We start from the raw sequence: 72,089 nt of genomic DNA, 5'->3' as shown, positions 1-72,089 counted from the left end.
TGGATTTCCCACAAGGCCACGAGGCCTTTTTTTTTTCATTTTGGGAATCCCATGTCCCATTGGGGAGATTTCCCTTCATTTCCTATCTCATAGCCAAAACAGGAAGTGAGAGGAAATCCCCCCAAAGTGAGGGAATCTCTGGTTCTAATCAGGGACACCAGATCTAGTGTCCTCATTGGAAAATTTCCACTCTATTATTTTTCTGGGAACAACAAAAATTTTTAGATTTTCTTTTACTTTAATTTGGATGATCACATGACAAATAGAGAGGGTAAATCTTCTTAACAGATACACCCAGCAATAAAAACCTGGTAGGTGTTCTAATCCCTCTCTACCCAAAACTAAAAAACATTTTGCATTGAGTTATACTTTAATATTTGCATGCTGATTCCAGGGCCAAGTCAATATATCCCCAATCAGAAAAGGGGAAGCCATGGTCGTAGCATAAGAGGTTGCATAATCGCAACCCCGCCCCTAGCTCCAAGGAGCCCATGCAGACTCCCTGTCATATTATCATATCCTCCACAAACTCCAGCTTCGATCTGCCTTAGGGCCCCACAGCCACGCTCCAATACTGGGCTTCCACTTTGCCTTCCACAGTCCACACCCCTCTGTTCTCATTGGCTGGGGGGAAGCTTCCTGAATGGAGAGGAGCATGGGGTGAGAACAGCCCAGGATGGGGGAGTGTCTGTGCTGTGTGCTGGCAACATGGAATGGTAACAGAGCTCAGCGAATTAAGAGGAGAAGAGTGCCGCCCTGTAGCCACAATGGGACGCATGTTACTGGTGAGGTAAGACACCGCTCAGTGTCTCCTAGTCACCAGCTGGGATTCTTTGTACCCCTCACCCGGAGATGTCTGCTTACCCCACTTCCCTGACAACTAGGTTAAAGACACACACCTCTGGGAGGTGACCTTCCCCCAACATCTGCCAACACTGACAAAGAAACCTTCCGAAATTGCTAAAAAAAATCCCTTAACACCTTCTGAGGGGCTGCAGGCTCCAGATTTTGTGTCACATGGCTTTGCCCTCCCAGATCTAAGTTGCGCCGCCCCCCCAAAGCCCCCTGACCACCCCCTCCGCCCTGGATGCTATGCCCAGCTGCTGAGCTCCTTTCCCATTACAGCACTCTATACTGCTCCTCCGCAGGGCTGAATTCACATTCATTTACAATACAGCCAGTCAGCCACAATCTTCACAGGGTGTATCTGCCTACTGCAACTACACTGCCGTTCCGACCAGAGAATTTCACAGGTCAGAATGGCAACATAAAAGCCAGATACACCCTGTGAAGGCTGACAGACTGTGTGTAAAGGAATGTGATTCCAGCCCTGTGTAGTGTTGGGGGGGAGGGGAGCAGTATACCATGCTGGGATGGGAAAGGAGCTCTACCAAGTGACCTGCTAGGGGTCCCTGTCCTCTGATTCTCCAGTGGTGATCCCTGTCCTCTGATGTAAGGAGGAACTCTGGGAACTCAAAACTCTTAAGCCACTTTGAGTATCTTGGCGTGCAGTGGGTGTATCTGCACGCACCGTGGTAGTGGGGGGGGGCCGTGTCAACTTTTGCTTCAGGGCCCACAAGCTCCAAGCTACGCCTCTGGGGCCAGCACATCCTCCCGACCTGGCCCTTCTCTTATAGCAGTCCTCTCACAAAATTCTTGATACCCTTAAAAACTGTCTACCACAGTCATTATTTGTAAGGTCATAGACTTCATCTGGTCATCTGGTGTAGCAGACATCTTGGAGCCGTTCATACACTTATCAGAGCTTGCAGCCATTGGCTCCAAACACTGGTCGGATGCTGGTTTTCCAGCATATCCCTTCAACAAAAGCCGGTCGTTAAGTTGGCTTCTGTCTGACAGACTGCTGTATACTGTACACTGACCGAAAGTTGACTGGATCCTGCTGGACCACCTGATTTTCTGACAGTTCTTACCCAGCTTAATCTAAAGCTGGCCATATGCTCAAGTTGATCGAAAAAAGAAATCTAACAGATTCCTCCACCCATGCTAAACAATGCAGGTGGACAATTTTCCTGCTGGGGCTATTGTAATCAGTCGGCTGCACCAGGTGTCAGGACATTCAAACATTGCCTGCACTGCTTATTCAATTTTTCCATTGAAGGATAACACAGAGGTGCTGACAGGGCCATCCACTGATCGAATTTTGGACGGTTCCTTAGGATGGTCAGCTTAAGCACCTAAGGGCCTTTTGTGCATGGATGAGTCAACCTTCCTTAAAGTGGTTGTAAACCCATTATAACCACTTTTTACTATAGGTAAGCCTATAATAAGGCTTACCTGTAGCTACCCTGGATATCTTCACTGTTTAGGAGTAATCCCCTGTATCAGCATGTGTCAACGTCATCGATTACAAGTCAGATTTCAGGCATCCCCAGCAACAAAAATTTCATTTTTTGCGAGATACTCCCAATAGGAAATCACATCAAAAGGAATGCAAACCATGCAATTTTCCTCATTAGAGTCATGCAAGTGCAGCAGCTAATTCATAATTATGAAACCATTCCCATTAGATTTCCTTCCCACATAGACACAGACAAACACACAGGGATTTCTTCAGAATAACAGAAGGTAGGAATCTGCAACAAAGTTTGCTAAAATCCTTGTAATGTACATAGATCACCCAGAGGGGAATGTTTTTTTCTCAACAAAAATGGAGTTACTCTTTAACCTTTTTTACAGGCAGGATGCAGGGGGTGATGTTGGAATTGCCTAAAGAGGAACATACACAATTCCTTTAAATAACATTCTTGATGGATGCCTCAAAACTGCACATGAAGTGGCATACCTGTACGATGTACTCCAGCAAAAGTGACATTTAAAAATAAAAAAACTGAGAAATGACAGATCCATTCCCAAAATTAGCAGGAAGCGATCCTGCAACTGCTCTGATCCCCGCTGCTGGGGCAAGGAGGAGGCATTCAGCTTCCAGTATCGGTTTACTCGCGAAAATGCCTAGTATCAGCACCAATATCGATTCCAGTATCGGTATCGGTGCAACCCTACTTGCTTTGGCATAGATGGGGCTCTTGCCATGTGTGCTCTACTCAGGAAACGGTACTCCATGCTGAAGTCAGAAGGGACCTTGTCCAGAGGATTGAGGCAGTTGAGACGAGTGAGCAAGTCCAGAGGACTGAGGGAGCCTCGAGGTCTCAGGAGAGCTTAGAGAACCCAGAGAGAGCCAGGAGAGCTGGGAAAGGGGCACAAGAACACATATGTGTAAGATGGTCAGAGGAAGCAGCCAAAGGCCAAGGTTTAAGACCAAAGCAGCAGTGCTGCGAATTCAAGAAGCCAAGTGGCTTGATATAATTTGCTGTTTCCTGTTTTGATGGTGAAAACCCCAGCATGGGCAACTGCTTTGAGTTGGACTTTAATTTCATCTAATAAAAGTGAGCCAACTAGCCCTAAATCACAGTTCCAACTGGCATGGACTCACTGGGAAAGATTACAGCATAGGCAACTGCGTTGTGTTGGACTTTAATTTAGTCTCATACAAGTGAGCCAACAAGCCCTAAATCACAGCCCTAACTGGCATGGACTCACTGGGAAAGATTACACTTCAGCTAATAATCACCTGAAAAATCACAGTCTGTTATGAATTTAGAGGAGGATCACAAGCAAAATAAAAAATAAAAAAAATTATGTGGGATCCCCCCCCCCCCCAAATCTATCAAACTCTTATCCTAGATAGGGGTCTTTTATGGATTTTTAGGGACATAGCATTTTACTTTGAAAACCAGGACAATCAACAATAACTGAGCTGTTTCTGGCTACCCCTAGCCCTAGTAAGTTTTCAAAATTGCTTTTTAAACATTAATGCACTTACTGTGTAAAAGGTCATACGTCTCAACTTTCAGAGATATGAAAGATGGACACCTTTTAGCACCAACTATAGTGCACCCCTGCCAAACCCACAGTCACACAGGCCAGGAAGAATAAATATTCAAAGAAAAAATAAATGTTGAAATCCACAACTTGTTTTTTTTTTCACCACTATTTTTCCACTTTACTGGCTTTTCAAAATAACAAATGCAATTATTTAGAGTTTGGATGAAAGGTTAGTGTAGTATTACACTATTGGTAGTTAAATAACGCATTTTTATAAAGGTCTACACATCAGAGTAAACAGAGGGACTATTTAGGAGAAAAAGGGGGCTTTTTGTTCCAAAAGAGGAAGAGTCCCTCTAAATGTGGGACAGTTGCGAGCTAAGCATGAGGTTTCTGTTTTGCTACTAAACTTGATTTTTGGACACTGAAGACTATTTATCAATGTTTTCAGCCAAGATTCCCACCACTTACCCAAGGTTTAGCCATTTTCCCCAGAAGATCCAATTATAAAAAATGGTTGAATCTTGGATGAAAGTTGTGTGAATCTTGGCTCAAAACAAAGATAAATAGACCCCTGAGTCTCTTTTGAGCAGCAGAGTTGCACCAGATTTGCACTCTCCAGTTTTAGTAAATCAACCCCCTTGAGACACTCAAAGAAACCAAAATATCAGTAAAGTACAAACAAATACCTTTGTTTCTTTGGGACAACACCTCTTTAACATAGAGGTTGACAATGTTTCTGATAGTCAAAGCTGAAGGGTTCCCCAGACATGTTCCACAGGCAAGTAGCATGAAGAGTCTTTGGTCTGAACAGCTGCATGAATGGCTGTAGTGCAAAACCACCCTACTGGAAGCTTAGCACTCTGGATAGCAGTGACTGGGTCTTCTCCTAAAGCTGTGTGCAATTATGCCCCAAACTGGCTGCTGATAAAAGAGTAGAGGATCAGAAACCTGGCCACAGATCTTGTGCCCAGTCACCTCTGTCTCATCATGTGCAGTCTCTTGGGACTGATGAGGACTGAAATCAAGAAAGCTTTTTCACTGGATGTATGCAGGAGTACAGGGGCTTGAGGGAACCTAAAGGGAATGTGGAGACCTGGAGAACCCCCTTGAGACCCCCCCCCCCCCAACTATGGCATCCCACAAAAAAATTCCTGTTGAGAAATTTGAAAAACAGTATTATTTGAGCAGGAGCTTTATGAGAAGCAGAGACGGCATCTCCAGGAGCAGAAAGCGGCATGAAGGTGGGTAGACAAGAAAGCCCAGAGTTGGTTTTCCTGGGCTCCTTTTCTTCCTCCTTTGTATCTATATGCTATTGTCTCTGCCCAGCTCCAGTAGATTCCACCGCCCGATACTGTGTAAGCAGAAGAGGCTGATGGACACTGGAGCTAAAGGAATATGGCATGAGCACCGCTTGCAGCACATCTCTCCTCCTTGCCACAGTAGACTTCCAGCACATCTCTCTCACCCCCTATCTCCCCTCACAGCAAACCCCTGTCAGATCTTTCAATGCCCAGCCACCACCCGACAGTGCTCACTGGACATCCCAAACTTACCCTGCCATACTAAGCCCCCTTTCTGGGTCAGAGTGCTCACAGCACATCTAAAACTTACCAATTCCAATCCCTTTCCCTCAGCTTAGAGAACTCAGAGTACATCCCATCATAAACTTACTGTCCTAAACCCCCTTCCCCTTTCCACCTCAGAGTGCAAGCAGCACATCCCAAATCATCCCTGCCCAATCGCCATCCTTCCTAGTTCAAAGTGCTCACAGCACATCCCTATCCTTTCCCCCATGCTCAGGCATGGGGTCACAGTATATCACCATCCTACCCACCTCATACTTCCACATGATCACAGTATACCCTCATCCCCTACTCACATAGGATTAATTTCTCCACAGCCACCTCACTGAGTTAACCACCCCTTCTACGAACAGCACATTCTTTCCTAACCAGCACCACCCTACTCACAGCAAATCTTTGGCGTATCTTTCAATGCTCCACCCCCTGCTCACAGTGCATTCCAATCCTACATGCCCTCTGCCCTCTATCACACCCTATACCACTCCTCTACTGCATATAAACGCCTCTCCCTATTATACTCCACGCTACTATCCTGCACCACTAGCATATACTCTGCACTTCTTTCCTGCACATACTCCTGTTATACTCTTCAGACTGCTACCCATGTGCCTTCCACACAATGGCCATCTTTATTCTCTCTGCACTCCACTCCTGCACGTACTGCCCACTGTCATACTCTCTGCACTGCTTTCCTGCACATACTGTCCACTGCTATACCCTCTGCACGCCTCTCCAGCACATACTGGCCATCTATATATTCTCTGCACTTCTCTCCTGCAGATACTGCTTTCTGTCATACCCTCTGCTGTCCTCTGTGCATACTGATCATACTCATCTAGACATGTGCACAGCCAAAAAATTTGTTAATTTTCGTTTTCGTTTCATTAATTTATTATTTTTTTCGTTTTTCGGGTCATTCGTTATGATCGCGATTGGTAAATTCGTTCATTCGTAAATTCGTAAATGCGTTCATTCGTACATTCGTAAATTCGAACATTCGTTCATTTGTTCATTCGTACATTCGTACATTTTTACATTTGTAAATTCGTACATTTGTAAATTCGTAAAATCGTACATTTGTAAATTAGAAAATTCGGAAATTTGTAAATTCGAAGTTTGAAAATCCAAAAACCCGAAAATTCAAAAATCTGAAATAGTAACTAACTATTAAATTATAGGTATTGTAATTTCCTTTCAAATTTGACTGTCAGTGAACGTAACAAATACGAATGTATCCGAAGTTACGAATTATCCAAAACGAATGCTGCATCTAAACAAATGGAACGGAACAAATTAATAATAAATAATAATAATAAAACGTTGTTTTTATTATTATTGTTATTTATTATTATTAATTCATTACATTCCATTCCGTTTTTTTGGATCATTCATAACTTTGGATAAATTTGTATGTGTTACGTTCACTAACAGCCAAATTTGAAAGGAAATTACAATACCTATAATTTAAAAGTTACTAGTAATTACTAATAGTTAAGTTATTATTAGTTAACTATTATTTCAGATTCCTGAATTTTCGAATTTACAAATTTACAAATTCACTAATTTACTAATGTACGAATGTATGAAATTTATTATAAAACGAATTCGGAACGAAACGAATTGCACATGCCTAACTCATACTCCCCACACACTTTTGCTATGCATACTGCCTAGTTTCTTACCCTCCAACCTCCTGTCCTGCACATGCTACCACTTCCATACCTCCCACACCCCTCTCCTGCACAAACTGACACTGTAATTCCCCTGCACACTGCTCCTCTGCACATACTGACTGCTGTTATACCTTCTGTACGCCTTTCTTGCAAATATGGCCTTCATCACACCCTCTGTACTCCTTTTTATGCACACATTCTCACACTATACCCTCCACACTGCTCTTCTATATATTTTTACCCCTGTTGTACTGTTCACACCACTCTACAACACATTCTGCCCTCTGTCATACCCTATGCATGGCACTGCTGCATATACCACTACCCAATCATACCTTCCACACTGCTTTCCTGCACATACTGCCCCTTGTCTTACTCTCCTGCACATACTGGCCATCATTATACCCTCTGTATCCCTCTCCTTTGCATACTGCCTGTTGTCATACCCTTCACACTGCTCTCCTGCACATACTGACCATACGGACAATGCAATAGCCAAGATGAGTAGGTTAGATATGGAATGCTGAGCCTAGAAATTTAGGGGAGTGGGGGTCCTATGAGGTAGGAGTGAGAGCAGAGATACCTATTCATATGCTGCCATGGAGTTAAGTTAGGAAAGGAAAATTGTGGTAAGTATTCGATAGAGAATTTTACGTTTTATTTAAGTATGCTGCCAGGTTTGAGGTCACTGTGTTTGAAACTCATGGATATTAGCAAAGCTTCTCTCCTTGCAGTTGACTTTTTTGAGAGACTAGGATAAGTTGTAAAAGTACACCATTAAAAAATCCTTTAAATGTAAGATTGATTCATTCACTCTTGCTTTAACGCTTCCACAAAAACATCAGGGGTCAAAAGTAAACTGGTTGTGTAAAATTATTCTCTTTTCTGTTTTAAAAGTTGCACATTAAAGGTTTCTTAACCACGTTTCTGTTTAACTGGTTCTAAAGAATGCTTTTCCTCCTACTATCCATTTAAAAAATATATATATATGCAATTTTTTTCTCATTTCACAACGGAAACACGATTTTGTTTATTTGAACGAGCGTGGTATTTTCTTAATCCCATACTACATTTAGCAACCTTGGCTGAAACAGGCTCTCAGTGCAAAACGTTTCCTCTTGAGCTCGGACCCACCTCACTGAAGGGCGTCTGTAGGTGGTCACTGTTCGGGGATCTAAAAATGCCTCCTAAGATCAGAGCTGATGAAACACTTGCCCTGTGCCAAACCTTCCTCAAACCCGCCGGAATCCAAAACAAATTCACACCTCCTGCTTTCTCTGCCATTAATCAATCAGCCCCAGAAACGGTCGTCTGCGGTGGGCAGGAGTCAGAGACTTGATTGTTCCCCAGAGTTTAATAGCAGGCTCCAATCTTTGATATATTTTTTTGCTAATTAGTGTTCTGGCTGGTTTAACTATTTCACTCCGTCTCTTATATTGTATTAAAGCAAGTCTGTCACATGTGAAACAGAGACAAAGTATAAATCCCTTTTACTTTTAAAAACAAAAGCTCTCATTTTGTTACTATAACATATTATTTGTGCACAAGGCAGTTTGTCATTTAATATTATTTTTAAATATGATCTTTCCATATCAATGTGTAACCACCTTTGATTTTTGGTGACTGACAAAAAATGCAAATTTCTCTTCCTTCCAAAATGCAGCTTGTAGACAGACATTCCCAGACCCCTCATCCCCCTGCTTCTGTAATCAATCCATGGCTCTCTGAAAAGTCTGCACTGAGTGTCAGGGCTGGGACAAGGGGTGGGCAGGATGGGAGGTTGCCCGGGGCACAGCCGAGACAGAGAATAGACACAGGGAAGTAAACCCATTCTAAGGCAGGCATCAACAGTAGGGGAGGGAGCACATTTCAGCATGCTTGCTCTGGGTGCTAGACAAACCTGTCCTGGGACTGATTTATATTGTCTTGTATAAATCTGAGAATGGTTAGAGCTTCTGTCAGGTTTTTATGGCTGGAACATGTGTAACTAATATGCTGAATTCAGCTCATTAATGGATTATGATTGGGGATCAAACACATTTATATGGGGTGCAATGACTCTGGTGGGGCTGATCTTAAAAACACAGAGTACGTCTTATGCTGCGTACACACGAGAGGACAATTCAACCGTATGTGGGCTTCATCGGACCTGCAGCGGACTTTTTTGGTCGAAAAATCTGATGGACTTTAGATTTGGAACCTGTTTCAAATCTTTAAGTCGGAACACCGACAGGCCCCAGTTCGTATCGAAAAATCCGCTCGTCTGTATGCTAGTCTGACAGACAAAAACTGACGCTAGGGCAGCTATTGGCTACTGGCTATCAACTTCCTTATTTTAGTCCGGTGTACGTCATCACATACGAATCCGTCGGACTTTGGTGTGATTGTGTGTAGGCAAGTCCGTTCATTTGGAAAGAAAAAAGGAAGGTTGAAACTGCGCTTAAGTGAAAATATGTGGACAAAAAAGATTATACAAAGCTACAAATTCCTATATGTAACACAAACACAATATAAACGATTCAGAAAAATTGGAACCGCGCTAGTGATAGAACTGGTGTCCATACAAGTAACCATCTGTCTATCATATAAGTGAAAACCAGATAAGGTGTATAAAACAAATATATTGTACGAATCACCAAAATATTTTTAAACCAACAAAGGTGCATTCTTCATGTGCAACCGTGAAAAGAATAAAAGTAAGTACATGTTAAAGCAACAGGGTGAATCACCCAGGTGTTTGTTAGAGTGTAATTGAGGTCCTGCTGGATAAGGACAAGGTGTTTGGTCCACCACCACAAATAGAAAGACTGGCCGCTTACCAGAGACTCATGACCCCCCGCTACAGAGGGTCAGAGTAAGCTGTTAAAACTGACTGCCACCAAAGGACCGAACTTGTATGGACACCAGTTCTATCACTAGTGCGGTTCCAATTTTTCTGAATCGTTCATTTGGAAAGTCCGTTGGAAGTCCGTTGAAAGTCCATCGGATAGTCCGTCGGACCAGTCCGGACGAAAAGTCCACTCATGTGTACGCGGCATCACCGTTGAGTCTCAAAGCTTGGAATTCATGTATACAAGTTTCAATGAGATTGTCAGACCATTCAACTAAAATGTAACAATGTTTATTTTTATTAATATTGGTGTTCATTCAACAAGACAATATATAACAGCCCATGCATTTGGAGGGTTTAAAAGCCTCCCCCTTTTTCAGAATGGATATAGAATTGGTACACCAATGGTTGTCAAAATTTGTTACAAAAACCTCAATGTAGAGTAAATTAAAAATGATAAAAATATTTATAAAATGTATTTTAATATAACTCACTATAATGATTAAAAAAAACATGAAAGAAACAGATACATAGTTAGTAAGGTTAAATAAAGACACCAGTCCATCCTGAGTGAGTGTGGGTGCGTTTCTACGATTGTTCCTATCCCTGTACATTGTGTCTCACCAAGACGCTCATCCATTATATTATTATGTATTTAAGGCACCCATATAGCACCATCAATTTACGCAGCGCTCCACACATACATCACACACTCACAACGTTCCCTACCCTCAAGGAGCCCACAATCCAAGGTCCCCAACTCACATTCATATACTAGGACCAATTTTTGGACAGAAGCCAATTAACCTACCAGCATGTCTTTGGAGTGTGGGAGGAAACCAGAGTACCCAGAGGAAACCCACGCAGGCACAGGGAGAACATGCAAACTCCAGGCAGGTAGTGTCATGGTTGGGATTTGTACCAGAGACCCTTTTTACTGCTAGACAAGAGTGCTACCCACTACATCACTGTGCCACCAAATCTCACTGAAACATAAAAAGGACGGTCTTAACATATGGTTATGGAATTATAGTGAATATATAATAATTATTTGTAATAAATTAGTAAAAAAGAATGAGTGATAATAAGTATTTCTAACTATTATTGAGTATTAAGTATAAGTATATTTAAGTATTTATAACAACTGAGTAATGCCGTGTACACACAGGCGGACTTTTCGGCATCAAAGGTCCGACGGTCTTGCCGACGGACTTTTGACGGACTTCCGACAGACTTGCGAACGAACGGACTTGCACACACACGATCACACCAAAGTCGGACGGATTCATACGTGATCACGTATGACCGGACCTAAATAAGGAAGTCGCCAATAGCTGCCCTAGCGCGTTGGTTTTCATCCGTCGGACTAGCATACAGACGAATGGATTTTTCGACTGGACTCGAGTCCATCGTAAAGATTTGAAACATGTTCCGAATTTAAAGTCCGTCTGATTTTCGACCGAAAAAGTCCGCTGAAGGTCCGATGAAGCCCACACACGGTCGGATTGTCCGACGGATTCGTCCCGTCGGACCAGTCCGGACGAAAAGTCCGCCTGTGTGTACACGGCATTAGGCTTCAAATTAAGGCTAAATGATTTGTGCTCTTGTGTGGTCAGAACAGTAGTTTTTTGACCCATTGCATGCAAATTCTGCTGTGCGCTTCACACATTGTGGACTAATCTTTATTAATAAAAACCTTTCTTAGTTTTTAGTTTTTCGACCGAAAAAGTCCGCTGAAGGTCCGATGAAGCCCACACACGGTCGGATTGTCCGACGGATTCGTCCCGTCGGACCAGTCCGGACGAAAAGTCCGCCTGTGTGTACACGGCATTAGGCTTCAAATTAAGGCTAAATGATTTGTGCTCTTGTGTGGTCAGAACAGTAGTTTTTTGACCCATTGCATGCAAATTCTGCTGTGCGCTTCACACATTGTGGACTAATCTTTATTAATAAAAACCTTTCTTAGTTTAGACCTCATATGTTAGAGCAGAGCTCCAGTCCAAACCACCAAAATAAAAGTGAATAGCCATTCAACCCACTCCCTGTGATCCCAGGTCCTCCAGTCTGTGTCCGGATAGTGAAAGGAGAAGCAGCACAGTAATGAGATAATCTCTCTGGCACTCTTCTTTCTCCTCCTTTTAGCAATACTCATTGTCAGCATATGGACCGATAGGCTCCTTGAACTGCTTCTTCTCCTGTACTGTGTAGTGGCTGTAGGAAATTAATATCAAACCATATTCAAGTACTCACAATGCTTTTTGTAAATAGAAACCTGTGCTCTGTGTACATCAATCACAAAAAAATGAGCCAGAACAGCTGTATTCACTTGATACATAAGATACAAAATGATATTAAGATACAAAATATAAAAAAAAAAAAAACTGTGCATACAAAAGTGCTCTGCTGTCCTTTTAAATCAATTAATAATAAATCGCAAAAACAAATCATCCAAAATATATGAAATGACCACTGAATGCATAAGTGCTTGAACAGAAAAGTCCATAAATATAATGGTGAAATGTGAATCCAAATAAAGTCCAAACCAAAACCAACTAAGTGCCTTCTCCCATGTGGAAAAATCCAGTGCTCCACCACCTTCAAATGCCCAAACTGCATACGGATACTTACACCCCTAAAACAAGGAGTTTTAATAGTGCTCATGTAATATCCACAGATAACCCTGGTAGCAATGGCCAATCTTTGGCATCCAGTGAGAATGCACACAATAGTATTTATCATATAGGGAATAAAAAAGATACTCCATAGTGTAACCCACAGAATAGCACAATTTTGAATAAAAGGAGGGTACATGTTAAAATTCAAACACAAGCATATAGAAAAGCCACACTGCATCTGGTATGAGTGGGTGTGATGACGTCACCGGAGCTAGTAGTGACATCATCACGCCTGCTTGTACCAAACTCACACCGCTTTCATTAGAAAAAAAATAAATTTAAAGCCCAACTCCAGGAGCATGTTAAAAATCCACCATTGCAGTGGGCCCCCCACTCTGCAAGGGTTAATTGCTCGTTAAGTGTAGGGCATTTCACAAGAGGCTTTATAACCTTACTGATTCCTCACTCCAGCCAGCTCCTTCCTCTCCCCAAAGCTATGGTTTGTGATGGGAACCTTAGCATCATCAAGTACAATACAGGGATATTAACCTTGTATGATATACCATGGAGACCATCGTGACCGGAGCAGGTTGAAGCTTTCAGAGCAGCTGCGTGGGACCAGTCTCAGCTCTGGGGGGAGCCTGCTGGAGCAAGGTAAGTATTTACACCTTAATCCTCTGCCCTTAAACTAAACAAGCAATAAAACCCTTGCAATGCAGGGGTTGGCACCTGCAAGGGTGGATTTTTTTTACATTTTAGTGGAGCTAGGCTTTAATGATGTATTAAAAATTACAGGCTTAATTTGTGTCTGCCTAGAGTTTAGCTTTAATGACACTGTGCAGTTTTGGCCTACTTTATTATTTTATTATCTTACTTGTATTATTATTTTATTTACTTTACACTATTGTACTTTCTGAATACAAAACACTTTGGTACAGTACATGGTCAACAGAATGTAATGGAAGCATCTACATCATCCATAAGTTTTACTCTTTTATCTATTAGAGTTATTGCATGTGTAACACTACCCCAACAGGGGCTGCTGCTTTTAACTAGTTCTCCCCCAAACCATAAAGAGGCCACCAGCCACCCAGACAATAATCCATTCACTCTGGCTCCAATAAACAGTGTATGGGTTGTCTTTCTTGGATTTAATGCTTGAAGAACTTTAAAAAGAAGAGGGGTTATGGCATAGGATACTCCAAAATAGTTGGCAATTGACTAAGAGAGGACAATCTTCTCCTTAAGCAACTGTGAATATTGGATAGTCTAAGAGCTCACCATAAAGCAAGTTTCTTCAGCATCTGGTTACCCTGCACCACTGCAAAGGTATTGGTACCCAGTGCAATCTCAGGAACACTGCACAGTACAGAAAGGCATTCAATAGCCCCCTGAGGCTTGGAACTCTTTGGGGGTAAGATCCTCTCTCCAGAGCTCCAGACTATTTATCAGCTTCCCAGCCACCATCTGGGCACAGCTCCTTAGGAATTGGCTAGACTCTGATTAATATTCAGGCTGGTTATTTTAATTTCTCCCTCCCCAAGCTCTAGAAAATTCCTCCAAAGGCAGCCTGTGAAACCCCAAACAAGCTAGACCAAACAATCACTGCTACCTTGACTGCAGAAGAAGCCAAAAACTGAAAGTTACCTAGCACCCTGCACTAGGAGGGTGCCACATGTGTTTTAGGGAAAATAACAAAAATATTTAGTACATCCTTGCACTACACCCCAATTTTTCCCTATTTTGTCTATTTAGAAAGGCTGCAACTACAAAAAATATCTGTTAAACTACCTAAAACTCAGTGAACTTCCAACTCCCCCACAATCAGAATACATTGATCAGCACTGCAGCCAATAGGCTGCATGTGCTGATCAAAGCAAAATTTTCCAACAAGCCTGTTTATGAGAAGTCGATCATTAAATTGACTTCTCATGAATGGCAACTGCCATAGATGGTTCATCTACTGCTAGCTTTAGAATCACACTGGGTTTCTGGCAGTTCTTTTTCTGTATTTGTAGTGTTTTAAAGTACATGTTTTTCTGCTCTGATATACACAATAATACAGCAGCTTGATAAAGGGCAGTTAAATTTATAATGCAGGTGGATGGCTATTTAAAGTCTCATTAAAGCTTCCAATATGGTTACTGTGATGTGGTCAAGCTACATAAACAGTAGTAATTTAGAGCTCCTTTTATTGTTAACAGTACTATTTTCCGCTGAGAACAGATTACAACAGTTAAGGTCTGCAGTAGTCACTTGCTGCCTTGTCAAGCCATATCATTAAAGACTGGACTTTGTGCACAGAAAAAAAAATGAATACATGAATATGAATGAATATGAATGAACAGGAATGAATATATATACACACACAGTATCCCACAAAAGTAAGTACACCCATAACATTTTGGTATTTTATTATACCTTTTTTTGTGACAACACTGAAGAAATGACACTTTGCTACAATGTAAAGTAGTGAGTGTACAGCTTGTATATCAGTGTACATTTGATGTCCCCTCAAAATAACTCAACAAACAGCCATTAATGTCTAAACCGCTGGCAACAAAAGTGCCCTTAAGTAAAAATTTCCAAATTGGGCCCAAAGTTTTAATATTTTGTGTGGCCATCATTATTTTCCAGCACAGCCTTAACACTCTTGGGCATGGAGTTTACCAGAGCTTCACAGGTTGCCACTGGAGTCCTCTTCCACTCTGCCATGAAGACATCACAGAGCTGGTGGATGTTAGAGAACTTGCGCTCCTCCACATTCCGTTTGAGGATCACAAATGCTCAATAGGGTTTAGGTCTGAAGACATTCTTGGCCAGTTCATCACCTTTACCCTCAGCATCTTTAGCAAGGCAGTGGTCGTCTTGGAGGGGTGTTTGTGGTCGTTATCATGTTAGAATAGTGATAAAAACACAAATCTATTGTGCTTAGGCTAATATAAAGTCCTAATAAAAAGCAGCTAGCACAATACTGTTGGAGATAATAAACAATGGTATGTGGAAGAGGTGCAGCGCTATACTAAATAATGTTCAATATGAATGATAAGTTCATAGGTATTCAAAGTAATGTTCCTAAACCATTGTGATGATAGATGGAAGCCTCCATCAACATCCAATCACACTGACTCTTGGGTGTTGGTGGCGGCTTCCATCTATCATCACAACGGTTTAGGAACATTACTTTGAACACCTATGAACTTATCTTTCATATTGGACATTATGTTGGTATACTGCCCTGGGGCCCAATCTCCGAGGGAGGGGATCTTGCTCTGCTTCAGTATGTCACAGTACATGTTGGCATTCATGGTTCCCTCAATGAACTGTAGCTCCCCAGTGCCGGCAGCACTCATGCAGCCCCAGACCATGACACTCCCACCCCCATGCTTTCCTGTAGGCAAGACACACTTGTCTTTACACCTCGTTACCGCCACATACGCTTGACACCATCTGAACCAAATAAGTTTATCTTGGTCTCATCAGACCACAGGACATGGTTCCACTAATCCATGTACTTAGTGTGCTTGTTTTCAGCAAACTGTTGGCGGGCTTTCTTGTGCATAATCTTTAGAAGAGGTTTCCTTCTGGGACAGCCATGCAGACCAATTTGATGCAGTGTGTGGCATATGGTCTGAGCATTGACAGACTGACCCCCACCCCCCCCCCACCCCTTCAACCTCTGCAGCAATGCTAGCAGTACTCATATGTCTATTTTCCAAAGACAACCTCTGGATTTGATGCTGAGCACGTGCACTCAACTTCTTTGGTCGACCATGACGAGGCCTGCTCTGAGTGGAACCTGTCCTGTTAAACCGCTGTATGGTCTTGGCCAATGTGCTGCAGCTCAGTTTCAGGGTCTTGGCAATCTTCTTATAGCCTAGACCATCTTTAAGTAGAGCAACAACTCTTTTTTCAGCTCCTCAGAGAGTTCTTTGCCATGAGGTGCCATGTTGAACTTCCAGTGACCAGTATGAGAGAGTGAGAGCGATACACCAAATTTAACACACCTGCTACCCATTCACACCTGAGAACTTGTAACACTAATAAGTCACATGACACTGGGGTGGGAAAATGGCTAGCAGTCTCCGCTCTAATTCATCCCAAAGGTTTTCTATTGGGTTGAGGTCAGGACTCAGTGTAGATCAGTCAAGTTCCTCCACCCCAAACTCGCTCATCCATGTCTTTATGCACCTTGCTTTGTGCACTGGTGCGCAGTCATGTTGGAACAGGGGGGCCATCCCCAAAGTGTTCCCACAATGTTGGGAGCATGAAATCGTCCAAAATGTCTTGGTATGCTGACACCTCAAGAGTTGCCTTCACTGGAACTAAGGGGTCAAGCCCAACCCCTGGAAAAAAAACCCCACACCATAGTCCCCCCCCCCCCACCAATCGATTTGTCCACCAACGTTTACCATCCATCCTGACAGAACTGGAGAGGATCTGCAAGGAGGAATGGCAAAGGATCTCCAAATCCAGGTGTGAAAAACTTGTTGCATCTTTCCCAAAAAGACATATGGCTGTATTAGATCAAAAGAGTGCTTCTACTAAATACTGAGCAAAGGGACTGAATACTTAGGACCACGTGATATTTCAGCTTTTCTTTTTTAATAAATCTGCAAAAATGTCAACAATTCTGTGTTTTTCTGTCAATATGGGGTGCTGTGCGTACATTAATGAGGAAAAAAATGAACTTAAATGGCTGCAATATAACAAAGAGTAAAAAATACTGAATACTTTCCGTCCCCACTGTATATATATATATATATATATGTGTATGTGTGTGTGTGTGTGTGTGTATGCATGTGCATACCTTACCTTACCAAGCTGCTTTCGGACTACCAGTGGGTTAAAAATGTTTCGGTGATAAAATTTAATTCCCCATGGCTAAAACATTCAGATAAATATAGATGGTGAAATATTGGATGAGCCTAATTTAATACTCAAAGAAGAAGCACTTTTTTCCCTAGCTGGGAATGTTATTCCAATGCCAGATTTCATAGCCATGGTTTGCTCCATTATACACAAAGTATTGTTTTTGTTTTTACGGAGTTTTAGGACTCAAGTCAGATTGGTGCTTGGAGGACAAATAAAGCTGTTACATGAATTAGCAATTTTTTAGTGGAAAATTCCATTTCTTTTTTTTTTTTTTTTCTCTTCGCTTCAATTAAAAACACCTACTAATTCTGGGAGGTCGAGACTTCTAAAATAAAAAAAAAATACTATTTATAAAGATGGACAGGAATAGGCTGTGGCTGTGAACATTTCAAAAAGGACATTCGATAAAAATGGCTAAATATATATTTGTAAAGGATCACTTTTAAAAATGTTTTGCAATTTTTAGTTAATTTCTGTTTAAACTTTTTCTGCTTTTTTAAAATGTTGCCAGGAAATATCGCTATTTTTAGTACCCGTAATGGCCATTTTAAACACAGTACAGTTTGCCACAGCAACTTTGGTCCCGCTAATATTATATATAATATATAATATGGTGATTTGTCACTCAAGGTTTATCTAAAAAAAATGGTGCCCAGTAAAGCTTGCCGCGACAGCCTTGGTCTCCCTAATATGATGGTGATTTGTTATTCAAAGTTTATCTAAAGCCAAAAATGTTTTTCTTTTTGAGTATGGGAGTATGGAGCATGGAAGGGTTGTAACACTTGTCAATATTCCATTGCTGTCTGTGTTCCATCGAAAGATTTCCTTCAATTCCTGCCCCAGCGGATAATAGGAGCACAATTATGTTTCCAGTGCCACCTACCAGTGCCCATCAGTACTGCTAATCAGTGCCCATCAGTGCCACCTATCACTGCCCACCGGTGCTGCCAATCAGTGAGCATCAGTGCCTCATCATCAGTACCTCCTGATCAGTTCCATCCAGTGCCACCCATTATTGCCACCTATCAGTTCCCATCAGTACCACCTATCAGTGGCCGTCAGTGCCACCTCTCTGTGCCGCCTATGAATGCCCATCAGTACCACCTATCAGTCCCACTCATCAGTGCCTCCTGATCAGTGCCCACCAGTGCCACCTCATCAGTGGCCATCAGTGCTGCCTATCAGTGTCACCTATCAATGCCGCCTCATCAGTACCCATCAGTGCAGCCTCATCAGTGCCACCTATCAGTGCCCATCAGTGCCACCTCATCAGTACCCATCTGTGCAGCCTTATCAGTGCCCATCAGCAAAAGAGAAAAATTACCTGTTTACTAAATTTTATAACAAAATATGAAAAATGTTTTGTTTATTTTTCAAAATATCCAGTCTTTTTTTGTTTGTTTAGAAAAAAAAATAAAAAACCCAGTGGTGATTAACCACTTGCTTACTGGGCACTTAAACCCCCGTCATGCCCAGACCAATTTTTAGCTTTCAGCGCTGTCACACTTTGAATGTCAATTGCGCGGTCATGCTACACTGTACTCAAATTAAATTTTTATCATTTTTTTCACACAAATGGAGCTTTATTTTTGTGGTATTTCATCGCCACTTGGGTTTTTATTTTTTGCTAAACAAACAAAAAAAGACAGAAATTTTAAAAAAATAAAAAAAGTTTCATAGTTTTGTTATAAAATTTTGCAAACGGGTAATTTTTCTCCTTCATTGATATTCGCTGATGAGGCTGCACTGATGGGCTCTGATGAGCTGCACTGATGGGCACTAATGGGCTGCACTGATGGGCTGCACTGATTGGCACAGATAAGACGACACTGATATGCACAGATAAGGCGACACTGATAGGCACTGATAAGACGGCACTGATAAGACGGCACTGATGTGCCCTGATGGGTGGCACTGATGGGTGGCACTGATGGGTGGCACTGATGAGTGGCACTGATGGGTCGCACTGATGGGCACTGATAGGTGGCACTGATGGGCACTGGTAGGTGGTATTGATAGGCAGCACTGTTGATAAGGCACTGATTGGTGACATTTATAGGTGGCACTGTGGGCACTGATAGGTGACGCTGTGGGCACTGATGGGTGGTACTGTGGGCACTGGTAGGCGGCGCTGGTGGGCACTGGTGGGCACAGAAACCTCTGCTGAGGCTCTCCACGATCGGGACTGATGTCCCTCTCATAGCCGCCAGTGTTGGACAACGATCGACCCCTTACACCAATCTGTGATCAGCCGAGTCTCATAGACTCGCTGATCACAGAGCGTGCCGCGCGCACCCTGCAGGGTGCATGCAGGCTGCTCAAGCACGGCCAAATTAGGTCCGCGCTGCAGCCGTCTTTCAGCTATAGCGCACAAGGTGGTTAAATACCACCAAAAGAAAGCTCTATTTGTGTGAAAAAAATTATGAAAATGTAACATGGGTATAGTGTTGCATGACTGCACAATTGTCATTCAAATTATGAGAGCACTGAAAGCTGAAAATTGGTCTGGGCAGGAAGGGGTTATAAGTGCCCAGTAAGCAAGTGATTAAAATATTATTAAAAGAGATGTATTGGAATGTTTTTTTGTTGAATCATACTTACCTAGGTGGATGCAGCATTGGTTCGATGCTGCACATGTCGCCCGCTGGCTCTAACACTGACAACCGAGCGATTAAACACTGCAGATTGATCGGTTCTCACAGCTCCCTGAGCAGAGAGCTGGTAACTGTCAGTCAGCAGTTCTGTGCTCTTCCCCCTTCCTTCACTCACTGGAGTGCTGGGCTGTGGAGGGGGCGGGAGCGGCCGGATCAGGCTCTCAGCGCCTCGCTGATCATATGGCTCTATGACGTCAGCCCACTGTCTGCTGAAAATGGGTCACAGGGCTGCAGAATAATCCTGTGATCCACAGGGGAAGTGCAGCCAAACAAGCTTTTTTTTAATTTTAAAATTTTTTGAGCTTAACACATTGAGCACAATAAAATAAACATTCCCCAATAGACTATTTGTTAAAATTCTTACCCCAGAACTTGCAGTTTACAGCTTTCAGTGCTGTTGGCTTCTGTTCTCTCAGTGTTGCTTCCCTGAATGCCTGATTTTCATCAGGATGAGTTACCAGTGGATGGTACAGTCTACATCCAGTTTGTGAGCTTGGGAAAGGGAAGGGAGAGAAGGAGGGAGAAGCAGGGGAGTGCCCTGCCATCCTAGACTATGGGGCTGTGCATTTCTATTGATACATAGAGAGTAGGGAGACACAACTCTAGTCCCTGCTTGCAAGGGTGGCTCCATAGGACGCTGCAAGAGAAAGGAACCACCCTGAAACAGGAAACTTGGGGAAATGATCATTCCACTAGCTTAAAATGGAACATAAGTAAGGATTAAAAAAATAAGAAGTTGCATACTTAGTAAGGAATTAAACCAGCTGCTGAAAGTACCTAAAAACTGAGGGTTTAATATCATTTTAAAGTAGAACTAAAGGACAATATATGGTAAACGTTCCGCGCTACCCCCAACTGTGATAAACCAATGTGAAATTTAAATGGGTGAAAATCTATTTTAAAGTGCATAAAAAACACACAAAATCGCAAATATATGAAACATAACTAATCCTGAGTGCTGCAACTAAAAAACCTTGAACATGAGGTTTTGTACAGTATAAAGAAAAAAGTTCAGTGCGCTACTCAAATTAAAACCAAATAACAATGTGAATATAAAGAAATGAAAAAATTATAGTTCATATGGAAAGTGATGGTATCTTAAACCGGAGGTGTGATTCCTCTTTTATTCTTCAGTAAATCTTCTATGGATCTTCTAAGACAGTGCAGAAATAGGAAAAGGGGGCTGCTTACCAGATTTGATGGATCCCCACCACAGAGATCATGGGAGCCTGAACAAACTCCTCTCGGGGTCAGGAAAAGCTGGTCTTTGAGTAGAGACAGACTTCCTTCCACGCCAGGTAGTTGAAATTTCAGAGGCGGCAATCAGGAACACTCTCCTCCATTAATTGCTCCAGCAAGACCACTCGTAGCAGGAAACAGTATATTTAAAAAAAAAAAGAGGCGCTTCATTGAGCAGTAGTTTAAAATGCTTTAATCCATGAATGGACAACTGACAAAGTAGAACTAAACCCTCACATTAAAGCACCTGCGTCAGTGTATTTTATAAATGTAATGCTTACCACATGAATATTTTTGCTTGATGTGCTCCAGTTGTTGTTGTTTGCCCCCCTCAAAATGTCTGGTCTCAGGTTTGAGCAGAGTATTTATAATCATAGCCACATTCACGGCTGGCCTCTAATACACATCACATTAGGAATTACACTGGTGTATTCAATGCCCATGAATGTCTGATATTTGTGGTACCTCCTACAAATGACAGTAGTGGAGGATGAGCATCAACATGATCTGCTGTGGGTGGGGGGTGTATTGTTAGCCCTTGGTATTGGTAGGATATGTATTGGCAGAGTGGATATTGTCAGCCCTTACTATCATTGGGATACATATTGTCAGTCCCTGGTATTGGCAGAGTTTGTATTCTCAGTCCCTGCTATCAATGGGGCACATATTGTCAGTGACTGGTATTGGTGGCTTATGTATTTTCAGTCCCTCCTATCAATGGGATACATATTGTCAGTACCTGGTATTGGTGGGTTATGTAATGCCAGTCCCTACTATCAATGGTATGCATATTGTCAGTTTCTGGTATTGGCAGAGTGTGTATGGTCATTCCCTACTATCAATGGGATACATGTTGTTAGCCCTGGTATTGGTGGGTTATGTATTCTCAGTCTCTTCTATCAATTGCATGCATATTGTCAGTCCCTGGTATTGGTGGGTTATGTATTCTCAGTCTCTTCTATCAATTGCGTGCATATTGTCAGTCCCTGGTATTGGTGGGTTATGTATTGCTAGTCCCTACTATCAATTGTATGCATATTGTCAGTTTCTGGTATTGGCGGAGTGTGTATGGTCATTCCCTACTATCAATGGGATACATATAGTCAGTCCCTGGTATTGGCAGAGTTTGTATTCTCAGTCCCTGCTATCAATGGGGCACATATTGTCAGTGACTGGTATTGGTAGCTTATGTATTTTCAGTCCCTCCTATCAATGGGATACATATTGTCAGTCCCTGGTATTGGTGGGTTATGTATTACCAGTCCCTACTATCAATTGTATGCATATTTTTAGTCCCTGGTATTGGCAGAGTATGTATGGTCAGGACCTACTATTAATGGGATACAAATTGTCAGTACTTGGTATTGGCAGGTTGTGTATTGTCATTCCTACTGTTAATAGAATGCATATTGTCAGTCCCTGGTATTGGCGGGGTGTGTATTGTCAGCCCTGCTATTGATGGGGTGAGATAGTCAGTCCTTTTATAGCTGTGGTGCGCTGCTGTGTAGGTATGTTGTCCATTACTATAACAGGGCATTGGGGTGCCATTCTAAATGAATGGCAGAGCAGTACACAAATTGAAGTAAAATACACATTTTACCATTATTGTAATGCAGTGTGAAAGGGCTCTGATCAAAGTAGGGGGCCCAAAGCTGCTACCATACCTGGGGCTCCTGGAATCTAAATCCAACTCTCGGCCAAAGGTATGTAAACATCCCACTGGGTGACTGGGTTTAGGTGTTGCCAGTAAAGAATTCTGCTAATGCTACAGCATATATAGATATTGTAGACAATTGTGCAACTTGAACCTTTTGGTAACAGTTTGGGGGAGGCCCTTTTCTGTTCTAGCATTACTATGCCCTTGTGCGCTAAAGCAGCACCATAAAGGCATGCTTTGATGAGGCTGGTGTGGGTACAGTCTGTGCAGAGACCTGACTTCAACCCCACTGAACACCTATGGGATGAATTAGAATGTAGATAGCAAACCAGGTCTTCTTATCCGATATCCATACCTGATCCCACAAATGCTCTTTTGGCTGAATGAGCACCAACATACTCCAAAATCTTGTGGAACACTTTCCCAGAAAAATGTAGGCCATTAATGGGGAAGGCAGAGGGGATGAGGGTTATGGGGCAGCGCCCCATAACCGCCTATGGTTTTGAAATAAAATGTCAAACAAGCTCAACACAGAATGCTTAAAACGTCAGCCAGAAATATTTGGAAGAGATTATCTGTATTGTATACTTAAAGTGTTAACCCCCAAAAAAATAGAGATCCTGTTTCCTTAAAGCAGATTAAACAGCACAGTGCTTGTGCTGTGTAATCTGCCCCTCTCTAGAAGGTAAAAAACCTGGCTGAACCTGCAACTTCCTGAATCCCCCTCTCTGCGCTGACCACAATAATCAGGGCTGCTGAGTGTGTCTCCTGCCGGCTTCCAATTACACATGTTCTGAGCATTGCCATCTTCAGCTACTGTTTCAGACCGGACTTCACCACTCCCCTCCCTTGGTCCCCTTTGAATTTCCCTGTTATCATTACACACTATCGCTCATTACTATTTATTATTGCTATTTCATATATATTTGTTATTTACTTATTCTAGTTACACATTTTAATCATTCCCACTCTCTTTAGCTTGAAGTCAGACACTATCAGTCTGACTTTGACCTCTATCTGCGTCTACGGCAAGATGGAGGCCACTGTTTACTCTATTGAGTCACATCCCAGGCGCCGTAAGGCGCACGGGATGTGACATCACGACCGCACTTCTGCCCTGTGGACCGCAACCCGGAAGTCAATCGGCGGTGTGCGTTCCACCCGGTCCCATGGGGCATAGGAGCGTACGTGTCAGCAATGGTAGCCCACACAGACACAGCCCCTGCAGAGACAAACGCACTCAAGCAGAGGAGATGGCATCAGACCCACAGATAATAAGGTACACACCCCCCTTTCTCATACTTTTAACCCTCTGAACACTGCACATTACTCTGTATCATCTATGTGATATATGAATGTGAGGGTAGAAGGGCAGATTGTATATGTGTAACTACTGGTATGACTCTATCAGCTCACCTACTATGGGCTAGATAAACCAAACTTTACCAGCGATAATAATAATAGATATAGAAGCATACTAACCAACTGTTGAATGAAATCAATAAATCAATATGGTATGGCCCTCTAACAATGTTAACCAAGCCAAGATTCAAAAAACCCCCCCCCCCCCCAGAGGACCGCCCATCAATTAAGGGAGGAGCCCTGATACCAACCTGATCAGTCTGCTTCAGCTTAACATGTGTATATAAAAAGTCGGCAGGAGACTGCCACCACTAAGGCTCTGAGGAAGAAGGTCAAACCTTTGAAACGCGTAAGCCAGCGGCGGTCCGTGTGCCCCCCTCCTGGGACCTGGACAGCTGCCTACCACTGGAACTATTGCCTCTGTGCGTTTATATGCAATTTTACCTGCGACTTTTGTGAGTAGCTTTTATCTTGTTTTTAATCTAATAAACTTGCCAAGGATAATGCACTAGGCTGGTGCGCTCTCTTTTTTCTCTCTTTTTCTTTCAATACTAGGACAATCCCATCCTTTGAGAGCAGCAAAGCCGAAGTTCATAGTCCCTCTTGAACTTTTTTAGCCAACACACCAGTGCGCAAGAGTATTTCTTTCGTTTTTCAGGGCTGCTGAGCCCTGACCACCGTGGTCAGCACATGTCCCTCTGTCATCCGCAGCTCTACTCTCTCCCCCTCACCCCCTCCTCCCTACCTGTCAGCTCCGTGTTCTGTGTCTCTTTCTCCGCCCCACCCGCAATTATTACAAATAAAAAATTAGAAATGGTCCCTGCCAGCCCCTCTATTATAGATAGGCATAGCACACTGTCTTTTACAAAAATGAGGCATGTAAATAGCTTTTTAGAACAATCTTCAGGCCGGTCATGTGACTCTCGGCAGGTTTCCAGGACTGCCGGAGGGGCTGAGCGGCCATGTGATCTCCCCAGCTGATGTCAGAGGGAGATCTCGGCCCCCTCCTGCTGAAGCCATCCATCCAAGCTGTACAGCGACCTCAAGACACGTGACTAGCCTGAAGATCGTTCTAAAAAGGTATTTACATGCTTAGTTTTTATAAAAGACCTATGCAGTGTAGTATGCATAGCTCTAATACAGGAGCTGTCAGTGAGCTCTATGTTTGGGTTAAATCGGTCCAGCATGACCAATGTACAGTAAGTATGCATATCTGACACCTGAAGGGCTGCTGGGGAAGTTGACAATCACTGTAGTAGTTGGTGTGATTGGATAAGGTGAAAAGGTGAGGCAGTGGCATCACCATGTGCACCTTGTCCAACCAGAGAAGGCCTTAAACTTGAATTTAAAAACACAAGTATTCTGTGAATGGTGGCAGTGCCAAGCAAGCGCCTCCTGTTTGCATAAGGGAAGGCACTCAGCAAAGGACTCCGAAGATTGTGGCTATCACTATAGTAGCACCGACTACTACAGTTATTGTCTGTTTCCCCATAAGCCCCTCAGGTATACATACCTCCCAAAATTCTGAGATGGGAATGAGGGACACCTATCAGCAAAAGTATTCAGGCATAGGACACACCCCTTGCCACACCCCCTTAAAGGAGAATTGTAAAAAAAAATAAGGTTGGTTAAACCCACAAGTTTTTTTTTTACGACTACTATTCCTTTATTTAGCTTTTGGACTCTACAAATGCAGCAATTTAGAAATCAAATGAAAGGTTTAGCACTGGGAAACACTTTTTGATAGATAAAAAGTGCATTTTATATACATCTATATAGATCAGACCAAAATGAGCGACAAATGAGAAGGAATGAGGGACAGAGGGACATTGCTCCAAATCAGGGACAGTCCCTCGAAATCAGGTTCAGTTGGGAGCTATGGGGTATGAGATATCCAAGCTGGACCAAAGTAACTACTGTATGCAATACAGATCACTCCTAGAGTTCAACTTTAAAGTTTTTGGCTAGAGTGGGGAAGAGTTAAAAATATTAGTCCAGCACTTATTAATGTCTGTGACCTCCATCGGGAAGATTTTCCCTCACTTTCTGTCTCTGTGACTCCCGTACAAGCAATAGGTGGGTGTGGGTGTCATTGGGACAGAAAAACACAAACAGCATTAAAAACGGGGTCAGAAGGTCTAATTATTCCTTACTCTGTTCTAAATGTGTTTTCATTTTTGCCTGTGTCCCCATTTGAGAAGGGAATCTTCCAATAAGAACACAGACAGCAATACAAATCTAACTCTTCCCTTATCTATCTAAAACAAGATAAAACTTTTGCACTGGAATTAGGTTAGGTATTTCTCCCATGGTTCAGAGAAGCAGGATCTCCCATTCTATGGATAGTGTAGGATCCACTAACTATGGGGTACTTTGTCGCAGTAAGTGGGCTTAAGCACCATATAGTAATATGGTGTGACCAAATCCCAATATTTTTTGAAAATGTTCAGGTGTTTTAAATAGCCTTGCAGGAGGTAATTGTCTTTTTTGCATGTGTGCACTGTAATATTTTGTTCTGTTTTATGGTCTTATGGCTGCACCATCTTGAATGCATCTTTTAGGGTGTGCCCTCCAAATATGTTGTTTGTCTTTAACTCAGACAGCCCAATCAGATTTGCTTGTCAGTTTTTCAGGCAGATCTGAACGGAAGATCAACGTTAGTCTATGGGCTGCTGGATCACCTTCAAGTCCATCTAGGTCTGAAAAGTCAAAAAAAATGTTTCCACCCTTTTCAGTTTTTTTTTGGACCTAAATGTGATGGATTGGAGGTAAAAGGATATAAACAGATGCACGTTTGTTTACTTCCACATGACCATAGACCTAACATGGGTCCAGTATCAGGCTAGAAGAAAAAAGTAAAAAACCGCTGAAAAAAAGTGATATCTGTTGCAGTCTACTCCAATTTAGTGGGGAATCTGTTCATGGACCCCCTGCTGACCTGAATGGACTTCAGTAAGGCTTTTTTTCAGCAGAAATATGGGGGAACACAGTTCTGGAACCTCCAGCATTTAATGTATGTACAGTGGAACCTTGGATTACGAGCATAATCCATTCCAGGAGAATGCTTGTAATCCAAAGCACTCACATATCAAAGCGAGTTTCCCCATAGAAGTCAATGGAAACGAAGATAATTAATTTCGAATTGAGTTCTATTGCATGCAATACCGCATGTGGTCAGGGGTGGAGGGCGCCGGAGAGCCTCAGAAATACTCAGAGACAGCTCGGCTGAACCCGGAAACCCTCGGAAAGGCACGGAATAACTCGGGAACTGAGTATTTGCTAGTGTTTCCGGCTCCAAAACGTTCCAAGTGTCACCGGCGCCCCCACACCTCTGGACAAATGCGATACTGCACACCACATTAGCTTGAATTCTGCCAGTTTTGCGAGACAACGCTTGCAAACCAAGTCAGGATTTTTAAAAAAAGTTGCTCGTCTTTCAAAATGCTCATTAACTGCTAACTTGTTAACCAAGGTTCCACTGTAATGACAAGAGTTGTGGGGTGTCCTGGAGGGTCTATTGATGCTGGGGATCTATTGTCACTGGTAAGTATCTCTTTTTGTGTGAGGGTCTATTGTTACTGGTGGGGAATCTATTGTTGCTGGGGGGGTCTTATGTTGCTAGTAGGGATCTATTGTTACTGGCGGTGAATCTATTGTTGCTGGGGGGGTCTTATGTTGCTAGTAGGGATCTATTATTGAGGTTTATTGTGGCTGGCTGCTGGAGGGTCTATTGATGCTGGCTTCTGGGAGATCTGTTTTTTATGTCAGGGGGTTCTAATGTTGCTGGGGTGGATATTTTGTTGCTGGGGGTGGTATTTTGTTACGGGTGGTTCATTGTTGCTGTGTGGGGGAACTATTGTTGCTGGGGTGGGGTCTATTGTTGTTGGGGAGTGGTCTATTGTTGCTGGGGAGTGGTCTATTGTTGCTGGGGACCTATTGTTACTGGGGTGGGGTCCATTGTTGCTGGGGAGTCTATTCCTTTGTGGGGGATCTATTGTTGCTGGGGTGGTGTCTATTGTTGCTGTGGGTCTATTTTATTGCTTTTCTCGTTATCATTAACGAATTCCATACAGATTAATTAGCACCACAAAATGATACTTGGTTCTGTATTCTCTAAAAGGGCGGTACTAGGAGGTAGGTAGGGGATGGAACCAAGGGACGGTGCTCAGAGGAGGGTTAGGGCGGAGACAAGGAGGGACTCAGAAGGGGGGAGTTCCTGCACCTATTCGCTGAGAAAAAAAAAGCCCTGGATGTCGGTCTTGTGAAAGGGCCCTTGCAGTATTACACTATTGTGCCCCTCTGTATTCCCAGGTATTCTTCCGGTTTCTATATGAGTGAGTGTAATAGCATAATGGTAGCTATAGTGTCACCATGGAGCTAGTGTCCACTTTCTGGACAGATAAAGGTTACTTTTATGCTTAAAATGTATTTAGGCCTCAAAACTGTAGGAACGCAATGTTCTCCTTTATAAGGCCAGTTCTCGGTGACCTGAGAAGGGTCTATATGAGGCTGCCGACTTGTAACAGCATAGTTCCTCTGGAGTCTGGGGGCTATGAACCAACACTGCTATACTGAATCATAACGTGACTCTGGAGATTTCACATAGCTGTGGTTTGTCAGGTGTTCTGTCAGAAGAATGTATGCACAAAACATACGGAACTGAGTTTAAAACCGCCATACCCAAGTGAGCATTTAGCCACTACTTGTCTTACTAAATGGAGTGAAATCAGCCTGTCTTGTGTTCCAGAAATAGCCCTGGTTAGAGCCTTGCCACATGGCACATGGACTCACTATAATCTCTTCTTTCTTACATATCTTGTAGATCAGGCAAACTCAGCTCATAGAGCGGATGCTGGGACAGATTTGCAGGCAAAGGAAATGACATACAATGCTACTTGGAGTGTAAGTTCAGGTTAAATAAAAACTCAGCATATATCAGTATTTTCCATATTCTATCCTTCAACGCTTTCCAAAACCACTTCATTGTAAGATTGTTTTTTTTTTCCTCTTTCTATCTTTTCTCCACGGCTCATACTGCCTCTGGCTTGGTAAAGTGTATCTCAAGCCAGTTTTTGTTGATGTTTGTGTCCTCATTAGGGAAATGACTCTCCTTATTTGCCCTGGTGACTAGTGATGAGCTATGGTTCATATAGGCATATGGCCCTATTTGGTCAATGATGTTACCAACATCCCCACCCCTGTGATGCATGCAGCTGTGAGGTGGTGAATTTCCTATTGATAGCTGGTTGGCCCAGCAGCCTGCCATCATGTGACAGCTACCCAGAAGTCTATCCCAAACCTTAGCTCCATCACTACTGGTGACTAGGGAAGAGCCAACTTTAGATATATGGGCGTTCAGATGAACACCTGAACTGTTGAACTGTTGCCCATTTGGCCCACTGTTCTGCAGGAGCTGAACATCATACTGTATATAGAAGCTTTTTTTCTACTGCTTAAATTAAATATAAATATATATATATATATATATATATATATATGTAGAATATACAGTATATACAACGGGTAAAATAAGTATTGAACACATCACCATTTTTCTAGGTATATATATATATTTCTAGAGGTGCTATTGACATGAAATTTTCCCCACATGTCAGTAACAACTCATGCAATCCATACACACAAAGAAACCAAAACAAATACATTCAGAAATTAAGTTGTGTCTAATAAAATGGAATGAGATAGAGAAAAAGTATTGAACACATGAAGAAAGGGAGGTGCAAAAAGTCATGGAAAGCCAGGACACCTGCTGAAATCTATTAGTAATTAGAAAGCAATCCTGCCTCTTTTCAGTGCAAATTAATATCAGCTGGTTCAGTCTCAACTGATGGCCTATAAAAAGGTGTTGCATTACCAAGGTGTCACACAACAAACATCTCATAATGGGTAAAAGCAAAGAGCTCTCTCAAGACATTCACAACCTTATTGTTTCAAAACATACTGATGGCATTGGTTACAGAGGAATTTCTAAACTTGAATGGTTCAGTGAGCACCATTGTGGCCATAATCCAGAAGTGGAAAGAACATCATTTCACCATAAACTTGGCACAACCAAGTGCTCCTCACAAGATTTCTGACAGAGGAGTAAAAAGAATTATCAGAAGAGTTTTCCAAGAGCCAAGGGCCACTTGTGGAGAGCTTCAGAAAGGCCTGGAATTAGCAGGTACAATTGTTTCAAAGAAAACAATAAGTAATGCACTCAATCGCCATGGCCTGTATGAACGCTCACCACGCAAGACTCCACTGCTGAAGAAATAGCATGTTGAAGCTTGTTTAAAGTTTGCTGCACAACATTTAGACAAGCCTATGAAATACTGGAAGAATATAATTTGGTCAGATGAGACCAAAATTTAACTCTTTGGATGCCATAACACAAACCATGTTTGGAGGTCAAATGGCAAAGCACATCACCCCAAAAACACCCCCACACCAACAGTGAAGTTTGGAGGAGGGAACATCATGGTGTGGGGCTTCAGCATACGGTACTGGCAAACTTCATGTCATTGAAGGAAGGATGAATGGAAAAATGTACCAAGACATTCTTGATAACAATCTTTTGACATCCACCAGGATGATAAAGATGAAACGAGGGTGGACATTTCAGCAAGACAATGATCCCAAACACAAATCCAAGGAAATTCTCAATTAGTTTCAAAGAAATAAAATAAAGCTGCTAGAATGGCCCAGCCAATCACCTGACTTGAATCCAATAGAAAATCTATGGACAGAACTAAAGATCAGAGTTCATACAAGAGGCCCACGGAACCTTCAAGATTTGAAGACTGTGTGGAAGAATGGGTCAAAATCACACCTGATTAATACATGTGACTAGTTTCTCCATACAGGAGGCACCTTGACGCTGTCATTACCAACAAAGGATTTTGTACCAAGAATTAAATAAATTTCATGGATTTCAATGGGTTTTTTTTTTTTGAAGCACATGATCTCTAGCCTGAGGCTCTAATTGGCTTAAAAAAAGGGTGGGCTTTGGGCGCAGAGCACTGCACTCTGAGCCCACCCAGTTGTGTGACAATAGTGAATTAATATTCACTATTGTCTTCCTGCTTCTCCTCCAGGCCAATCATGAAGCTGGTCTTAAAACCTGATTGGCCGAGAGGAGAAGCAACCATATTGGCCGGTGAGGAGGAGATGCAGAGGAAAGCCGCTGAAGCTGCCCGCGACCCAGATGGGGTAAGTGCAGGGCTGGTTGGCGGACCGGCGAGTGTTAGGGGGTGTTGGGTGATTCGCCGAGCGACCGAGTGACGGTGGGGGATTTTGACTGATTGACCGACTGACCAAACGAGGGGGCGGGGCAGGTGGTTTGTTTGCCACCCCCCCCAAAACAATGAAGCACCAGCTACATACCAATGTATGGATTGCATGGGTTGTTACTGACATGTGGTGAAAATTTCATGTCAATAGCACCTTTAGAAATATATTTACTGGTGGTAAAACATTTCGGCCGCCGAAACATATCGTCTGAAAACTGTGTTTTCGGCATTTAACTGAAAGAAGAAAAGGTGCAGAAAATGGAGCCAAAAAGGGGGTGGGGTCCCCCCAGGTTCCACCCATTGCGGGGGTGTCATCCTGGCGCGCCCCAGTCCTCCCCTCCCTCCTCCTTCCCTCCCTCCTCCTCTCCTCGCAGAGCCGCAATCTCCATGTGTCATGGAGCTGAATTGTTCAGGCGGCCGCAGTAACAATGTTCTGCCTCCTGTGATAGACGGCACACTGATCCAATGCCAGGACACTGAATCAGTGTGACGTGATCACAGAAGGCGAGACATTGTTACTGCGGCCGGGTAATTCAAATCCAGCTCCGTGACACAGCGGGAGATCTCTGCTCTGACACTGGGGAGGCTGCATCTGACGGGCACAGGTAGGCTGCATCTGACAGGCACTGACAAGGCTGCATCTGACAGGCACTGGTAGGCTGCATCTGACAAGCATGGCACGGCTGCATCTGACAAGCACTGGAAAGGCTGCATCTGACAGACACAGCTAGGCTGCATCTGATGGGCACAGGTAGGATGCATCTGACAGGCACAGGTAGGCTGCATCTGACAGGCACAGGTAGGTTGCATCTGACAGGCACTAGCAAGGCTGCATCCGACAGGCACTGGCAAGGCTGCATCTGACAGGCACTGGCAAGGCTGCATCTTAGAGGCACTAGCGAGGCTGCATCTGACAGGCACTGGCGAGGCTGCATCTTACAGCACTGGTGAGGCTGCATCTGACAGGCACTGGCGAGGCTGCATCTGACAGGCACTGGCGAGGCTGTATCTGACAGGCACTGGCGAGGCTGCATCTGACAGGCACTAGCGAGGCTGCATCTGACAGGCACTGGTGAGGCTGCATCTTACAGGCACTGGTGAGGCTGCATCTGACAGGCACTGGCGAGGCTGCATCCGACAGGCACTGGTAAGGCTGCATCTGACAGGCACTGGCAAGGCTGCATCTGACAGGCACTAGCGAGGCTGCATCTGACAGGCACTGGCGAGGCTGCATCTTACAGGCACTGGCGAGGCTGCATCTGACAGGCACTGGCGAGGCTGCATCTGACAGGCACTGGCGAGGCTGCATCTGACAGGCACTGGCGAGGCTGCATCTGAAAGGCACTGGCGAGGCTGCATCTGACAGGCACTGGCAAGGCTGCATCTGACAGGCACTGGTAGGCTGCATCTGACAGGCACAGGTAGGCTGCATCTGACAGGCACTGGCAAGGCTGCATCTGACAGGCACTGGTAGGCTGCATCTGATAGGCACAGGTAGGCTGCATCTGACAGGCACAGGTAGGCTGCATCTGACAGGCACAGGTAGGGTGCATCTGGCAGGCAATGGTAGGCTGCATCTGACTGTCTCCTGTATCATGTCTACTAGAGTTGCACCAAATGGAAATGTTGCTAATACTATTAGCAGTGTGTTTAAGTTTAAGTAATAGATTGGAGACATGATACAAGAGATGGTCAGAGACTGAGGACATGATACAAGAGATGGTTAGAGACTGAGGACATGATACAAGAGATGGTCAGAGACTGAGGACATGATACAAGAGATGGTCAGAGACTGAGGACATAATACAAGAGATGATCAGAGACTGAGGACATGATACAAGAGATGGTTAGAGACTGCAGACTGCATTTTTCATGACCTTTTTTGCACTAAAGGTGCCAATAATGGCCAAAAATAAGTTTATATTAATTTAAATTGATGATATTGATTAAAAACTTGAATATAATACAATTTTATATATAAAAATATAAATATTTTTTCAAAACTGCCATTTTCAATTTCGGTTTTTGGTTCCGGCACCAAAATTTCCATTTGGTACACCCTTAATATTTACCTAGAAAAATGGTGACATGTTCAATACTTACGTAACACCTTTATATGACACCTTTACGTAAGTGGCAGACATGACTGGTGATGTCAGGGGATCCTAGGCATGTGGCAGGTGCAAGCACCTGCGGCTTCTTTAGGAAGAGCAGGAAGCTGTTGTACAGTGTGTATATATGTATATGCATATATATATATATACATATATACACACTGTACAACAGCTTCCTGCTCTTCCTAAAGAAGCCGCAGGTGCTTGCACCTGCCACATGCCTAGGATCCCCTGACATCACCAGTCATGTCTGCCACTTACGTAAAGGTGCAAGGATAGCAGTAACATCAGTGCCCAATATGGCTGCTGGCCATATTTGAGCAATGGCATTGACCAAATAGTCACTGCTACTCCTATCCCTTATATAATAAAAAAGGGGGAAAATGTTTTGCAAAGTGTATTTAGAACAGACAATAATAATTTAAGCTGCAATTCAATTTACAGTATACTGCAGAACTACAAGGGGTATTCTGGGACTCTTTGTGGTTGACTTGCACAGAAAATGGATGCACACTATAGTGATAAAAAAATGAGGCATTTTAGTATATTGTGCATTTAATCATATTTTGCTTCGTTTTACTACATTATAAAACAAGGAGAATGCATTAAAACACAGCAAATAATGTTCTTAAATACAACAAAGTGCAGCTAAATTCAGGAATACAGTAGTATTGGATTATGAGCATAATTCGTTCCAGAAGCATACTTGTAATCCAAAGCACTCGTATATCAAAGCGAGTTTCTCCATAGGAATCAATGGAAACTCAGATAATTTGTTGCAGTGTCACTGCTAGTGTATGCAGCACCGCATGTGGCCAGAGGTGGGGGGGGCCTGAAATGCTCAGAGACCACTTGGAGACGCTCGGAGACACTCGGGAACCAAGTGTCTCCAGCGCTCCCACCTCTGGCCACATGCGGTACTGCATACCCCAGAGGCTTGAATCCTGCTCTTCTTGCGAGACAACACTCGCAAATAGAGTCAGGGTTTAAACACAAAAAAAACAGCTCATATTGCTAAACGCTCGTAAACCGCGCTACTCGCAATCCGAGGTTTTACTGTATGTGCTTTAGAAAGTGAAATAAAATGTGCTGTATGAATCCTGCCAGACAGTAAACCTGTACTTTCCCCACTGAGTGAAAAGCAAATGATTCAATAGATAGTCTGCCTCCAACCTTCTTTTGATATTCATGCTCCCTGTGCACCCCCGCTGCCCTGTATCATCTATGTCTAAATAATTTCCCCCATTTTGTATTCTTCCTTAAAAAATATTTATTGTCTGTTAAGATTTTTCTGTTTGTTTTTCAGCAAATGTTTTTTTTTAATGAGGTCTATAAAACAGGTGATTACTGTACCTATTTCCACTTTTTTTTCCTTTTTCCTGCACAATTTTTCTATACTATTAAGGGGTCTAGTTATGTTATCACCTAAGATTCACACAGCTTTCACTCAGAATTTAATCCCTTGGAACTACGAGTATAGGGGAGTTGATGAGCTGTAATACCGGGTGGTACAGTGTTTTGGGTGGGGTGATGGGAGTCACAGAGGTTTCGGTTAAACATCTGCCCTCAGCTGTTATAATTAGGAGGGTTCTTGTCCTTCTTTGCTGTTTTTGCTAATGTTACCGTCACTAATATTTTTCCAGACTGTTTATTTGTGATTGCTTTATTTGACAATTGATTCGTTTTTTTTAAAAATGGGCTATTTTACTAGGTTTTGTTGTACCTTTTGTTAAACATTTTTTGTTGCGGCATGCACATTTGAGTGCTTGGTATGGATATTTGGCCATTCTCTTTTGTTTTGTGGGCCAGGCAGGCAGAGATCAGACTAGGCAGAGAGCAGGTAGTTTGGCTTTTTGTGGAGAGACATCTGGGTAAGATGGATAGGAGTCCCTGGCATGGTATAATTTAGGGTTTTTCCGTAGGCTGCAAGAGGCAATGATCTCGTTCAGCATGAATTGATCAGGGATATTAAATTTGATCATGGATATTAAATTTGATTTTGTATGGTTGTTATCATTTTTTCTCAAGACCATCAGTGTGGTCAGACATCATGACCAGGACCACTTGATGGCTGGCTCACCGCTGGTATGTACAAGCTTAACAAGAACCAGAATAGTAAATGTGCAAGTAGCAAGGTTTTTTGTGAGGAACGGTGGTCTGGCAGTGCGACACCTAGAGTTGGAAGAGAAGACGCAGCAGTACCTAAGAAGGGATAGAATTCATTAAAATGCCATGAGCACAGATACAGGTATGTGGCTCTTAAAGTGATGCTAAAGGCTTAAATGTAAAAATAAATAACAACATGTTATACTTAGCTGCTCCGTGCAAGGGTTTTGCACAGACCAGCCCGGATCCTCCTCTTCTCGGGTCCCCGGCTCGCGCTCTGGGCTCCCTCCCCTTACCAGGCCTATGGGGGCACTCGTGCATGCTCTCTCCTGAGCCATGCTTTATATGTCCATAAGACACACAAAATGGGGCTGGGCTGTGCCCCTGCTCCCTCCTCAGTGGCTGTGATTGACAGTAGTGGTAGCCATTGGCTGTGAGCCAATGGGGATACAGAGGCCAGTACAGTATCCACTCTCGTGTGCATCACTGGATTGGGGTCTGGCTTGGGTAATTATAAGGGGGGCTGTGGGGGGAGCTGCATACTGAAGGCTTTTTACCTTTTTGCATAGAATGCATGAAGGTAAAATACCTTCAGGCTTTACAACCACTTTAAGTCTGCGAGATGGCATCCAACATGCTGTCAGTATTTAAGAAATGTCCAAGTATAAGCTTGTTCTTTTGTGGCAGGGGTCTCACGGTCTTAAAGGTAATGCTGGTTAAAACTTTGGAGAATGATGAGTTGGGCTCATCTCAGGTATGGGTGTTTCTTCTCAATATAGATTACAGTGGTAATGTGATTGTGTGGTTGTTAGACTGAGGTACATTACTAGCAAAATGCCCCAGAGGCTATGTAATGGAAGCTGGGAATCTTGACGTGGATGTTTGTAGCAGATACAATGGGTTTGATTATAAAATGGGCCTTCAAAGACTTTAGACCAGTGTTTCCCAACCTTTTTACCTTGGAGGCACCCTTGGCAAAATGTTTGAGATCTCAGGGAACGCCTGAAAAAGTTTTTAGATCTTCAGCTCACAGAACATTGGATCTGATCAGCGAGATGTAGATACAAGAACAATTAACAAACAAGTGCAGGGAAGCTGTTGTTGTAACATACCTTTTCTCCTTCATCCCCACTAACCCTCCTCTTGTCCATCCCAGGTGATATCACATAGAGAGCCTGGGACAGATAAAAGAGGAGGACCTGTGGGGAACAGTGCAGTTAATAACAGTATACTTCCCTGCACCGCTCTGCAAATCCATAATACAGGGTTTCTCAAATTGGGTTCCACCTCAAATCAATGTGGCGGATGTAAGTCCACCCAATGATGTTTTTAATATGCACTGACAGTGCGCATTGTTACCTGATGCCTCCTCTACAGTTGTAGTTCCTGTAAACTCAGAGGGTGATATCGAGAGGAATGCAGAGAGTGGGAACACGTGTCTGGATCAGAAGGTGACACCCTGTGTATGGCAGTGGTGAATGGTGACTGTAGAGGGGGAAGCAGAGAGTGAGAGGACATGGATGAATGTAGCAGGGGGCAGTGGCGGCTGGTGAAATTTTAGGATGGGGGGGTGCCAGACCCCGTCCTTCCTTTTTAACCCCTCCCACTTCTCATAAGCCCCACCCCTTATAGAATCCACCCACTCCGTCTCCTGTATTCCACTTGCTTCCACCCATAGTGTCAGGAGTATACAGCTCAGCATCACAGGACAGAGTATATAGCCCCAGCATCACAGGACAGAGTATATAGCCCCAGCATCACAGGACAAAGTATATAGCTCAGCATCACGGGACAGATTAAATAGCTCAGCATCACAGATCATGGTATATAGCACAGCCTCACAGATAATGGTATATAGCACAGCCTCACAGATCGGCACAAACAAACTGAAAAATTACACTGTTAGTAATAAAGGACTTTAAATAGGCATTTATCAGGTGATTATGTGTCTGTACTGTCTGAATTCTGCACCCTGTAAATAGCACATATCTGCATTCTGCACCTTGTAAATAGCACACGTCTGCATTCTGCACACTGTAAATAGTACATGTCTGCATTCTGTACCTTGTAAATAGCACAAGTCTGCATTCTGCACACTGTAAATAGCACATATCTGCATTCTGCACACTGTAAATAGCACATGTCTGCATTCTGTACATTGTAAATAGCACATGTCTGCATTCTGCACATTGTAAATCACACATGTCTGCATTCTGCACCTTGTAAATAGCACACGTCTGCATTCTGCACACTGTAAATAGTACATGTCTGCATTCTGTACCTTGTAAATAGCACAAGTCTGCATTCTGCACACTGTAAATAGCACATATCTGCATTCTGCACACTGTAAATAGCACATGTCTGCATTCTGCACACTGTAAATAGCTCATGTCTGCATTCTCTACATTGTAAATAGCACATGTCTGCATTCTGCACATTGTAAATCACACATGTCTGCATTCTGCACATTGTAAATAGCACATGTCTGCATTCTGTACATTGTAAATAGCACATGTCTGCATTCTGTACAGTGTAAATAGCACATGTCTGCATTCTGTACATTGTAAATAGCACATATCTGCATTCTGTACATTGTAAATAGCACATGTCTGCATTCTGCACATTGTAAATCGCACATGTCTGCATTCTGCACATTGTAAATAGCACATGTCTGTATTCTGCACATTGTAAATCGCACATGTCTGCATTCTGCACATTGTAAATCGCACATGTCTGCATTCTGCACATTGTAAATAGCACATGTCTGTATTCTGAACCTTGTAAATAGCACACGTCTGCATTCTGCACACTGTAAATAGTACATGTCTGCATTCTGTACCTTGTAAAAAGCACAAGTCTGCATTCTGCACACTGTAAATAGCACATATCTGCATTCTGCACACTGTAAATAGCACATGTCTGCATTCTGCACACTGTAAATAGCTCATGTCTGCATTCTGTACATTGTAAATAGCACATGTCTGCATTCTGCACATTGTAAATCACACATGTCTGCATTCTGCACATTGTAAATAGCACATCTCTGCATTCTGTACATTGTAAATAGCACATATCTGCATTCTGTACATTGTAAATAGCACATGTCTGCATTCTGCACATTGTAAATCGCACATGTCTGCATTCTGCACATTGTAAATAGCACATGTCTGTATTCTGCACATTGTAAATAGCACATGTCTGTATTCTGCACATTGTAAATCGCACATGTCTGCATTCTGCACACTGTAAGTAGCACATGTCTGCATTCTGCACACTGTAAATCGCACATCTGCATTCTGCACATTGTAAATCGCACATGTCTGCATTCTGCATGTTGTAAATAGCACATGTCTGCATTCTGCACACTGTAAATCGCACATCTGCATTCTGCACATTGTAAATCGCACATGTCTGCATTCGGCACAATGTAAATTGCACATGTCTTCATGTCTGCATTCTATGAAGGGATCACCAGATAGTGGTATAAAAAAAAAACAGGGGTTCCCATGCTTTCCTACTCCAAAACTCAAAGACAAAATAACCTTTGACTGGACGTACCTCTTAATTGAAATACATTTTTCAGATAATTTAACTAGCTGACTTGAAAAATTATAATATGACATGAATTGTATAAAAAAAATGATATATAATGCTGTATATGTATGTAGAGTTGCATTACTTTTACTATTACAGTTTACACCAAGACTGTTTTCTAGAAACACATGTATTTCACATTCAATTTTTTTTACCATTGAAAATAACGGAGACTATTGGGTGTCACACAAGTATTTGTGACTCTTATTGTGTCCTGTATAAGTGACCTATGGGATTTACCATACACAACGGAGGTATCAGCCAGCTCAGTTTAAATCCCAGCTCATATTTCAGCAAGAACAGCATTAATACATCTATAAGTACAGGTTTAATCCATAGGACATATATCAGTGATAGAGGATTAAATCCCTGCCACTCTATGTATAGAGCACAGTATTGTATGTCCGTAGGTGGCACCAAATTAATGCTTTATGCATCACAACGTCTCCCCAAACTTAAGTATCCTCAATTCACCTCTGTGACTAGCGTTATTGTAAGCTCGGCTATGTGAATAAAACATAATAGTTGACCTAGTGGATAGTGATGCAAATGAAAGAAACTCCAGTCTGTAGGTATAGCCTTGGCATAATCACATACAATACAGGGACATTACCCCGTTGTGACGGACTCCCGTACTTAAGATGTCCACCGTAAATGCTTCCTCTGTCTGGTACCACACAATCCAAGACCCCTTAGCTTTCCCATTCACTAGTCGTAGCTCAGTGTAGGGTAAAACATCAGACCACACCAGTCTTGGAGTACATCAGGAATAGCCTTTTATTTGAGATCTCACACAAATATATACAGCTGGTTGACAATACAAATTGTAACCAGAAACCTAAATAGCATGAGCTAATTATCTAATCCTTTAGACAGCCTAGGTGACTAAGAGACATGACCTTTGGGACAGACATGCCGTCTTTTAGCTCAGACGACACAATCAACATTATCATAAATCAACACAGAACTCCTCTATCCACTTCCCGACCGCCGCACGACTATGTACGTCCTAAGTTTGAACGGGGATATCGTTGTTATGGCAGCAGCTAGCTGCCATAACCCCGGTATCCCCGTTTTCGTGCGGCGGCCGGCTTTCAGATAAAAGTGGTCCGTGCGGCGGATTCGCCGCGAGATCACTTTTATCAGTGGCGGGAGAGGGCCCCCCTCCCGCCGCGATCCGGTGCCCTCCGCCGCTTACCGGAGCCGTCGGTAGCGCCGGAGGCGATCGCGTCCTGTGCCCTGGTGTGTCTGGAGACGAGTGAGGCCAAGATGGAGCTCACTCGTTTCCATGACACTGCCTCTTAAAGGCATATTTTTTCAAATGTCATTTTTCTAAATGACTTTTTTTTTCTTTTTTTTTTTTTATTGCATTTTAGTGTAAATATGAGATCTGAGGTCTTTTTGACCCCAGATCTCATATTTAAGAGGTCCTGCCATGCTTTTTTCTATTACAAGGGATGTTTACATTCCTTGTAATAGGAATAAAAGTGATACAATTTTTTATTTTTTTTTAAACAGTGTAAAAATAAATAAAATATTGTAAAATAAATAATTAAAATAAAAAAAAAATTTTAAAACCCCCCTGTCCCGACGAGCTCGCGCGCAGAAGCGAACGCATATACGCGAGTAGCGCCCGCATATGAAAACGGTGGTCAAACCACACATGTGAGGTATCGCCGTGACCGGTAGAGCGAGAGCAATAATTCTAGCCCTAGACCTCCTCTGTAGCGCAAAATATGCAACCTGTAGAATTTTTTAAACGTCGCCTATGGAGATTTTTGAGGGTAAAAGTTTGACGCCATTCCACGAGCGGGCGCAATTTTCAAGCATGACATGTTGGGTATCAATTTACTTGGCGTAACATTATATTTCACAATATAAAAAAAAATTGGGATAACTTTACTGTTGTTTTATTTTTTTATTCAAAAAAGTGAATTTTTTCCAAAAAAAGTGCGCTTATAAGACCGCTGCGCAAATACGGTGCAAAAAAAAGTATTGCAATGATCGCCATTGTATTCTCTAGGGTGTTAGAAGAAAAACCATATATAATGTTTGGGGGTTCTAAGTAATTTTCTAGCAGAAAAACCTGTTTTAAACATGTAAACACCTAAAATCCAAAACGAGGCTAGTCCTTAAGTGGCTATACAATAGCAAGGTTAATTAGCACAAACAACAATTAATGAAATATTCTTAAAAATAGACAACAGGGGACCCAGGGCTTTCCAGATCTCATTAATCAGCATTCCTTTCACATACATCTGCTATATGAGTCCCAAGCATGCAGAGACCATCACGGCCTCCTTAATAATGTCATTTTGCATTACATAACAGAATATCTTCCTAAATGCTTGTAGCTTCCTAAAATGCCAGGGCCCATAGTCGGTAGACAAGAGGCTAGCATTCAGTCCCCTCCAAAAGCCTCTGTCCCGGGTGAGTCTGTCACATTTTTCCCCCATCAAAAGTTAACTAACAAGGTCCCAAACCTCCACCTGGTTTGGACATGCATTAGTCCGGCAGAGTGACCTCAAATAGTCTGTCTGCATGATCTCCATTCTTGGCTGCAAGGAATAGTTGACCTCAGTAAGTGTGGGGCAGAGGACATTGACTCTCTGTCCGGCTGCCAGCACTTCAGCTGGGTGGTTTTTAACATTCCGGGGCTCGGTCTGCTGCTGGGCAGAGGGGCCGATCGCCCCAGCTTCCTGAAGCTGTAGAGACATTGTAGGTGCTAGGCAGAGGCCAGTGGCGCTCTGCCCTGTTGCCAGTGATTCAGCTGGGAGTAGCAGCTTCACTACATCAGCTTGTCGCCAGAGAGAGGGGTCCATTGCCCCTGCTCCCTGTAACTCCACAGTTGTTGCCGGTGCTGGGCAGAGGTTGGTAGCACTCTGCTCTGTTACCAGCACTTCTGCTGGGCACTCCACATCCTCTAATCCAGGTAACCAATGGGGCAGGAGGCTGGCTTCCTCCACTCCCAAACTGTGTGGCTGCCATTGGGGAGGTGAGCCGGCTGCTTCCTTTTCCCTTCCCTCATCTGGCTGCTGGGACGACATGTCTGTGGTACTGTCTCCCAGGTGCACGGATCTTTGCTGGGGAGGAAAGACCGCTTCCTCCACCCTGGCCAACTGTTGGGGAGGGACGACGAACACCTCCTCTCCCTTCTCCCCCTGTATCCTGATCTGCTGCTGGGAAGTGACCACCACCTTCTCACCCTGAGCCTCCGAAACTGCCACAGGTGTGGGGCAGAGGCCTTGGACCCTCTGTCCAGTGGCCAGCGCTTCAGCTGAGGAAGTTCCTTGTAACGCTACAGATACTGCTGTTGGTGCTGGGCAGAGCACAGTGAAGTTTGGTCCTAATACCAGCTCTTCTGCTGGGGGCTCACCAGGTTGTTCTTCCTCAGCAGAAAAGTCTATCAAATCGCCTGTCTCTGCAACTGGTGTCTGGGGATAGAGGTTCACCATCTGTCCATGGAACCCAGAAGATGCTATCGGTGCTGGGCAGAGGTTAGCAGAGCTCTGCCCTATTGTCAGCACTTCAGCTTTGGGGAAGGTAATCTCCAGATTTTCCACTGCCGATTCTCTGGCATGCTGCCAGACAGGCATATTCCTTCATCCAACCTCGTCTTGTGCAGAAACAGGTTCGTCAAGGTCAGTCAGCACTTGCTGCATCCACCATAAGACCTCCGCATACATAGCTGTGGGGCCAGGTGGGCAAAACACACTGTTACTATGTCTCCTTGCCAACTCTTCAGCCAGGATTTCAGAGCTGTCTGCTGGTATTTCCTGATAGTCCCAGGCAAAGGAAGCCCCACCCTGCTGCTGAGCAGAGTCTAGCAGCTGTTTGTAGGCGATCTCCAGCTCCCACTCCTGAATGGCCAGAAACTCCAAATCTTCCTGTGCCCAGAGCACTTCCAAGACATTCAGTCTTTGCTCTCTGTGCTCCATTATTTCCTTCAAACGCCACTCCAGATCACTCCCAAAGTCAGGGTCTCTGGACAGCCTCAAGTACAACAATCTCAGGCCATCGTAGTCAAAGCCTTCCGTGGGGCTGTCATCCGCTGTCCATGGGCACACTTGGGCTACATACTACTGGAGGGCTCTGTAGCTCTCGTCCAACCACATTTCTGCCCGGACCAGCCTGCTTAACTCAGCTGTCCACTCCTGGTTCTGTTGTTCCTCCAATAACAGCATTTGTACTTCATACTACGACCAGTACCTTACATGGATGGAGGGGAGAACTTTTCCCTGGTGTCGCTGCTCGAGAGCTAGTGCTTTCTTCCAGAGTTGTAGGCGGACTGAATCATACCATCCCAGCAGGACCTGCACCGATACTGGTCCTCTGTGCTGTATCCACATCTCTCGCAACCTCCTTTGGAATTCCTCTTCCATGATGATGTAACTGTACCTATCCTCTCCTGCTATCCAGACCTTGGATCCAGGTGATGGTTTAGATGTGTTCACGGCAAGGAAGCACAATCCCACCACTGCCAGCCAATTGTGACGAACCCCCGTACTTAAGATGTCCACCGTAAATGCTTCCTCTGTCCGGTACCACACAATCCAAAACACCTTAGCTTTCACATTCACTAGCCGTAGCTCAATGTAGGGTAAAACATCAGACCACACCAGTCTTGGAGTACATCAGGAATAGCCTTTTATTTTAGATCTCACACAAATATATACAGCTTGTTGACAATACAAATTGTAACCAGAAACCTAATTAACATGAGCTAATCATCTAAACCTTTAGACAGCCTAGGTGACTAAGAGACATGACCTTTAGGACAGGCATGCCATCTTTTAGCTCAGAAGACACAATCAACACAGAACTCCTCTATACAATAGCAAGGTTAATTAGCACAAACAACAATGGGTGAAATACTCTTAGAAGTAGACAACAGGAGACCCAGGGCTTTCCAGATCTCATTAATCAACATTCCTTTCACATACATCTGCTATATGAGTCCCAAGCATGCAGAGACTATCACGGCCTCCTTAATAATGTCCTTTTGCATTACATAACAGAATATCTTCCTAAATGCTTGTAGCTTCCTAAAATGCCAGGGCCCATAGTCGGTAGGCAAGAGGCTAGCATATAGTCCCCTCCAAAAGCCTCTGTCCCGGGTGAGTCTGTCACACCTGTATTGTACATTTTGGAGGCTGGAGTGTGACATTTTAGGTTTTTCGGGTACAGCGTGCTGAGACATTACTTACCTTACCAAAATAGCTCCGCTTGGGCCGTGCGTTCCACGGAGCTGCTGACATCACTTCCAGTTTACCTCTGGCACATGGAAAATGGAAGTAACATCTTAACTCGAAGAACAAAGCACCCGCCCGTAGTTATACTACGGGCGGAAGTTGTTCGGCACGATGGAATGCGCCACAAAGCAGGTCAAGATCCTGCAAATGAAGCGCCTCGTCTGCAATCTTGTGATTGCATTGATGTGGCGCTTCCCATAGTGCACTGTGTCCGGTGCTCGAACACAGTGCACTTAAAGGACATTTTTATATATATATATATATATATATATATATATATATATATTTTTTTTTTTTTTTTTTTTTTTTAAGGGCCTTTTTTAAAAAAAATTAACTTTTTTTTTTTTTTGGACGGCTGCCACTGGCAGGGGGAGACATCCAATGTATGGCAGCACTAAATGCAGGCTGCAGGGGCACGTGGCTGGATGAACCTGAATGTAGCAAGAGGTGAGATCATAATAGCTTTATGTACAGCTATGGCATAACATAAAGCTATTATAATCTCACCTCCTAATACATTCTGTCTCATCCAGCTGTGTTCTCCCCCTCTCTGCAGTCTGCATCACTGCTGCCAAACACTTGATGTCCCCTCCTGCTTTAGCCATGTGCTCCCTCTCTCTGCCCAACCCCCAGTCTGTATTGACTGCTGCCTTTCAAACAGTGCTCCGGCTTTCTGCCCCCCTATGCACGCCCCAGCACTCTGCATCGCACCCCTACACAAACTCATCAAGGGATCTCACCTCGTGATCCAGCCATGGGATTGTGCTCTGTGCTCCTTCCCACAGTCTTATGATCAGCACTGCCTTAGGAAGTAAGCTCCTTAGTTACGTAGTTACATAGTAGGTGAGGTTGGAAAAAAGACAAGTCCATCAAGTCCAACCTATGTGTGATTATGTGTCAGTATTACATTGAATATCCCTGTATGTTGTGGTCATTCAGGTGCTTATCTAATAGTTTCTTGAAGCTATCGATGCTCCCCGCTGAGACCACCGCCTGTGGAAGGGAATTCCACATCCTTGCCGCTCTTACAGTAAAGAACCCTCTACGTAGTTTAAGGTTAAACCTCTTTTCTTCTAATTTTAATGAGTGGCCACGAGTCTTGTTAAACTCTCTTCTGCGAAAAAGTTTTATTTCTATTGTAGGGTCACCAGTACGGTATATTGAAGTCATATCCCCTCTCAAGCGTCTCTTCTCCAGAGAGAATAAGTTCAGTGCTCGCAACCTTTCCTCATAACTAAGATCCTCCAGACCCTTTATTAGCTTTGTTGCCCTTCTTTGTACTCGCTCCATTTCCAGTACATCCTTCCTGAGGACTGGTGCCCAGAACTGAACAGCATACTCTAGGTGCGGCCGGACCAGAGTCTTGTAAAGTGGGAGAATTATCATTTTATCTCTGGAGTTGATCCCCTTTTTAATGCATGCCAATATTCTGTTTGCTTTGTTAGCAGCAGCTTGGCATTGCATGCCATTGCTGAGCCTATCATCTACTAGGACCCCCAGGTCCTTTTCCATCCTAGATTCCCCCAGAGGTTCTCCCCCCAGTGTATAGATTACATTCATATTTTTGCCACCCAAATGCATTATTTTACATTTTTCTACATTGAACCTCATTTGCCATGTAGTTGCCCACCCCATTAATTTGTTCAGCTCTTTTTGCAAGGTTTCCACATCCTGCGGAGAAGTTATAGCCCTGCTTAGCTTAGTATTGTCTGCAAATACAGAGATTGAACTGTTTATCCCATCCTCCAGGTCGTTTATGAACAAATTAAATAGGATTGGTCCCAGTACAGAACCCTGGGAAACCCCACTACCCACCCCTGACCATTCCGAGTACTCCCCATTTATCACCACCCTCTGAACTCGCCCTTTTAGCCAGTTTTCAATCCATGTACTCACCCTATGGTCCATGCCAACGGACCTTATTTTGTACAGTAAAAGTTTATGGGGAACTGTGTCAAATGCTTTTGCAAAATCCAGATACACCATGTCTACGGGCCTTCCTTTATCTAGATGGCAACTCACCTCCTCATAGAAGGTTAGTAGATTTATTTGGCAAGAACGATTCTTCATGAATCATTGCTGATTACTGCTAATGATACTGTTCTCATTACTAAAATCTTGTATATCTGTCATGAAGATCCTGCCAGTAACCGGCGATCCAGGCGCATGGGAACACGGCTACGGGTCCCGTTGCGCATGCACGCGTTCACGGGTGCTGTCACGCACGGGCACGCGCGCGCGCGCGCACTCCCGCTGGTATGAGTCGGGCTAGTTAAACCGGTCTGTCACACTCAATCCCCGCTGTCTGCTCTACAGCGTTCCGTGTGCTTTACCTGATCTGATCTGTGTATCCTGTTATCTGACCCGGCTTCCTGTTTCCTGTTTGACCATCCTGCTATCCGCCTGCACCAGACCCTGCCTGACCATCCCTCTGTGTAATCCCTGGTACCTCTGCTGTCCGCCTAATACCGACCACTGGCTTGTTGACCTTTCCGCTGTGTTTACCAGTATCCAGTCTACTACCTGCTGCTTGTTCCTGGTTCCAGTCCAGCATTCCAGGCTACTACCTGCTGTTGTTCCTGGTTCCAGTCCAGTGTTCCAGTCTACTACCTGCTGCTTGTTCCTGGTTCCAGTCCAGCGTTCCAGGCTCCTACCTGCTGCTTGTTCCTGGTTCCAGTCCAGCGTTCCAGGCTCCTACCTGCTGTTGTTCCTGGTTCCAGTCCAGCGTTCCAGGCTACTACCTGCTGTTGTTCCTGGTTCCAGTCCAGCGTTCCAGGCCACTACCTGCTGTTGTTCCTGGTTCCAGTCCAGCGTTCCAGTCTACTACCTGCTGCTTGTTCCTGCTTCCAGTCCAGCGTTCCAGTCTACTACCTGTTGCTTGTTCCTGGTTCCAGCCTGTTCTCCTGCCCGGCTTGCTTACCTGCTGGGTTCCTGGTCCTCCCTGCATTCCAGTCTCAGTCTTCAGTCTTCTCTGCAGCTTCAGGTTCCAGAGGGTGCCACCACTACTGAACTTCCAGTGACTGTTGATCCTGCCAGGCACCCATACCACTCTTCACTCCTGGCCCTCTGTCTCCATTCCAGGGGAACGGGAGTGGGAGCTGTAAGGGAGGTCTTTCTCTGCACTTCAGGCTCAAAACCTACCAGGTACGTGACAGTAGCAGACAGCCATGTCTGAGCCTGAGCAGGGAACGTCTCCCATGGAGAAACTTTGTGCACACCTGGCAGGATTGACTGAAGCAGTCAAGAATCTGCAGCAAGGATACACCAGGCTGAAGGAACGAGTGCTAACTTTATCTAATCCCATTGAGGTCCAGGGGGCTCCTTCTGCTCCTGCTCCTGCTCCTTCAGTCAGGCCTTCCTCAACGGTGGTGATGCTCCCTCCAGAACCCAAGGTTCCCACGCCTGAACGTTTCTCCGGGAATCGCCATAAGTTCAGGGCCTTCCGCAACTCCTGTGAATTATTTTTTGCTCTTCAGCCACGTACCTTTTCCCTGGAGGCTACCAAGGTGGGCTACGTAATTTCTCTGCTTTCTGGTGACCCCCAAACCTGGGCCCATCGCCTCTTGGAGCAAAAGGACATATCCCTGACCAATCTCTCCACCTTCTTTGACGCATTGGGTCAGTTGTATGATGACCCCCAGCTGTCCGTGTCTGCGGAGGTGGCTCTGCATACCCTTCAACAGGGCCGCAGGGCAGCAGAGGACTATGTGGCTGAATTCAGGAAGTGGAGTGCGGACACTAATTGGAATGATGCGGCTCTCCGCTATCAGTTTCGGATGGGACTTTCTGACTCTCTGAAGGATGAATTGGCCAGGGTGGGTACACCACAGACTTTAAATCCCTTAATCGATCTAGCCATCCAGATCGATCGACGCCTAAGAGAGCGTAGGTCTGAGAGAGCTATGGGCTCTTCTCGTCCAACTTGGGTTACCCCTAGGGTTCCCCATCACTTGTCACCAACACCACCCACCTCCATGTTTAACCTACCTGAGCCAATGCAATTAGGAGTCCTGCGGCCTTCTCTCACCCAGGCGGAACGACAACGTCGTCAAGCAAATAATTTGTGCCTGTATTGCGGGGAACCTGGGCACTATGTCAGGAACTGTCCCCTTAAACTCCGTAAGTGCTTATCTCTGTCTACTGATTATGTTACACCTCTGGCTAGGAATACCACTCACTTTGCTCTCCCTCTCCTACTACAGCTTCCAGGAAGGACTCTGCAAATAACCACCATTATTGATTCTGGAGCTTGCAGCTGTTTCATGGATTCTCTTTTTGCTACCCAACACCAGATACCTTTGCTGCCTAAAGCCCATGGACTTTCCATCCATCTAGCTGATGGAACCGCTATTAAATCTGGACCTGTTACCCAGGAGACTATCCCAATACCCGTCTCCATTTCCAATGCCCATCAAGAACAGCTACGCCTGGATATTATCGCTTCACCCCTGTTTCCCATAATCCTTGGCATGCCATGGTTACAGGCTCACAATCCGGACATTAATTGGATCACGGGTGAGGTTACCTTCCCTTCTTATTGCCAGCAGTTCTGCAGAACTCAGAATGCTCAGGAGAACCCTACCCTGCTCTGCCTAGATACAGACCCTAGTTTACATCCGTCCATCCCTTCTGCCTATCATGACTTCTTGAATGTATTTAGCAAGCAGAGGGCAGAGGTGTTACCCCCTCACCGGGCCTATGACTGTCCCATCGAGTTACTTCCCGGTGCTGAGATTCCTTTTGGAAGAATCTTCCCTTTAACTGAAGTGGAACAAGGGGCTTTAAAAGAATATATTGATGAGAACCTTAAAAAGGGCTTCATTTGTCCATCCACGTCTCCCGCAGGTGCAGGCATCTTCTTTGTGCAGAAAAAAGATAAGACCCTCAGACCTTGTGTGGATTACTGCAAACTAAATAAGATCACTGTGAAGAATCGGTACCCTCTCCCCCTGGTGCCAGAGTTGTTCCAAAGACTGGGGACGGCCACCATATTCACCAAACTTGACCTCCGCGGGGCCTACAATTTAGTTCGAATTAGGGACGGAGACGAATGGAAGACCGCCTTTCGTACCCGCTATGGACATTTTGAGTACCTAGTGATGCCTTTCGGCCTGTGCAATGCCCCTGCTACATTTCAGTACTTTATCAATGATGTGTTACGTGACTTTCTAGACCTGTTTGTTATCGTCTATTTAGACGACATATTAATTTTCTCTTGTTCCCTTGAATCCCATCGCTGGCACGTCAGAAGTGTGTTGGGCCGGCTTCGACAACACGGTCTATATGCAAAGGCTGAAAAATGTGAATTTGAACAGGAAAGTATTCAATTTTTGGGGTTAGTTATTTCCAGTAAGGGCATTAAGATGGACCCTCAAAACGTCACTGCAGTCTTAGACTGGCCAGTCCCGACAGACAAAAAAGGAATCCAGCGATTCGTTGGATTCGCTAATTTTTACCGTAAATTTATTAAAGGGTTCTCAGCCATCATTACACCCATCACACAACTAACTAAACAAGGTACACGCTTCCATTGGTCTGCTGAAGCCCAAAAGGCTTTTGAGACTCTCAAGGACCATTTTACTTCTGCCTCTGTACTAAAACATCCAGATTCTTCTCTGCCATTCATACTAGAGGTGGACGCATCTGAAATTGCAGTAGGGGCAGTGCTGTCCCAAAGACAGGGAACTAAGGCCCTGCTGCATCCTGTGGCCTTTTTCTCTCGTAAATTGTCCACGGCAGAGAGAAATTATTATGTAGGTGACAGAGAGTTGTTAGCAATCAAGTCAGCCTTGGAGGAGTGGCGCTATCTGTTGGAGGGTGCCGCTCATCCAGGCTTAATTTTTACAGATCATAAGAACCTGGAGTATTTGAGATCTGCAAAAAGGTTGAAGCCACGTCAGGCCAGGTGGGCTCTCTTTTTCTCCAGGTTCTCCTTTCATGTCACCTACCAAACCTGACGCCCTATCCAGGATGTTTCCCCTCCAGACACCATTCTGTCCCCGGGGAATTTTCTTTTACTTCAGGGAAACCTGCTTTCCCAGATTAAGCAGGCTTCCGCAGGATTGGGATCTTCCATTAAGGCGGAACTCCAAGTTAAGGATGGGTTACTGTGGCATGAGAATAGGATCTTTATACCTGAAACACTACGAGTTGCAGTACTAGAGCTCTGTCACGACCATGCATTGGCTGGGCATTTTGGCGTAGCTAAGACTACTGATCTGGTACAGCGTACTTTTTGGTGGCCTCAGCTACGCGAAGATTGTAAAAAGTTTGTGGAGTTCTGTACCACCTGCATCAGGAACAAAGGGCACAGAACAAAGGCATGGGGACTACTAAAACCCTTGCCTGTCCCAGATAGACCTTGGAAAATGCTCTCTATAGACTTTATTGTAGAATTACCCCCGGCTGGGGGCTTCACCTCAATCTTTGTCATAGTGGACCGGTTGTCGAAGATGGCCCACTTTGTCCCAATGAAGGGCACCCCTTCAGCTACAGAAATGGCACAGGCATTCATTAAAGAAGTCATCAGGCTCCATGGGGTACCAGTTAATATAGTTTCAGATCGGGGGGTACAGTTTACCTCCCGATTCTGGAGGTCTCTGTGTAAAACCTTGAACATTGAGCTTTCATTTTCATCGGCTTATCATCCCCAGACTAATGGGCAAACAGAAAGAACAAACCAGACCCTTGAACAATATTTGCGCTGTTTTTCTTCTTTTGCCCAAGATGATTGGATTTCTGTTCTCCCATTGGCCGAATTCGCCTATAACAATTCTATTCATTCTGCTATCAAACAAACTCCGTTTTTTGCGAATTATGGTTTCCACCCCTCATTTTTACCTAACTCTCTTCCAGAATGTACAGTACCCGCAGTCCAGGAGAAATTGGACTTCTTTACTTCCAACAACCAAGTTTTACAGGAGACCATGACCAGGACCCAGGAGTATAATAAAGCAACCTTCGATAAGAAGAGGCGAGGTGAGCTGTTACTTACACCTGGAGATCAGGTATGGTTGTCTACAGTAAACCTCAGGTTGGCTTGCCCTTCAAAGAAATTGGGTCCCAAGTTTCTTGGGCCTTTTTCTGTCAAGCGGAGAATTAATGAAGTTGCATACGAACTTGAACTCCCGGATTCACTAAAAGTGCATCCAGTTTTTCATGTATCCCTGCTCAGACCCTCTATTTCCAACCCATTTCCAGGCCGAAGTACGGATCCTCCTGATCCAATCTTGGTAGATGGGGAGGAGGAATTCGAGGTGGAGGCTATCATGGACCATAGGAAAAGAGGTAACCAGAATCAATTTTTGATAAAATGGAGGGGGTTTGGCCCAGAAGAGAATTCTTGGGAACCGGAAGACAATATTCATGCTGAAGATCTGTTACAATCTTTTAAAAGATCCCATCCAGAGAAATTCTTTCAAAGGGGCATCCGGAGGCTGCCCCTTGGGGGGGCGGGCAATGTCATGAAGATCCTGCCAGTAACCAGGCGCACGGGAACACGGCCACGGGTCCCGTTGCGCATGCGCGCGCGTTCACGGGTGCTGTCACGCACGGGCACGCGCGCACTCCCGCTGGTATGAGGCGGGCTATTTAAACCGGTCTGTCACACTCAATCCCCGCTGTCTGCTCTACAGCGTTCCGTGTGCTTTACCTGATCTGATCTGTGTATCCTGTTATCTGACCCGGCTTCCTGTTTGACCATCCTGCTATCCGCCTGCACAAGACCCTCTTGGCTTGCCTAATCATCCCTCTGTGTAATCCCTGGTACCTCTGCTGTCCGCCTAATACTGACCACTGGCTTGTTGACCTTTCCGCTGTGTTTACCAGTATCCAGTCTACTACCTGCTGCTTGTTCCCGGTTCCAGTCCAGCGTTCCAGGCTACCACCTGCTGTTGTTCCTGGTTCCAGTCCAGCGTTCCAGGCTACTACCTGCTTTTGTTCCTGGTTCCAGTCCAGCGTTCCAGTCTACTACCTGCTGCTTGTTCCTGGTTCCAGTCCAGCGTTCCAGGCCTCTACCTGCTGCTTGTTCCTGGTTCCAGTCCAGCGTTCCAGGCTTCTACCTGCTGTTGTTCCTGGTTCCAGTCCAGCGTTCCAGGCTACTACCTGCTGTTGTTCCTGGTTCCAGTCCAGCGTTCCAGTCTACTACCTGCTGCTTGTTCCTGGTTCCAGTCCAGCGTTCCAGTCTACTACCTGTTGCTTGTTCCTGTTCTCCTGTCCGGCTTGCTTACCTGCTGGGTTCCTGGTCCTCCCTGCATTCCAGTCTCAGTCTTCAGTCTTCTCTGCAGCTTCAGGTTCCAGAGGGTGCCACCACTACTGAACTTCCAGTGACTGTTGATCCTGCCAGGCACCCATACCACTCTTCACTCCTGGCCCTCTGTCTCCATTCCAGGGGAACGGGAGTGGGAGCTGTAAGGGAGGTCTTTCTCTGCACTTCAGGCTCAAAACCTACCAGGTACGTGACAATATTGTCCCTTATCATCCCCTGCAAGAGTTTACATACTATTGATGTTAGGCTAACTGGTCTGTAATTCCCAGGGATGTATTTTGGGCCCTTTTTAAATAATGGTGCTACATTGGCTTTTTTCCAATCAGCTGGTACCATTTCAGTCAGTAGACTGTCTGTAAAAATTAGGAACAACGGTCTGGCAATCACTTGACTGAGTTCCCTAAGTTCTCAAGTCTAATTTTAATTCTGTCCTCTGTTAACCATGGAGGTGCTTCCTGTGTTGTGTCATGATGATAAACACTGCAGTTTTGGTTACTGAAGCCCCCCGATTCACTCGTGAAGACTGAGGAGAAGAATAAATTCAATACCTTCGCCATCTCCCCATCCTTTGTAACCAGATGTCCTTCCTCATTCTTTATGGGGCCAATATGGTCTGTCCTCCTTTTTTACTGTTTACATACTGAAAGAATTTCTTGGGATCTTTTTTGCTCTCCTCCACTATGTGTCTTTTATGTTCTATCTTAGCCATCCTAATTGCACCCTTACATTTCTTGTTTCATTCTTTATAAAGTCTGAATGCTGAGGATGATCCCTCAACCCTGTATTTTTTGAAGGCCTTCTCCTTTGCTTTTATATTCATTTTTACATTGGAGTTAAGCCATCCAGGACTTTTGTTCGCTCTTTTAAATTTATTACCCAATGGGATACATTGGCTAATGCCCTTATTTAATATGCTCTTAAAGCAAACCCATCTCTCCTCCGTATTCTTTGTTCCTAATATTTTATCCCAATTTATGCCTTTTAGCAAGGTTTGTAGTTTAGGGAAGTTGGCTCTTTTGAAATTCAGTGTCTTTTGTATTCCCTTTATGTTTCCTATTTGTGTGATTTATACTGAAACCAATTGACCTGTGATCGCTGTTACCTAAATTGCCCCATATTTCCACATCCGTGATCAGGTCTGTATTGTTGGTAATCAGTAGATCCAGTAATGTTTTATTTCTAGTTGGTGCATCTACCATCTGACCCATAAAATTGTCCTGCAAGACATTAAGGAACTGGCGAGCCTTAAATGAATGGGCGGTTCCCTCCGCCCAGTCTATGTCTGGATAATTTAAATCCCCCATTATGATAACACTTCCCATCCTTGCTGCTAATCCAAATTGTGATAGGAGATCTGTCTCCACTTCCTCCCTCAGGTTAGGGGGCCTATAACATACTCCCAGTATTATTTTCCCCTTAGCTTCATCCCTTTGGAGCTCTACCCATAAGGATTCCACCTCCTCCCTAGCTCCCTCAGTGATGTCATCTCTCACATTCCTGCTCTGTGCAGTACTCCCAGTGCCTCTCTCTAAATTCACAGAAGCCGTAACTACAGAGGAGGCATCGGGTATCAATGTGCGCTGACGGTACTGACTGTCAGCGTTCATTGAGAACACTACTGGAAATGACATTTGGCGGTATACATCCCCCACAATATTGATTTGCGGTGGAGCCCCTGGGGACTTGTTGTGGTGGAACACCGGTTGAGAAACACTGCTTTAGACCTATAAGGAGGCCAGTTATATTTGATTATTCTGCATTTATTATGTATATCGTGTTTTTGTAACTATTTCAAATTTGTTATTTATAGTAGTTGCTATTGCCAACCAACTCCAAAAGAAAAAGGTCATTGTATGGTGTCAAAATGGTTGTTTAGTAAATTGTGAAAGCCTTAGTGTAAGCAATCATTTAGTCATCTATTGTTCTGTGAGATGCCATGTCTATGTACTCCTTATGGGGCGTACACACGGTCGGAGTTTTCGACCGGACTGGTCCGACGGACGCTGACAGACCAAATCTGGCAGACAATCTGACCGTGTGTGGTCTGCATCGGACTTCCGACGGACCTTTTTGGTCGGAAATCCGACGTACTTTAGATTTGAAGCCTGCTTCAAATCTTTACGTCATAACTCCGCCGGACTCAGTTCTCAGTTCAGGACTGGAAAACCCGTTCGTCTGTATGCTGGTCCGACGGACCAGATACGATGCAAGGGCAGGGTACTGCATCTCGCGCTCGCTACAATAGGAAAAACAAATTTTCCTATTGCGGCGAGTGCGGGGCATACCAGGCCCTTAGGTTTGGTATGGATTTTAAGGGGAACCCCCTACGCCGAAAAAACGGCGTGGGGTCCCCCCCAAAATCCATACCAGACCCTGTTCCGAGCACGCAGCTCGGCCGGTCAGAAAGGGGGTGGGGATGAGCGAGCGCCCCCCCCTCCTGAACCGTACCAGGCCGCATGCCCTCAACATGGGGGGTGGGTGCTTTGGGGGAGGGGGCGCCCTGTGGCCCCCGCCACCCCAAAGCACCTTGTCCCCATGTTGATGAGGACAAGGGCCTCTTCCCGACAACCCTGGCCATTGGTTTGTCGGGGTCTGCGGACGGGGGGCTTATCCGAATCCAGGAGCCCCCTTTAATAAGGGGGCCCCAGATCCAGGCCCTCCACCCTATGTGAATGAGTATGGGGTACATGGTACCCCTACCAATTCACCTGGGGGGAAGAAAGTGTTAATAAAAAAACTACACAGGTTTTTAAAGTAATTTATTAGACAGCTCCGGGGGTCTTCTTCCGACTCCAGGGGTCTTCTTCCGACTTCGAGGGTCCCTCCGGCCTCTTCTCCCGGTGTTCCAGTTCTTCTGCCGGCTCCTCCGCTATCTTCTGCTGCTCTTTTGCTAGCGGTGGCCTGGACTTCTGCCTTCTGCCTTCTTGTCTTCTTCCCTCTTCTCTTCTTCTGATGTTGACATGACGCTCCCTCCGGCTGCAATGCTCTCTCTCCCACAAAGCACCCACTCCCCCCATGTTGAGGGCATGCAGCTTGGTACGGTTCGGGGGGGCTCGCTCGTCCCCACTCTTCTTCCTGAACGGCTAGGCTGCGTGCTCGGATCCGGGTCTGGTATGGATCTTGGAGGGGACCCCACGCCGTTTTTTCGGCGTAGGGGGTTCCCCTTAAGATTCATACCAGACCTAAGGGCGTGGCATGCTCTGCGACGGGGCTCACAAGGTGTCAATCTCGCCGATAAAAGTGGCGAGATTGACTTCCTTTTTTAGTCCCGTCGTACCCGAGTCACGTTCAAAATGAACGGACTTGTCCGTGTGTGGGCAAGTCCGTTCATTCGGAAAGTCCGCCGTATCTCCGGCGAAAGTCCGTCGGGAAGACCGGCGGACCTAGTCTGCCAGAAAGTCCGGTCGTGTGTAGGCAAGTCCGTCCATTCAGAAAGTCCGTCTGAAGTCCGGCGGGAAGAACGTCAGACCTAGTTTCCCAGAAAGTCCGGTTGTGTGTACACTGCATTACTTTAAAGGTAGTAATGTATTGACTAAAGTGGTTGCCATTTTTATTTTTTATAAATCAGGGAGTTTATAATTCATTCTGATAATAATCTAAAATGTACATCTAGGCTGCAGACACTGATGAAGCGATAGACACAAACGCTGATTGACAGATTGCCTGACAGGATCCTCTTGACATCCATTGTGTAAAAAGGCAAGCATGAGCAAACCCTTTCCAAACAGATATTAAAAGTGGGTGGGGAGTAAATAAATGATGGGCTGGGCTTACTCTATCTGTGGGTGTGGCTTACCAGTCAGCACATGGCTTACTATATAGAAATTCAATTTTACAGAAAGGGCTAAAAGTCACATTAAGAAGAAATCTATAAAGTGAACAGATGTTTTTATAGACTACAAAATACAATATGAATGTGGTATTCCTTTTGCTCCTTTCCAGTTCCCACACAAGATTTTTCCCTTGTGTCATTTTGTTAAATTTCAGCTCCGATCAATCAGACAAGCTAATTTTTTTGCTTCCAAATGCTGTTAGTATTGTTAATTCTGTTTTATACCCATTTCTAAAACAAACTTCCAAGTAATTTGTGGCTCCATGGCTCCACGCTTCTGCGGTAAATGCAGAGGAGAACATTATAGGCTTTGGCTGCCAGTTGCACTTCTCGCTTAAGAATTTACAGCAAGCAATCAACTTTTTAAGCTTTGCAAATATTTGCAAATGTTGCAAATTTAGTAGTGCTTTTACGAGCAGCAGAAGTCTAATATTTGACTATTTTATACATGCCTGCTAAATAGGGCACAGCTTCAAATGTTTCCTGTCACTGGCTATGTACTGAGAATAAGGACAATGGTCACATACCCTAGAACATCAAGTCAACATAGTCCACAACACTATAAACTGAGAAAGTGGAACTATTAGTAAATGCTAACAGAAAACTTTACCAGTCGTCTTAGGATGGAAAAGTGAAAAATAATAGAACTGAATGAATTACCTTTGCTGGAAAAAATACTGTATTCCTTTCAAGGCTGACCATGCATGTAAAAAGTTTAGGCACATGTGATCTCTAATGAAGAAGAGAATTTCCTTCAACAGAGATTACATGATGGAATGCCTAAACTAAGGAGAGCGCAGCCCTATTTCCACATTTATAAAAGGTAAAAAGAAATTAAAGTAGAAATAAGCCATTTAATACTCACCTCCCATTCAGTGGTGTGATGTCTGCAAGCCCCCCTCGCCAGTACCAACATCTTCTCCTGACATTTTCTGGGCTCAAAGGTTTTCAACCATCTTGATTGGCCAGGTCAGCATGATGTAGCTAGCACCGAGGTGTGTGGAGCATGTACACTGAGCTGCACATGCATGTTCATTGTAAAGCAGGTTGATTTACTAACGGTAAATAAACTGTTCACTTTGCAAGTGACTTGTTCCACAGCTTAGTGAATGAAGTGAAGCTTTGTTGACTTCTATCTTCCAATCACACGCAAGCAAAGATTCTGTTTCTCTTTTTGCTTGCACATGATTGGGTATTCTTTGTAACATGAAATTTCACCACATTCACTAAACTTTGGAGGTAATCCCCTTGCAAAGCACAACTTCCCTTGCAAAGTGAACAGCCTATTTGTCTTTAGTAAATCAACCCTAGTATGCCTCTTCTGCAATAAAAACTCTTCCTGTTTGCAAGTTTTTAAAATAAGGGTAAAATTCAGCTTTAACACTAGAAGACACTAAATAATAAAGAACAAAACAGCACAAAGTATCAATTTAACTACAATATGCAATATACATTCACTGGCCACTTTATTAGGTACACCTTGCTAGTATCGGGTTGAACATTTGCCTTCAGAACTACCTTAATTCTTCATGGCTTAGATTCAACAAGGTGTTGGAAACATTCCTCAGATTTTGGTCCATATTGACATGATAGCATAATGCAGTTGCTGCAGATTTGTTGACTGCACATCCATGATGTGAATCTCCACCACATCCCAAAGGTGCTCTATTGGATTGAGATCCGGTGACTGTGGAGACCATTGGAGTACAGTGACCTCATTATCATGTTCAAGAAACCAGTGGTGAGAAGATTTGAGCTTTGTGACATGATGTATTATCCTGCTGGAAGGAGCCATCAGAAGATGGGTACACTGTAGTCATAAAGGGATGGACATGGTCAGCAATAATACTCAGCTAGGCCGTGGCATTTAAATGATGCTCAATTGGTACTAAGGGGCCCAAAGTGTGCCAAGAAAATATCCTCTACACCATTACACCACCACCAGCCTGAACCATTAATACAAAGCAGGGTGGATCCATGTTTTCATGTTCAAAAAATTATTGCGGCGCTAAAAAGTTCAAAAGGAGTCTGAAGAGTGGAAGGAATCAAATCACCAGATATATTGTGCAGATGTAGAAAGAGTCACTCGTCACCACGTGATAATGTAGTCTGCTTACCAGAAGGTATTAAGGATTAGGCATGAATGATAAATTCTCAATGGGATCCAGCAAATCCAGCCCACTGGAACCCCTCATCAGACAACAACCTCCGTGTAACTTCCTTCATATATAAACATCTCCCAATGATCACTTCAGAATTAAGGCTTTCAGGCATGTAGTCATCATATATCCGAGAAAAGAAATGAAGGACCCATAGTGAAGCCCGTAATAATAGGTATAAAAACTTTAATGTAGTAACTTACAATTGAAGCTTAAAACAGCATGCATCAAAGAAAAGGACAATCGGCTGCAGCAAACAGCATACGGATGTCAGCCTGCCGCTGACATCCGTACGCTGATTGCTGCAGCCAATTGTCCTTTTCTTTGATGCACGCTGTTTTAAGCTTCAATTGTAAGTTACTACATTAAAGTTTTTAATAAATCCCCTTTCTTCCCCATTCTGATGCTCAGTTTGAACTTCAGCAAGTCATCTTCACCACGTCTAGATGCCTAAATACATTTGAGTTGCTGCCATTTGGCTAATTAGCAATTTGTGTTACCAAGCAAATGCACAGGTGTACCTAATAAAGTGGCCGGTGTATACAGTAGGTATAAATGAATACTAATGAAATATACTAATGATGAAGTGGGAGGAACACAGTATTAATGAATTAGACCTCATGCACACAGGATGTCCCCCCCCCCCCCCCCCCCGAAAAAAGGCATCATAAAAAAACAAGTCTAAAGCAACATTTTGCAAACGTATTTGGGTGTTCATTCATTATCATTACTTTGGCCAGAATATTAATTTATTCATTGAAATGAATGAATTCTCAAAAGCCAAAAATGCCTAACTTTTAGGCACATTTACACGCGTTTAGGCGTGCCTAGCCTTCTTTCCACCAAAACAATCCTCTCCTGAACTTGTGATGGCTTTTTTTCTGCCTCTAAAAGGCCTGTAATAACGTATGTGTGCAAGGACACATAGGCTAACATGGGGGGGGGGGGATTTAGGAGCAGAAAAAAACAGCCATGTTTTTAATGCACTGTGTGCATGAGGCCCTAATGTTCCTTCCCAACTTCAGTCCTACTGTGGAAAATCTACAATTCCATATTGCCAGCATTCAACATTTCATCCTAGGTCTTTCTAAAAGTGTTTGTAGGTCTAAGACATTATACGAGTGAATGGGTCAGGGCTTTTTGTGAATAGTTCTGTGTACTCTGTAACTTACTGTGGGATATGCTGTGGATGTATGGGCTATGTAGATAAAGTAGAGTATAACTCCAGCCAGAAGAATAAACATCTCTTTCAAGTTTTTATTGCTGTCTGTGTTCTCATTTGGGAGATTTTTGTTCAAATCCTGTGTGGTCACATAAAGTGAAGGACATCTCTTTAATAGGTACACAGATATCAATAGTAATTCTTTTTTTATTAGAATGGCAATAGATTAAAATTTCTATCATGTTTTTTTTTATATCCATCTCCCCATTTGGGAGATTCTCCTTTTTTTAATGTATGCTTGAAGAGGGAAAATCTATTGACATATTGGGGTTGATTTACTAATGAAAAAAGAGGCTGTTAATTTTGCAATGGAATCATTCCCAAAGCTTAGCGAATGTGGTGAAATATTTTGCAAAGAGTACCCAAGGAAAATTAAATTTTTTGCTTGCACATGATGGATAATGGAATTCCGCAGAACTTGGCCACCTTCACTAAGCTCCGGGGAAAACTCTCTTGCACAGTGCAATTTCCCTTGCAAAATTAACAGCCTATTTGCCTTTAGTAAATCAACCCCACTGACTATCCCTTCTCCACTGACATGAATCCAACAACACCAGAAATGTTGAATGCCAAAGATAACTTACAGAGATGGCAGGGCTGAAATGGAGGAGAATTAAGAGATATGGGCTGTTGGAAAACTGGGTATACTTTTGTCTTTTATAGCAGGGCACTTGTGGTTTTACCCCAAGCTAATCCTTAACTTAACCATTAACCAAGCCTCTAAAGCAAGCTCAACCTCTCAAAATAACCCCAAACAACCAAGCCCCTAACTCAAATTTTCAACCTGAGCCCAACCATTCAAATTAACCCCTAACCCTCAATAAGCCCCTATCTCAAACCATCAACCTGAGTACAACCTCTCAAATTAACCCTCAACCAAGCCACTAACCGAAACCGTCAACCTATGCCAGCTCCTTATATTAACTCCTAACCCTCAAACATGCCCATTATTCAATTCCTTAGCCCAACCCTTCACAATAATCTTCAAGGGAGCCTCTGAGGAAATTAGACTATCCCTTACCTGACTGCTTGAGTTTATGGTGTTGCCTCTACTCAGATTATCTTTTGATGCTTTGGGATTAAGCCATTACCTTATTATCATTAGAGGCCTGACAGAGTCTTTTCAAATAAATACTGCCTAATAAAGAGAATTGAGTGTTATTCAAAGCTTATATGACAAAGTATATTCAGTTAGCTAATGAAAGGCATTGTTATAAACACATAATTAGTATTGATTTGGCAATGCAAAACAAACATGCTCAGTTCAGGACCACAGACAGCAAGTCATGGTGTTTTCATCTCAGTATTGACTTAACCAAATGTAAAAAATATGAAGGCAAAAAAACCCCATACATATTAAAAAAAATGTTTTAGAAGGCTGATGCAACGCAGGCAGGCCCTTTACTCTGGATGCTTAAAATTTGTTTTAAAACCAGTTTTTATTCATAACCTAAAATGTGTACCTTTGGGCAAGGTTTTTATGAAAGGAAAATTATAGTGTATTTTTAGTGAGCACATACTTCAAGTTATTTTCACAGTGTTTACTTTTTTACAATTTTCTCCTTTTTACAAGCTTGCTCTTCTAAATATTTGTTATCATATTAAATAGAGAAATGTGTAGATGATCCAATAGTAGAAACTCCATATCTGACTCAACAAGTTTTCTGAGCTCTTAACTCTTAACCCACTTACCCTCATAACAGTTAAAGTATATGTAAATCCAATCACTGAAATCTCATATAAGATTTAACATGTTAATGTAATAAAGATATAATTTTAACATTTTTAAATATGATGTTTTAACTAAAAGAATACTTTGTTATCATGAAGATGTCCTAGTTTTTCTAGTTTTTTGTAAATCTATCACACAAGTGATCTATCACAATCAAATGGTCATTTCAGCGCACATCACGCTGTCCCTGTAGGTAAGATTTAACACCCCTTTTTGTTTTTGTGGACAATGTACCCAAGACCAAAAGTAATGAGAAATTTTAAATTCTCCAATGAGCCACAGAGGGCAAAAAACTGACAGATGTGTGTAACCATTCCCTAGTCTAACCAAAGTTTATAAAAGTTTGGGCTTTACATGCACTTTAATTAACCCTACTGCTTAGTACCCAACTTCAAAGCTAAAATTGAATCTGCTTTTATTTTGCCTTCATTAGTTCTTCCTCGTTGATACTAATGACATTTTTAAATGTAACTTTCTGTTTTCGTTAAAATGAAGTGAGGCTTTCTGCTTCATGTTCACCTTGAGCTAAGCGATCACAACAGCACTGGGAACCCAGTGCCAGAAGCTACTGAACTAAACTTAGAATAATAAGATATTGTCAAAGACACTTCTTGCATCAGAGTATCGGGTACATTTTTTGGTGCTTTAGTGAGAATATTTTTCTGTAAAAATTCTGACAAAATTGAAAAATTATTTTAAAGCTCAAGAAAATATATGGTTTTTTTTTGGCACAAAATTTTTCACTGTAATAATTTCCAGCTCCTAAAAACGTTTTTGTAATTCTTGTTGACTATATATATATATATATATATATATATATATATATATATATTTTTTTTTTTAACAGAAAAGTTTATTCAAATTTCAAACAAAACAGAAAAAGAAAACAAGAATACACTGGTACATTCTCATCAACAGTGCATTTGATATCAGGTTACAGAATGTGTCCTACAGTAAATAGGTGATAAATTGGTGTACATGCAACAGAAAAAAAAAGACTATTTTCACGGGTACAACGTTTCAGCCAGATAGCATAGGAGAAGGAGGAGAGGTGTTTCTCACACCCCAGAAGGGGGGGGGGGAGTGGAGGGGAGGGAGGGGGGAAGAAGGGGGGGAGCAGAAGGGCGTGGTGGGGGGGAGCAGAAGGGCGTGGTGGGTGGGAGAGATCCGGGGGGGAAGTTCCGCTTCCATCTCAGCTGGGTCTTACCAATAGTTGGCATTGTGTGCATTTTTATCAGTATGCATTGATTGCCAAGTTATCCATCATCTATCCTCTGTGCTTCCTTGTCCTATCCAAGGGGCAACCGTCGCACGCTGACCCAAGCTGCCTATAGTTTGTCGAACTTTTTAGGGCAATTATGTCCCATGTATGTCAATTTATACAGCGGCAATGCCCGATCTATCAGGGACTGCCACTGTTCGACCGTAGGGGGAAGGGGCCTATTCCATTGTATCAGGATTGCCTTTCTGGCATAAAAAGCTGCATAAAATACAAATTTTTTTTAGATTGAGGGGCCTCAAGTGTGTCGCAGATACCCAGCAGTAAGGGTAGTGGGTCACAGGGGAACTTCAGTTTACCTATGGAGTTTATCACCTCCACCACCCCTGTCCAGAATGGCCTGAGCTGTGGACAGGACCACACCACATGAAAGAAGGTTCCAGCCTCTGCACTGCATCTATGACAGGACGGTTGTCTATCTAGGTATATCCTGGCCAGACTGTCCAGGAAGTAGTAAACCCAATGAATGAACTTCAGTTGTGTAAGGCGGTCCCTGGCCGAAATCATTAACGGGATACACTGCTGAATACCCTCCTCCCAGGCATTGTCAGCCAGCGTCAGAATATCCGATTGCCACACTGAGAACAGCCGAGAGACCTTTGAGGTGTCAAGTCCTGCCAGAATGAAGTACAAGGCAGACAGAGTTCCCCCCGTCTCCGAGGTCCTCAGCAAAGCCTCTACATCATTCGCCTCTAGCTTAAGGGATCCCGGGAACTGGGCCTGGAATGCGTCTCTTAGTTGTAGGTATCTAAATAGCATGCTCTCTTGAGGTTGTCGAAGTTAAGTAGTCTGCCATTAGAGACTATATCCCCCAAGGTCTTGATTTCACACCTTGCCCATAACACCGGGTCTGGTATGGATATAAAATGGGGCAATCGAGGATTACCCCAAAGTGGGATGTGCGGAGACCAAGTGTCCATTGCTTGCACTTTGGACCGGACTGTATCCCACACTTTCAGTGTAATTTTCATGGGGTGGTGATTTTTCTATTGGACCGGGGGCCTCGGTGGATCAGGTTCCTGAGTTCAGTATAGGAACCCAGCAGTGCCGCTTCCAGGGTGGCAGCTGGGTTGGCCAGCTCTTTCGAGAGCCACCAGCATAACATGACTAAGACTTCAGCCCAATAGTATTTAATAAGACAAGGCAGGGCCAATCCCCCTAGAGAAGTTGGGAGTTGTAACGTCGTTTTCACTTTCCTGGGAGTAACCCCAAGCCAGAGAAACAAGGTGGTTATGCTATTTAGTTTCCTAAAGAAGGAAGTTGGAATAAGGATCAGGGTCTGTCTAAAAAGATACAAAAATTTAGGGAGAATTGACATTTTAATGAGATTGGCTCTGCCTACTAGGGTAAGGGGCAGGGTTTTCCAAACCGCACATCTCTCAACCAGGGATGAAAACACCGGGGTCATGTTCAGTTTAATATACCAAACGTCGACCAAACGTGTCTATAATGTTTAGGGCAACCCCCAGAGAATCCCTATTATTATGAAGATGTGTCGTCAGTGTAGAGAGAAATCCTTACCTGCACTGGACCAATGGGGATCCCATCCAGTGCTTCAGAGGATTGCAGGAGAATCGCCATTGGTTCAATAGCCAGCGCGAAGAGGGTCAGAGACAGGGGGCACCCCTGCCTCATGCCTCTGTGAAGCAGGAAGGGCGGGGAGATGGTGGATCCGGTACGGATTCTAGCCCTTGGAAAACTGTATAGGGCCCGAACCCACGAGATAAAATTAAATCCAAAGCCGAACCGGCATAGAACCTCCCACAGATAGACCCACTCCACCGAATCAAATGCTTTTTCAGCATCAATAGAGGCTACCAGATCCGATGGAGTAAGGTGATCAGAGGCTGCCAGGACCGCATACAGTCTCCTAAGGTTGATATCCGTCCCCTTTCCAGGCATAAATCCTGTCTGGTCTTCATGAATCAGAGTTAGGATGACGTCATTTACTCTACTGGCCAGTACTTTGGTAAGTATCTTAAAGTCAACGTTAAGCAGGGATATAGGTCTGTATGATGTGCATAGTTCGGGATTCTTTCCTGGCTTGGGTATCACGACAATGATCGCCTCCGCCACAGATGCCGGAAGAACACCCCCATCCAAGGCTTTGGCCATCACCTTGTGCAGTCTGGACAGTATTTGTTCGCTGTACTGTTTATAGAACTCCGTCGGCAATCCCTCTGCCCCTGGAGTTTTCCCTACCTGTAGACTACCCAACGCTTGCTGCACTTCCTTGAGGGTAATTGGGCTATCTAGGCATTCTTTAGCTTCCTCAGTGAGCCCGAGAAAATCTATCCCATCTAGGTACCCGTCCAGTTCCTCCATCGAGTAAGCTGCCCTGGTAGAGTATAGGGATTTGTAATAAGAAGCAAAGCAGTCATTGATGGCTTGTGGGTCGGTTACGACCGTCCCACGATCATCTCTAATACAGGCTAAACTTGTGGTCTGTTGGTGTTCTTTTGATAACCAGGCTAGGAGTCGTCCTGTCTATTCTCCTTGTTCGAAAATGCACTGCGTTTGTGCTAATTGGTGTTTTTTGGCCTTAGTGACTCTCAGAAGGACTACTTTGCGATAGGCAGCCTGCATGTCTAGACAGGTAATCGGGTTATTAGAGAGGACATATTGAGACTCCAGAGCGCTTGCCCTGTTCTCTGCCTCCTCTATAGTGATAGCTGCATTACGGCGGGCTCTCAAGATTGATAGCAGCCCCGAAAGTACACCTTGAAGGCATCCCATGACGCCTCCGAGGTAGCTGTATGGGCATTCAACCGCCAATACTCAGAGATGAGGTTAGTAATTTTGAATCCTATAGTGGGGTCTGAAATCCAATATCGGGAGAGTCGCCACACCCTCTCGGAGTGTGGGGTCGACGTTTGGAGGCAACAGAGCATGGGAGCATGATGTGATATATCCCTTGGGGGGATCTTAGTCTTAGTTACCTTTGGCAAAATTCCCCCACTGGCATAGATCAGGTCTATTCGCGAGAGGGTACAGTATGAGGCAGACTGGCAGGTAAAGGCACGGTCTGTAGGGTGCTTCCATCTCCAGACATCTGTCAAACCGTACAGGGACGCCCACTTGGACAGAGGAGAGTCGGCGACAATGCCAGAGGCTAATTTATCTAGGGCAGGACTCGGAAGCATATTAAAGTCCCCCACTATAATAATGTTATCAGTTGCATATGTAGCTATAATAGGGACCAGACCCTTCAGCAGTGAGATGGTAGCAGGCAGGGGTATATAGATTCCTACAATCAATAATTCAAGAGTGTCTACAATTGCATGTAATAACACATACCTACCCCCTGAGTCAGTTTTAACGTCTATAAATTTGAATGTCAGGGACTTGTGTACCAGGATACTTACACCCCTGGCATAGCATGAGTAAGTAGCATGGTAGTAGTTTCCTACCCAAGGCTTTTTAGACTCATAACCCTGCTGCCCACCAAGTGGGCCTCCTGCAGAATACATATGTGGGGGTTATATTGTTTAAGGAATGCCATTACCAGAGATCACTTCACTTTATCATTGAGGCCCCGAACATTCCATGAAAGTATTCTTAGGGGGGCCATACATCTAACATTTGAAAGGTAACAATTGGATGTGTGCACATCATGTGACCCAGGGGGGGCAGACTTTCTTCAAACATCATCAGTAGTATAATATCCCCTCCCACCATAGGCACATCCTGCACCGCTATTTGAAAGGAGCCACTGCATACAACAAGTTGCAACAAAAAAGAAGAAAAGGAACAAAAGTGCATTACTAGATCCCTCCCCCCCACACCCCAAACATACATGTAAAGGAGAATAAAAACTTGGAGTGCTTTATCCCCCAACTCTCAACACAATTTAGGACGTTCTCCTATGGGGCCGTGAGACAAGCTACAAAATGGAGATCTTACATGGCTAAATCGTGCGATCTTCGCGGTCCGCAGCCACAACTACCTGCATATAATGAACATTTCTAAACGGGGTTACATATCCTGCAGACTGGTTAGGCAAATAGGTGAAACCAATAGGAGGAACAGGGATAAATTAAAGTCAGTAGAAAAAGAACAAACCTAGCTTGTACTAGGGAAACAAGCTCAATAGTTACTAACACCTTGAACCAGGAGCCATTAAACACGGTCTGTCCCTGTTGCCCATGTTGCTCTCCGCTTCTGGAAGTGTGGTGACTGGTTCTGGGGCTCACTCTGCAGGGCGTCTCAGAGGACTATGAAGAGCTGTACGTGTCTGTTGCCACTAGCAGGGGGGTACAGTGCCGAGGAAGGGGATTGTACATTCCAAGGGGGAAAAAACAGCCACAAGGTGCATGAGAGGTTTGTTTCCACTCAAGACTCAATAAATTAAGAGATGAAAGCTATTGGCTACTGCCCCGTTTATAGTCCTGACGTACGTGTTTTACGTCACCGTGTTCAGAACGATCAGATTTTCCGACAACTTTGTGAAACCGTGTGTATGCAAGACAAGTTTGGCCCAAAATCCGTCGGAAAAAATCCATGGATTTTGTTGTCGGAGTGTCCGATTATTGTCCGACCGTGTGTACAGGGCATAAGACTCCACATCACCTTCCAGTGGGCCTCCTACAACCCATACCCAATAGAGAGAGGCCCTGGACCCACCTGTCTATGACTTTCATTGTGGAGTTACCCAACGCCCAGGGCAACACAGTTATCCTTATGGTGGTTGACCGGTTCTCAAAGATGTGTCATTGTATTCCACTTAAGAAGTTGCCCACTTCTAATGCTGTGTACACGCGATCGGTTTTGAGATATGATGGCTTTTCCGACGGGATTCCGCTCAAGTTTGCCTTGCATACACACGGTCGTGCAAAAGTTTGCTGAAATTACGACCGTCAACAACGCGGTGACGTACAACTCTACGAGGAGCCGAGAAAATCAAGTTCAATGCTTCCGAGCATGCGTTGAATTGGTTCTGAGCATGCGTAGGGATTTTGCGTGTTGGAATTGCCACAGACGATCATTTTTGGATAGGAACTTTTCCCAAACGAAAAATTGAGAGCATGCTCTCAATCTTTTGCTGGCTGGAATTCCGCCAGCAAAAGACCGATGGAGCATACACACGGTTACATTTTCCGATGAAAAACTCTCATCGGTCTTTTGCGGGCTGAAATTCCGATCGTGTGTACACGGAATTAGGAACTGGCTTCCATTTTTTCTCAGGAGATCTTTCACTTACATGGGCTACCCAAGGTGATTGTCTCGGACAGGGGTAGTCAGTTTGTCTCCCGGTTCTGGTGAGCCTTTTGTGCACAGTTGGGAATTCAGCTTGCTTTCTCCTCTGCGTATCACCCGCAGTGTAATGGGGCCGCAGAACAAGCCAGTCCTTGGAGCAATTCCTACGTTGCTATATTTCTGAGCATCATAACAACTGGTCAGACCTGTTACCGTGGGCAGAGTTTGCTCACAACAGTGCCTTGAATTCTGCTTCCCGATTGTCCCCCTTTATGGCGAATTATGGTTTCCAACCTTCCATGTTAAATAAAACAATATGTGTGGCGTTATATAGAATATTGGAAATCTACATGGATAAATGTAGACTCCTAGGGGTGAGGGTAATACTCAAAGTGACGACGGTGTATAGACAACCTATATATGGTGTGTAACCCCCAAAATTGACAATTCATATATCTCGAGAGTCAGATAAGTGACCCCAAAAAATGTGAGTGTATCTCACTGGATATAACATCTAAACAAAGGTGCAAAAAGGAAAGAAATAAAAAGTATGTATAAACAAAAAAGTGTAGCGCTAAAGTAAATGCAGTGGAGAAAAAAGGTTTTAGAACAGGGAGAGGTCAATCCACATTTAAAGTGGCACGTAACCTCAACCAGGTCGGAACCAAATATGTGTGTACACAAACAGTATAATATCATCACCTAAATCAAAAAGGTGCAATGCTCTTTTCTTTTGAGGGAGGTGCGGATATACATAAAAGTGAAAATAAAGTGAAAGTAAATCAACAAATAGTAATCTCAAAAGTCCACATTTTTGGTAGTGAAAAAATATGGAATATGTCCACAATAATGGTGGGAAAGTATTAATCCCATGTGAGTGATAAAGACTTATTAATGTAGTCTATATGTTGCATAGTGCAGTTGAAACAGAAGGGACCCAAGGCAGATATCTTCACAATAAAGAGACTCCAAATCAAAGTGAGAGGTAGAATACTCTTACCAACTTCCGTGGACTCACAAGCCGTGGGCGGTGAGTCAAACGAGCTTGTACTGTCTTGTGATGAATGACAGTGTAAAGATGGGTTGTACACCGGAAGGTATCCTCCTTGAATGGGGGGCCTGGAACCTGTCCTGAAGGTCTGCACGATCACCGTTTTTTGTCAGCATACATGGACCATATGGAAAAAAACGACAAGGAGCCTCCACATAGTGTAAATCCAAAAAATTACTTCTCAATTGGCATTTATTAGATCATTCACGATCATCAAGGCAATCCATAAAAGTTTTTGTTTAAAATAGAATCGATTCAAGTAAAAATGGCAAAAAAATAAGCGTGGTGTGGGTGGCTGGGTGCAGCAAGGAGACCCGACGCGTTTCGTCTGAAGAGTCTCTTCAGACGAAACGCGTCGGGTCTCCTTGCTGCACCCAGCCACCCACACCACGCTTATTTTTTTGCCATTTTTTTGCCATTTTTACTTGAATCGATTCTATTTTAAACAAAAACTTTTATGGATTGCCTTGATGATCGTGAATGATCTAATAAATGCCAATTGAGAAGTAATTTTTTGGATTTACACTATGTGGAGGCTCCTTGTCGTTTTTTTCCATATGGTCCATGTATGCTGACAAAAAACGGTGATCGTGCAGACCTTCAGGACAGGTTCCGGGCCCCCCATTCAAGGAGGATACCTTCCGGTGTACAACCCATCTTTACACTGTCATTCATCACAAGACAGTACAAGCTCGTTTGACTCACCGCCCATGGCTTGTGAGTCCACGGAAATTGGTAAGAGTATTCTACCTCTCACTTTGATTTGGAGTCTCTTTATTGTGAAGATATCTGCCTTGGGTCCCTTCTGTTTCAACTGCACTATGCAACATATAGACTACATTAATAAGTCTTTATCACTCACATGGGATTAATACTTTCCCACCATTATTGTGGACATATTCCATATTTTTTCACTACCAAAAATGTGGACTTTTGAGATTACTATTTGTTGATTTACTTTCACTTTATTTTCACTTTTATGTATATCCGCACCTCCCTCAAAAGAAAAGAGCATTGCACCTTTTTGATTTAGGTGATGATATTATACTGTTTGTGTACACACATATTTGGTTCCGACCTGGTTGAGGTTACGTGCCACTTTAAATGTGGATTGACCTCTCCCTGTTCTAAAACCTTTTTTCTCCACTGCATTTACTTTAGCGCTACACTTTTTTGTTTATATATTCTACACAGTCTCAGTCGTTCTGTAGTGTTGGCTGCTGTTTCAATTTATTAGATTGGCGCGGTATTTTACTTATCCATTTAAATAAAAAGTATGTAATCAGCAACACAGTGAATGGTCTCAGAAATCTCCATAGACAGATGATGCAAACATAGATGAAGAGACAGTATTAAGTGTCTATAAATAGTGACATATAAGAAAAATGTTGTGAGTTAAAAAGTCCATATAGAGTGGAAATTGATGAGGGTGTAGGATGTTCCAAACTTTCATAAATGCTCCTCACAGCGAAGTCAGGGGCATACCAGCATACAAAGCCAGGTCTTCTCCAAACATAAATTCAAGCAAAGGGAAATGAAATGCCCTTACCAGAAATGGTGGACTCACAGGCCCTTGGCGGTGAGTCAGATAGGCTTGTACCATCAAACGGTAGGGTTAGATCCGGTTCTAATCCAGGGGAAGTGCTTGGTGGAAAAGGGAAGCCTCACAGCTTATTCGCCTCTGGAGGAGATGAAATGAACCCAACCTTCCTGCTAGTCTTTCCTAAGGACAGGCTTGGCTGCATGATGACGGTCAGTTCCAGTGTACGATAGTACATGTCACTGGGCTGACTCTTCCCAGCTTACCTTGTGTTTGTAAGCCTGTGCGTTGGATTACAAGTGGGTTGCGGCGTCTTCGTCGGCGGATCTCGCTTGCTGTTGCAGATTGCCACCGCTTGAGTGGAATTCGGCGGAAGATTCAAGCCTGTCCTTAGGAAACCAGACTAGCAGGAAGGTTGGGTTCATTTCATCTCCTCCAGAGGCGAACGAGCTGTGAGGCTTCCCTTTTCCAGCAAGCACTTCCCCTGGATTAGAACCGGATCTAACCCTACCGTTTGACGGTACAAGCCTATCTGACTCACCGCCAAGGACTTGTGAGTCCACCATTTCTGGTAAGGGCATTTCATTTCCCTTTGCTTGAATTTATGTTTGGAGAAGACTTGGCTTTGTATGCTGGTATGCCCCTGACTTCGCTGTGAGGAGCATTTATGAAAGTTTGGAACATCCTACACCCTCATCAATTTCCACTCTATATGGACTTTTTAACTCACAACATTTTTCTTATATGTCACTATTTATAGACACGTAATACTGTCTCTTCATCTATGTTTGCATCATCTGTCTATGGAGATTTCTGAGACCATTCACTGTGTTGCTGATTACATACTTTTTATTTTTTCCTTTTTGCACCTTTGTTTAGATGTTATATCCAGTGAGATACACTCACATTTTTTGGGGTCACTTATCTGACTCTCAGGATATATGAATTGTCAATTTTGGGGGTTACACACCATATATAGGTTGTTTATACACCGTCGTCACTTTGGGTAATACCCTCACCACTAGGAGTCTACATTTATGCATGCATATTTCCAATATTCTATACAGCGCCACACATATTGTTTTATTTATTTCTCACAATTAGTCTGATTGTGTGTCGG

This window comes from Aquarana catesbeiana, linkage group LG04 (genome assembly GCF_042186555.1).
Source record: "Aquarana catesbeiana isolate 2022-GZ linkage group LG04, ASM4218655v1, whole genome shotgun sequence".
In the NCBI taxonomy this organism is placed as follows: Eukaryota; Metazoa; Chordata; class Amphibia; order Anura; family Ranidae; genus Aquarana; species Aquarana catesbeiana.
The sequence above is the reverse complement of the archived record's forward strand: the minus strand, read 5'-3'. Positions refer to the sequence as shown.